At 41.7% G+C, this 71,127-nt stretch overlaps 1 protein-coding gene and 2 pseudogenes across 1 annotated transcript; all 3 read right to left on the bottom strand.

Annotated features, from left to right (window-relative positions):
* Positions 1 to 19,633: 19,633 nt before the first annotated feature.
* On the bottom strand, positions 19,634 to 28,694 carry LOC120030644 (interferon-induced very large GTPase 1-like). The gene is made up of 6 exons (XM_038976083.1): positions 28,600 to 28,694; positions 28,048 to 28,139; positions 26,891 to 27,017; positions 25,882 to 26,139; positions 25,507 to 25,767; positions 19,634 to 25,396 (listed from the first exon to the last, which is right to left on the bottom strand). Exons 1-6 carry the CDS (start codon positions 28,682 to 28,684, stop codon positions 20,709 to 20,711), a joined length of 5,511 nt encoding a protein of 1,836 aa, XP_038832011.1. The 5' UTR covers positions 28,685 to 28,694; the 3' UTR covers positions 19,634 to 20,708.
* Positions 28,695 to 47,330: 18,636 nt separating this feature from the next.
* LOC120030271 lies at positions 47,331 to 56,538 on the bottom strand (annotated as a pseudogene).
* Positions 56,539 to 67,677: 11,139 nt separating this feature from the next.
* Positions 67,678 to 69,847, bottom strand: LOC120030270 (annotated as a pseudogene).
* Positions 69,848 to 71,127: the final 1,280 nt, after the last annotated feature.

Below are 71,127 nucleotides of genomic sequence, written 5' to 3'. Positions count from 1 at the left end.
ATAATGAAAACACAAATGAAACATCATTCTCCCTGTAATGCAAGAGGACATGTTTGAATCATTGTACATACTTGACAGTCACAGTCAGTGATGTGGTGAAGAAAATAGGTGGGTAAATGCTGTTCGCCGTTCGCAGTGAATAAAGTAATGCTCCCTATATTTTCATAGCATTTTCCAGCAATAGTTGGGTAAAAGATCATGCAAATGAAAAATGTGCGAAACCAGCATTAACGTGAGCTTACCTTCCATTACACCACTGGTTACTACAATACAATTACAACTACCCAAATAAGCATATGTTTTCATGTGATTGGAAAAAGCAAGTGATAAAATATACTCCAAGCTTGCCAATAACGCTGAGATACAGTATATTGTAAATTATATAATTTCCTCTAATATTATTGAAGTACCTGCTACAGCAGCATCCATCTGTTTAGCTGGCTCTACCTCTAGATCACCAGCTTGTAATCTCTGAGATGTGTCCTCATCTTCCCCAAGGTATAAGTCAAAGAATTGGTCACTGGCATCATGAAATTCCTTCAAATGGAAACAATATTACAGGCAGAATGAAGGGTTTTATCCTTTGGAATGTCAGTCAATTGAATGATTTCACATTGTAAATGGCAATGTCCTTGATAAAAGATGTAAAAAAAAAAACAATTTCTGACAAGGTTATTAATTCTGTATTATAAACTGGGTGGTTCAAGGCCTGAATGCTGATTGGCTGAAAGCTGTAGTATATCAGACTGTATATCACAGGTGTGACCAAAAATGACTTTTTACTGTTCTAATTATGTTGGTAACCAGTTTATAATAGCAATAAGACACCTCTGGGGTTTGTGGTACATGTCCAAAATACCACAACTAATGGCTGTATCCAGGCACTCCTTGATACGCTGTGCTTAAGAACAGCCCTTAGCCGTGTTATATTGGCCATATACCACACCCCATTGTGCCTTATTGCTTAATGATAGCAAGTTGGCGGCTAAAGAAATGAGAGCATAGAACTCAGATAGCCTATAGGCCAATGCAGCAGTAGGCCTATAAGTTCCATCGTCAACTTTCTGTCTGTACTTGAGATATCGCAAGTGAAGTGCAACATCATATCAAATCAATCAGTTGGGTCTGGCCTGAAGCTGTCGCTCGTGAACTTGCAACTATACATCAAATTTGATTGTCACATACACATATTTAGCAGATGTTATTGTGGGTGTAGCGAAATGCTTGTGTTCCTAGCTCCAACAGTGCAGTAGTATCTAAAAACGATTCACAACAATACACACAAATCTAAAAGTAAAAGAATGGAATTATGAATTATATAAATATTAGATCAAGCAATCTCAGAGTGGCATTTACTAAAATACAGTAGAATAGAATACAGTATATACATATGAGATGAGTAAAGCAGTATGTAAACATTATTAAAGTTACTAGTGTTCTATTATTAAAGTGGTCAGTGATTCCAAGTCTATGTAAACTCAGCAAAAAAATAAGTCCTCTCACTGTCAACTGGGTTTATTTCAGCAAACTTAACATGTGTAAATATTTGTATGAACATAAGATTCAACAACTGAGACATAAACTGAACAAGTTCCAGACATGTGACTAAAAGAAATTGAATACTGTGTCCCTGAACAACGGGGGGGGGGGGTCAAAATCAAAAGTAACAGTCAGTATCTGGTGTGGCCACCAGCTGCATTAAGTACTGCAGTGCATCTCCTCCTCATGGACTGCACCAGATTTGCCAGTTCTTGCTGTGAGATGTTATCCCACTCTTCCACCAAGGCATCTGCAAGTTCCCGGACATTTCTGGGGGGAATGGGGGGGGGGGATTGGCTGACAGGGATGTCCTTGTCCCATCGAGCACTAACGACTCCTGTGGCGGGCCGGGCGCAGTGCACGCTGACACGGTGCCCAGGTGCTTCCTCCAACACATTGGTGCGGCTGGCTTCCGTGTTAAGTGGGCATTGTGTCAAGAAGCAGTGCGGCTTGGTTGGGTTGTGTTTCGGAGGACGCACGGCTCTTGACCGTCACCTCTCGAGTCCGTACAGGAGTTGCAGCGATGAGACAAGACTATAACTACCAATTGGATACCATGAAATTGGGGAGAAATAGGGGTAAAAAAATAAAAATAATTGGTGGGAGACAGCTGAGCACATTTTGGATAGTTGAGTTCTGGAGAGAGACACACTGTATCTTTGCCACACAACCCTCCCCTTGTCAAAACATTTTAAATTATACTCAAGACATTATCGTCACACATACAGTGCCTTCAGAATTATTCCACATTTTGTTAGATTACAGACAGAACTCAAAATGGATTTAAAAAAATGTCTCTTACCCATCTACACACAATCTCCATAATGACAAAGTGAGAACATGTTTTTAGACATTTTTGCAAATTTATTGAAAATGAAATGCAGAAATATCTCATTTATATACGTATTCACACCCCTGAGTCAATACTTTGTAGAAGCACCTTTGGCAGCAATTACAGCTGTGAGTCTTTCTGGGTAAATCTTTAAGAACTCCACACCTGGATGTGCAACATTTTCCCATTATTCTTTTCAAACTCTGTCAAATTGTTTGTTAATCATTGCTAGACATACCTTTTCAGGTCTTGCCATAGATTTTCAAGTAGATTTAAGTCAAAACTGTAACTCGGCCACTCAGGAACTGTCACGGCTGTTTGTAGAGACGTGAGTTGTTGAGTTACATTATTTATGAGAAAGTGAAACTTCAGCAAAACAACAAACGAACCGTGACTACAGCGGTGCACATGCACTAACTCAAAATACAATGTCCCACAAACACAGGTGGGAACAAACACTACTTAAATATGATACCCAATTAGAGACAACGATATCAGCTGCCTCTAACTGGGAATCATACAAAACACCAACATAGACAAAGAAACTAGAACACAACATAGACATAGAAATACTAGATTACCCCCTCTATTCACACCCTGACCTACTATACCATAGAGAAACAATGGCTTTATATGTCAGGGCGTGACAGGAACATTCACTATCTTCTTGCTAAGCAACTCCAGTGTAGATTTGGCCTTGTGTTTTAGGTTATTGTCCTGCTGAAAGGTGAATTAATCTCCCAGTGTCTTGTGTAAACCAGACTGAACCAGGTTTTCATCTAGGATTTTGTCTGTGTTTAGCTCCAATCCGTTTCTTATTTATCCGTCAAACCTCCCCAGTCCCAAACTCCCCAGCCCCAAACATAACACTTTGTATTCAGGACAAAAATCTATTTGTAAAAATGTCTAAAAACACATTATGGGGTAGTGTGTATACCAGTGACAAAAATCTAAATTTTATCCATTTTAAATGCAGGTTGTAGCACCTTTTTTTTTTAAGTCGAGGGGTGTAAATAATTTCTGAATGCACTGTATATTTAGATGATTTTCACTGACAGCCACAACTCAATAATCAGCTAGGCTTATTGCCACACACACTGTGGATTCCCAAATAAAAATAGCTGTGGATTGCCTTTCCCAAGAAGATCCTCTATGGCAAAGTCACGCTCTCTGGTGAAATATTTTGAATGATTTTATTTAGACAGGAGTAATTGTATAATTTTTGCAAAAACATCAATTTACTTTTGGGGAAGCCAGCATCCGAACAGTGCAGTCTGCAACAGACAACTTTCCTTTCCAAGAGATCTTTATATGATGATGAGATGCTCATGTCTCCACCCTAACAACGGGAATCATTGTCCCAAAGGCGGGAAGGCAGGCAACAAGCTTATATGTGCATATTATGCCAATAGAAATGCATTGGGCTTATTCTGGACAGATTTTGACGAGAGTGAGCCCTCTCACTCAGCCTCTTCCTCTCACCGGAAAACAGCGCCCCTCTGTCTTAAATATGTAGTCCATGACATGCCATACTCTTTTTGTCCACACAACATCAGATATATGATCTACACATACTGAGACAGGGGGCGCAGTTTCGCTCACTCGGAGGCTTTATCTAAAATTGATGTGTCTTTCTGTCAGTGCACGTCTCGGTCAAATAAATTATCAATAGTTCAATATTTTATTTGGAAGGGCGGGCCAAGCCCCATACGGCCCATCCATAATGCCGGCCCTGCACATCTCTATCTGCTAAAGCCTGGAAGTTTCATCCTCCTAGGCCTGTTTACAAGTGTGAAAGCACAAAAGCACACCCTACCTCTTCATCTGAGGAACAATCCATTGGCAGGGGGGTGTCTTCAGGTGCCCTACTCCTACTCCGGTCAACAGCCACATCTTTCAGACTGCCTGGCTCTGAAATACGTTTGGGATAATAGATGAGCTCATGTTACAATGACAATTAATGTTCCAGCCCATTAAAAAGGCAGTGAAACATTATCCAATTATTTATTTTCTGTTATATCACAGCAAAGAGAAAAAGCACTAATGTAGAATTTCCACTGATGATTTACCAAAAAGGCTCAGACTTGTGTTATTTCTACCACCACGGCCCGGCTCCAGTGACTCACTGGGCCATGGCATCAGCAGAGCTGCTCTGAATTGAAGCCGAGGCCACGGACTTTACAGCTTGCATTCATATAACACTGGCTAACTGTGAACATTGGTTAACATCTTCCACGGTTAATACCTGCTCACAATGCAACAGTGTTGATGGTGCAGATATTTGGATCCTAGATCAAAACTTAAGGACATGTTCTACCTGTTTATCAGTTACCGAACATGAACATCCCTAAGCAATAGTGGACAGGGCCTATAAACTTGCCCTGAAATCATGAGGCGAGCCATTAAAACATTTGCATGGCAAATATTTAGGCAAAGACTAATTTCACCAGATTTTACATCCTCTATAAAAAGCAGAGTACCCTGTGATTTAAGCCAGTTAAAAAGTGTTAGCAAATTTATAATTTTCTTGGCTTTATTGTTATTGATACTTTGTAAATAATGACAGTACTTTTTAAAATCTATCAAATGTGACAATTGTGCTTTTGATCATTCCATTTGATGAATATTATAGGGAAAAAATAAAATTCATACAATTCATAATCAAAAGCCCAATTGTCACTTGTTTGATAGACTATCACGTAATAAAAGGGTTATATATAGACAGGTAAAATATAATATTTATAAAATGAAATTAATAAAAGCTCAATTGTCATGTGTTTGATAGATACATTATTTACAATGTATCAAAAACAAAAGCCAAGAAAATGATGAAATTGCTAACACTTTTTAACTTCCTAGAAGGCTAATAATGCCTCCCTTTTCTACAATTGATGCATTGTTTTGTATTTGATTTGTAAATGTATTCAATCTACTTGTGAATGTGAAGAGATTGTTGTTTGAATGAATAGTGTGTATTTTAACAATACTGAATAAAAAAATAAGTCAGACAAGACTGACTCACTAGGACTCTTCTAAAAAAAAAAGGCCCGATGTTACAGTACCTACCTCGCTCTCTCTCGACGATTGCGTTGCATCTCAAACAAAACGGCTGTCCCACCTCACAAAGTGTGTTACATCGAGGACACTTCATTTTCAGAAAATGTCTACCACACAATGGAAGTCAATAAAAGAATTAGATTATATCAAACATTTGCATTCGTAGGCTATAGTATAGCATGCTTAGTTTGGAATGTGCTTCTGTGATAGATTTACTTAAAATAAAGATAACAACTTCTTAATTTGCCTTGTGCCATGAAAGAGTTTGATAAACCTGAGTCACCTGCGACACAACTCACCTTTTGATCACACTCCAGCTAAACCACAACGGATAATCAAACCTTCCAGGTACTTCCTCTGGGATGAACCATGTGCAAGATTGACTATCTGTTTTTTATTGTGCCTGATAAGCTAACATTCATGCCACCACATTTTCAGTAGTTCCCTGCATTCACATATAACGTTATCCTACGCTATTAGAATGTCATTCATGTGAGAAAAAAAACATTTATAGCATAATTTGGTTATCATTTGGTTCAGTCCGTCCGTGCTTTCTTTCGGTTTCACTGAAATGGAAACACAAGCGGATAAATAACAAGTTAGGGCGAGGCAGCGTAGGGCGAGACAGATTCAAGAATGAACAGGACCATGAATGAACATTTAGCAGACTAGTTGGTGTAATGGTTAATATACACTGAGTTAACAAACATTAAGAACACCTTCCTAATATTTGCTTGTTGTCCTTTAGGTGGTTGACCATTCTTGATTCACACGGGAAACTGTTGAGCGTGAAAAACCCAGCAGCGTTTCAGTTGTTGACACAAACCGGTACGCCTGGCACCTACTACCATGCCTCGTTCAAAGGCACTTCAATATTTTTTCTTACCCGTTCACCCTCTGAATGGCACACACACAATCCATGTCTCAAGGCTACAAAATACTTATTTAACCAGTTTTTTTCCGTCATCTACAGTGATTGACGTGGATTTAAAAAGTGACATCAATAAGGGATCATAGCTTTCACCTGGATTCCCCTTGTCAGTCTATGTCATGGAAAGAGCAGTTGTTCATTATGTTTGTACACTCAGTGTATATATCTGTGCCATTGAAAATAGCAACATCTTCTTTATGTTGACTTCTTCAACATTTAAGTTTTACACAAATGTGAAAAATGGTGCTCTGGTCAAAAGTAGTGTTATAAATGTATTGTTTTACTGTAATGTGTGGAAGGACCTCTGGGACGATTTGGGAAGTTGTTTTGAGGAGGAGGTGCTACATGGGTGGCAGGAGGGATAAATAAAAAAAATCACCTTTATAATAAAGTATTTGCAGACTAACAATAAAATACAATTCCTAATGTGATGAGTAACCGAAGCATAGGACAAGATTTGGTAGCACTGTAGCATAAAGTAAATTGAAATACATTTGCCAAAATTATATAATTACACCTGAAAAACTTTTTGGGGCCTAAGCTACAGACGGCTACACAGATCTGCTAACACAGGACTATTAAAGGCCCAGTGCACTACTTTTGTGATATTTATATATACACAGTACCAGTCAAAAGTTTGGACACACCTACTCATTCAAGGGTTTTTCTTTATTTTTCTTTATTTTATACATTGTAGAATAATAGTGAAGACATCAAAACTATAAAATAACACAATGTTATTTAACACATATGGAATCATGTAGTAACCAAAAAAGTGTTAAACAATTCCAAAATATATGTATATATATTTTTTTTTTTCAAAGTGTGCACCCTCAGCACCCTCAGCACCCACGTCTATGGCTGAATGTACACCCCTTCAAATTAGTGGATTCGGCTATTTCAGTTACACCCGTTGCTGACAGGTGTATAAAATTAAGCACACAAACATGCAATCTCCATAGGCAAACATTGCAGCAGAATGGCCCGTACTCAGTGTCTTTCAACATGGCACCGTCATGGGATGCCACCTTTCCAACAAGTCAGTTCATAACATTTCTGCCGTGCTAGAGCTGCCCTGGTTGACTGAAAGTGCTGTTATTGTGAAGTGGTAACGTCTAGGAGAAACAATGGCTCAGCCGCAAAGTGGTAGGCCACACAAACTCACAAAACGGGAACGCTGAGTGCTGAAGCATGCAGAGCGTAAAAATCGTCTGTCCTCGGTTGCAACACTTACTATTGAGTTCCATACTGCCTCTGGAAGCAACGTCAGCACAAGAACTGTTCGTCGGGAGATTCATGAAATGGTTCCATGGCCGAGCAGCCACACACAAGCCTAAGAGCACCATGCGCAATGCCAAGCGTGGGCTGGATTTGTGTAAAGCTCGCCACCATTGGACTCTGGAGCGATGAATCACGCTTCACCAACTGGCAGTTTGACGGACAAATGTGGGTTTGGCGGATGCCAGGAGAACGCTACCTGCCCCAATGCATTAAGCCAACTGTAAAGTTTGGTGGAGGAGGAATAATGGTTTGGGCTAGGATCCTTAGTTCCAGTGAAGGGAAATCTTAATGCTACAGCATATGACATTCTAGACGATTCTGTGCTTCCAACTTTGGGGCAACAGTTTGGGGAAGGCCCTTTCCTGTTTCAGCATGACAATGCCCCCATGCACAAAGCGAGGTCCGTACAGAAATGGTTTGTCGAGATCGTTCTGGAAGAACTTAACTGGCCTGCACAGAGTCCTGACCTCAACCCCGTCGAACACCTTTGGGATGAATTGGAACGCAGACTGCGAACCAGGTCTAATCGGCCAACATCAGTGCCCGACCTCACAAATTATCTTGGAAGTAAGTCCCCGCAGCAATGTTCCAACATCTAGTGGAAAGCCTTCCCAGAAGAGTGGAGGCTGTTATAGCAGCAAAGGGGGAACCAGCTCCATATTAATGCCCATGATTTTGAAATGAGATGTTCGATGAGCCATGTAGTGCATTTCAAAACAGAATGGAAATACTTCAATCAGAATAATTTTGTTTTTAAGAGAGTGTTGTGAAAACACTTTTTGGTGTTTCAGTGCATGTAAAAGGTAGCACCAAAACACAAAATTATTGTTTTGGCAGACTATCTAATTCAATCAGGATGTTTTCAATTTATAATTGGTTCATTGCATAAATATTGATTGTTGACTTTCAGTTTTAAAGAAGACACTGGGAAATAAATAGTTTAAGGGTAGACTTTGTCACTTATTATAGGCCACAATTGCCAGGCCCATTGTGAGATTATAAATAATGTTCCAATCAATATGTTTAGGGATATGTAAGTTATATCAGAGGTAACATGTGTAAACAGGGCCTTCTTTACTGGTATTCATGTGAGGAGGTGGATGTGAACCCGGGTCTCCTTCTTGTCAAAACAATGCCTTAGTCCACTTAGTCAGCACTGCATTGTTCAGCACTGCATTTTTGTGATGAACCACCCTTGTTACACTGAGCACATGGGGCCCGATTCAGACTTCAGATAAGTAGACTTAACATAGAATCAATAAAGCAAGGACTTCAATTCATGTTAAATCACCTTATCTTAAAGGGGCAAACCGTAGTAGCTACATCAGTTTTTGAACATATACAGTAATGATATGTACCCATTGATTCTTGAAGAATATAACTTATAAATGCCTTATGAGCTTAGTTCAACCGTAGTATCCCATCAGAATCCAAAATATGAGCTTGTCTTACTCCAATGTTTGTAAACAAAGAAAATGTTACAAACTCTGTATATAAACCCTGTAAAATATGGTTAAAACTATAATTTTTATGTCATGGAGGGTCAGTCCTTGCATCCACAGCTCTGTCTATGTATCCCTCAGCTTTTTAGCGAAATCGTGGCGGGGAGTACGCTTTGTTAAGTCTGAATAGGGCCAATAGAGAATATTTATATCTGAAATTCCACCTTTATTGTTTCTGTGCTTTGTTTAAACCGATTATAAACAGAAGGAGACAGATAAGGAAAGTTGGACAGGCAGAAGTGGGAAATTAACCCTCGAATGCTGGGGCAGTAAAATGGTACATTTCTTTGGAATTAATTTTACCCACTCAATCACACAGCCACATACTGTGTGAGGATCTTGGGCTCCAATACCAGAAGCAAAATGTGAATTTCAAACATTGTGCTGCCGCACATTTCAGAATTCACCTAGTCTGAGGCATGGAGGTATAGAGGGTATTCGTGGCAGGTTTGCCCTCTAACAAACTCTATGGTCAAGTATAAAAACAGGCAAATGTGTGCACCTCCCCTGTATTTGGGTCCTTCATGAATTCAGGAAGGTAAGAGCAGGGGTGTTATGCAACCAGAAATAAACAAGTAGTAGCTAGAACGCATGGGTGATTCACATTGACTATGTAAACAGAAGACATCCAATAAGGAAAATCCAAGAAGGAACATATACAGTTGAAGTCGGAAGTTTACATACACCTTAGCCAAATACATTTAAACTCAGTTTTTCACAATTCCTGACATTTAATCTTACAAAAAATTCCCTGATTTAGGTCAGTTAGGATCACCACTTTATTTTAAGAATGTGAAATGTCAGCATAATAATAACAGAGAGAATGATTTATTTAAGCTTATAGTTATTTCATCACATTCCCAGTGGGTCTGTAACGCTTGTTCTCCTCCTCTTCGTCCGAAGAGGAGGAGTAGGGATCAGACCAAAATGCAGCGGGTTTTGAGAACATAATGAATTTATTCAACCACGAAGACGAACACGAAACAACACTTGGAATAATTACAAAATAACAAAACGAACGAAGACAGACCTGAAATAGAGAACTTACATATAACACGAAGAACTCACGAACAGGAAATAGACTACAAACAAAACGCTACAGTCCCGTGTGGTACGAACATACAATACAGACACGGAAGACAACCACCCACAAACAAACAGTGTGAACACCCTACCTTTATATGGTTCCCAATCAGAGGAAACGACAAACACCTGTCTCTGATTGAGAACCATATAAGGCTAATTACCAATGGCCTAAACATAGAAACACAAAACATAGAATGCCCACCCCAACTCACGCCCTGACCAACTAAACACATATAAAATAACAGACAACAGGTCAGGAACGTGACAGAACCCCCCCCCCCTCAAGGTGCGAACTCCGGGCGCACCCCTAAAACTCAAGGGGAGGGTCTGGGTGGGCATCTGTCCGCAGTGGCGGCTCCGGCGCAGGACGAGGACACCACTCCACCATTGTCTTTGTCCCCCTCCTTAGCGTCCTCCGAGTGGCGATCCTAGCCCCCAACCCTGGTCTAGGAACCTTCACACCGGTCCCCCCTAGATAGCTCAGGACAGAGAGGTAGCTCAGGACAGAGAGGTAGCTCAGGACAGAGGGGCAGCTCCGGCCTGGGTGGCAGCTCCGGCCTGGGTGGCAGCTCCGGCCTGGAGGGCAGCTCCGGCCTGGAGGGCAGCTCATGACTGGAGGGCAGCTCATGACTGGAGGGCAGCTCATGACTGGAGGGCAGCTCATGACTGGAGGGCAGCTCATGACTGGAGGACAGCTCATGACTGGAGGACAGCTCATGACTGGAGGGCAGCTCATGACTGGAAGGCAGCTCATGACTGGAAGGCGACTATGGCGGATCCTGGCCGGCGGGCTCTGGCGGATCCTGGCCGGCGGGCTCTGGCGGATCCTGGCCGGCGGGCTCTGGCGGATCCTGGCCGGCGGGCTCTTGCTGCTCATGGCTGGCTGACGGATCTTGCTGCTCATGGCTGGCTGACGGATCTTGCTGCTCATGGCTGGCTGACGGATCTTGCTGCTCATGGCTGGCTGACTGATCTGGCTGATCCTGTCTGGCGGAAGGCTCTGGCTGATCCTGTCTGGCGGAAGGCTCTGGCTGATCCTGTCTGGCTGGCGGCTCTGGCAGCTCCTGACTGGCTGGCGGCTCTGGCAGCTCCTGACTGGCTGGCGGCTCTGGCAGCTCCTGACTGGCTGGCGGCTCTGGCAGCTCCTGACTGGCTGGCGGTTCTGGAAGCTCCTGACTGGCTGGCGGTTCTGGAAGCTCCTGACTGGCGGACGGCTCTAGCGGCTCCTGACTGGCGGACGGCTCTAATGGCTCGGGACAGACGGGCGGCTCTGAAGGCTCGTGGCAGACGGATGGCTCAGATGGCGCTGGGCAGACGGAGGGCTCAGATGGCGCTGGGCAGACGGAGGGCTCAGATGGCGCTGGGCAGACGGATGGCTCAGACGGCGCTGGGCAGACGGATGGCTCAGACGGCGCTGGGCAGACGGATGGCTCAGACGGCGCTGGGCAGACGGATGGCTCAGACGGCGCTGGGCAGATGGATGGCTCAGACGGCGCTGGGCAGACGGATGGCTCAGACGGCGCTGGGCAGGCAGGCAGCTCAGACGGCGCTGGGCAGACGAGCAGTGCAGGCGGCGTTGAGCAGACGAGCAGTGCAGGCAGTTCAGACGGCGCTGGGCAGGCAGGCAGTGCAGGCAGCTCAGACGGCGCTGGGCAGACGAGCAGTGCAGGCGGCGTTGAGCAGACGAGCAGTGCAGGCAGTTCAGACGGCGCTGGGCAGACGGATGGCTCAGATGGTGCTGGGTAGGCAGGCAGCTCAGACGGCGCTGGGCAGGCAGGCAGTGCAGGCAGCTCAGACGGCGCTGGGCAGACGAGCAGTGCAGGCGGCGTAGGGCAGACGGCCGACTCTGACTTGCTGAGGCGCACAGTAGGCCTGGTGCGTGGTGCCGGAACTGGTGGTACCGGACTGGAGACACGCACCTCAAAGCTAGTGCGGGGAGCAGGAACAGGGCACACTGGACTCTCGATGCGCACTATAGGCCTGGTGCGTGGTACCGGCACTGATGGTACCGGGCTGAGGGCACGCACATCATGGCGAGTACGGGGAGAAGGAACAGTGCGTACAGGGCTCTGGAGACGCACATGAGGCTTGGTGCGTGGTGCCAGCACTGGTGGTACTAGGCTGGAGACACGCACCCCAGGGAGAGTGCATGGAGGAGAACCAGGGCTCTGAAGACGCACAGGAGGCTTGGTGCGTGGTGCCAGCACTGGTGGTATTGGCCGGGAACACGTATCTCAGGGCTAGTGCGGGGAGCAGTAACAGGACGCACAGGAGGCTTGGTGCGTGGTGTAGGCACTGTCTTAACCAGACGGCTAGCACGCACCTCAGGACGAGTATGGAGAGCTGTTCCCAGTGACATTAACTCACCAATACGTTCATTCGGACGGATGCCGTGCCTCATGCACCAAACCAGTACATCCCTCATATCTTTCTCCTTCAATTTCTCCATTAGCTCCTTTACTGTCTCTGCGTTACTCACCTCCAAATCCGCCCTCACCGGCTCCTTATGTAAAGCAGGAGGAGTTGGCTCAAGTCCCCTGACTGACCCAACTATATACCCCGAGAGCCCCCCCCCCAAGAAATTTTTGGGTTTGACTTGCGGGCTTCCAGCCTTGTTTCCGTGCTGCCTCCTCATATCGCCGCCTCTCCGCTTTCGCTGCCTCCAGCTCCGCTTTGGGGCGGCGACACTCCTCTGGTTCTGCCCAGGGTCCTTCTCCGTCTAGGATTTCCTCCCATGTCCATTCCTCCTGGTACACCTGCTGCTGTCCGTTAACCCGCTGCTTGATCCTTCGGTGGTGGGTGGTTCTGTAACGCTTGTTCTCCTCCTCTTCGTCCGAAGAGGAGGAGTAGGGATCAGACCAAAATGCAGCGGGTTTTAAGAACATAATGAATTTATTCAACCACGAAGACGAACACGAAACAACACTTGGAATAATTACAAAACGAACGAAGACAGACCTGAAATAGAGAACTTACATATAACACGAAGAACTCACGAACAGGAAATAGACTACAAACAAAACGCTACAGTCCCGTGTGGTACGAACATACAATACAGACACGGAAGACAACCACCCACAAACAAACAGTGTGAACACCCTACCTTTATATGGTTCCCAATCAGAGGAAACGACAAACACCTGTCTCTGATTGAGAACCATATAAGGCTAATTACCAATGGCCTAAACATAGAAACACAAAACATAGAATGCCCACCCCAACTCACGCCCTGACCAACTAAACACATACAAAAATAACAGACAACAGGTCAGGAACGTGACAGGGTCAGAAGTTTACATACACTCAATTAGTATTTGGTAGCATTGCCTTTAAATTGTTTAACTTGGGTCAAACGTTTAGGGTAGCCTTCCACAAGCTTCCCACAATAAGTTGGGTGAATTTTGGCCCATTCATCCTGACAGAGCTGGTGTAACGGAGTCAGGTTTGTAGGCCTCCTTGCTCGCAAACGCTTTTTCAGTTCTGCCCACAAATGTTCTATAGGATTGAGGTCAGGGCTTTGTGATGGCCACTCCAATACCTTGACTTTGTTGTCCTTAAGCCAGTTTGCCACAACTTTGGAAGTATGCTTGGGGTCACTGTCCATTTGGAAGACTATTTGCGACCAAGCTTTAACTTCCTGACTGATGTCTTGAGATGTTGCTTCAATATATCCACATAATTTTTCTGCTTCATGATGCTATCTATTTTTGAAGTGCACCAGTCCCTCCTGCAGCAAAGCACCCCCACAACATGATGCTGCCACCCCCGTACTTTACGTTTTGGATGGTGTTCTTTGGCTTGAAGTCTCCCCCTTTTTCCTCCAAACATAACGATGGTCATTATGGACAAACAGTTCTATTTTTGTTTCATCAGACCAGAGGACAATTCTCCAAAAAGTATGATCTTTGTCCCCATGTGCAGTTGCAAACCGTAATCTGGCTTTTATATGGCGGTTTTGGAGCAGTGGCTTCTTCCTTGCTGAGCGGCATTTCAGGTTATATCGATATAGAACTCGTTTTACTGTGGATATAGATACTTTTGTACCTGTTCCCTCCAGCATCTTCACAAGGTCCTTTGCTGTTGTTCTGGGATTGATTTGCACTTTTCTCACCAAAGTACGTTCATCTCTAGGAGACAGAACGCGTCTCCTTCCTGGGTGGTATGACGGCTGCGTGGTCCCATGGTGTTTATACTTGCGTACTATTGTTTGTACAGATGAACGTGGTATCTTCAGGTGTTTGGAAATTGCTCCCAAGGATGAACCAGACTTGTGGAGGTCTACAATTTTTTTCTGAAGACTTGGCTGATTTCTTTTGATTTTCCCATGATGTCAAGCAAATAGGTACTGAGTGTGAAGGTAGACCTTGAAATACATCCACAGGTCCACCTCAAATGGACTCAAATGATGTCAATTAGCCTTCCAGAAGCTTCTAAAGCCATGACATAATTTTCTGGAATTGTCCAAGCTGTTTAAAGGCACAGTCAACTTAGTATATGTAAACTTCTGACCCACTGGAATTGTGATACAGTGAATCATTAGTGAAATAATCTATCTGTAAACAATTGTTGGAAAAATTACTTGTGTCATGCACAAAGTAGATGTCCTTACAGACTTGACAAAACTATAGTTTGTTAACAAGAAATGTGTGGAGTGGTTGAAACACGAATTTTGGGGCAATATTGAGTAGCTTGGATGAATAAGGTGCCCAGAGTAAACTGTCTGCTACTCAGTCATAGTTGCTAATATATGCATATTATTAGTGGATTTGGATAGAAAACACTCTGAAGTTTCTAAAACGGTTTGAATGATGTCTGTGAGTATAACAGAACTCATATGGCAGGCAAAAAGATGAGAAAAAATCCAACCAGGAAGTGGGAGATCTGAGGTTTGTAACTCATCGCTTATCGAATATACAGTGGGATATTGGTCATTTTGCACTTCCTAAGGCGTCCACTAGATCTCAACAGTCTTTAGAACCTTGTTTGATACTTCTACTGTGAAGGAGGGGGGAATGAAGGCTCTTTGAGTCATGGATCTGGCAGAGTGCCATGAGCTGACCAGGCGCGTTCATGTGAGAGAGTTAGCTTGCGTTCCATTGCATTTCTGAAGACAAAGGAATTCTCCGGTTGGAACATTATTGAAGATTTATGTTAAAAACACCCTAAAGATTGATTCTATACTTCATTTGACATGTTTCTACGAACTGTAATATGACTTTTCGTCTGAACTTTTGCATGGACTTGCCCGCGTGTCGTGAGTTTGGTAGTGTACTGAACGCGCGAACAAAAAGGAGGTATTTGAGCATAAATTATGGAATTTATGGAACAAATCAAACATTTATTATGGAACTGGGATTCCTGGGAGTGCATTCTGATGAAGATCATCAAAGGTAAGTGAATATTTATAAGGCTATTCTGACATCTGTTGACTCCACAACATGGCGGATATCAAATCAAATCAAATTTATTTATATAGCCCTTCGTACATCAGCTGATATCTCAAAGTGCTGTACAGAAACCCAGCCTAAAACCCCAAACAGCAAGCAATGCAGGTGTAGCACGGTGGCTAGGAAAAACTCCCTAGAAAGGCCAAAACCTAGGAAGAAAACTAGAGAGGAACCAGGCTATGAGGGGTGGCCAGCCTCTTCTGGGTTGCCGGGTAGAGATTATAACAGAACATGGCCAAGATGTTCAAATGTTCATAAATGACCAGCATGGTCAAATAATAATAATCACAGTAGTTGTCGAGGGTGCAGCACCTCAGGAGTAAATGTCAGTTGGCTTTTCATCGCCGATCATTAAGAGTATCTCTACCGCTCCTGCGGTCTCTAGAGAGTTGAAAACAGCAGGTCTGGGACAGGTAGCACGTCCGGTGAACAGGTCAGGGTTCCATAGCCGCAGGCAGAACAGTTGAAACTGGAGCAACAGCACGGCCAGGTGGACTGGGGACAGCAAGGAGTCATCATGTCAGGTCGTCCTGAGGCATGGTCCTAGGGCTCAGGTCCTCAGAGAGAGAGAGAGAAAGAGAGAATTAGAGAGAGCATACTTAAATTCACACAGGACACCGGATAAGACAGGACAAGTACTCCAGATATAACAAACTGACCCTAGCCACCCGACACATAAACTAATGCAGCATACATACTGGAGGCTGAGACAGGAGGGGTCAGGAGACACTGTGGCCCCATCCGATGATACCCCCGGACAGGGCCAAACAGGAAGGATATAGCCCCACCCACTTTGCCAAGGCACAGCCCCCACACCGCTAGAGGGATATCTTCAACCACCAACTTACCATCCTGAGACAAGGCCGAGTATAGCCCACAAAGATCTCCGCCACGGCACAACCCAAGGGGGGGCGCCAACCCAGACAGGAAGATCACGTCAGTGATCCACTCAAGTGACGCACCCCTCCTAGGGACGGCAAGAAAGAGCACCAGTAAGCCAGTGACCCTGTAATAGGGTTAGAGGCAGAGAATCCAAGTGGAGAGAGGGGAACCGGCCAGGCAGAGACAGCAAGGGCAGTTCGTTGCTCCAGAGCCTTTCCGTTCACCATCACACTCCTGGGCCAGACTATACTCAATCATAGGACCTACTGAAGAGATGAGTCTTCAATAAAGACTTAAAGGTTGAGACCGAGTCGGCATCTCTCACATGAATGTAGATCTATAAGAGAAAGCCCTGCCTCCAGCTGTTTGCTTAGAAATTCTAGGGACAATTAGGAGGCCTGCGTCTTGTGACCGTAGCGTACGTGTAGGTATGTACGGCAGGACCAACTCGGAAAGATAGGTAGGAGCAAGCCCATGTAACGCTTTGTAGGTTAACAGTAAAACCTTGAAATCAGCCCTTGCCTTAACAAGAAGCCAGTGTAGGGAGGCTAGCACTGGAATAATATGATCAAATTTTTTGGTTCTAGTCAGGATTCTAGCAGCCGTATTTAGCACTAACTGAAGTTTATTTAGTGCTTTATCCAGGTAGCCGGAAAGTAGAGCATTGCAGTAGTCTAACCTAGAAGTAACAAAAGCATGGATTAATTTTTCTACAGAAAATGTCTGATTTTTGCAATGTTATGTAGATGGAAAGAAGCTGTCCTTGAAACAGTCTTGATATGTTCGTCAAAAGAGAGATCAGGGTCCAGAGTAACGCCGAGGTCCTTCACAGTTTATTTGAGACGACTTTACAACCATCAAGATGAATTGTCAGATTTAACAGAAGACCTCTTTGTTTCTTGGGACCTAGAACAAGCATCTCTGTTTTGTCTGAGTTTAAAAGTAGAATGTTTTCAGCCATCCACTTCCTTATGTCTGAAACACAGGCTTCTAGCGAGGGCAATTTTGGGGCTTCACCATGTTTCATTGAAATGTACAGTTTTGTGTCATCCGCATAGCAGTGAAAGTTAACATTATGTTTTCGAATGATATCCCCAAGAGGTAAAATATATAGTGAAAACAATAGTGGTCCTAAAACGGAAGCTTGAGGAACACCGAAATGTACAGTTGATTTGTCAGAGGACAAACCATTCACAGAGACAAACTGATATCTTTCCGATAGATAAGATCTAAACCAGGCCAGAACTTGTCCGTGTAGACCAATTTGGGTTTCCAATCTCTCCAAAAGAATGGGATACCACCAGCAGGTCCTCAGCCTCCCGGGAGGAAGGAAGCTTGGAGAGGGGAATGAAGTGAGCCGCTTTGGAAAATCGGTCAATAATAGTGAGGATGACTGAGTTACCATTCGATGGGGGAAGGCCAGTGACGAAGTCCAAAGCTATGTGTGACCAGGGGCGACTGGGTATGGGAAGAGGATGAAGCAGACCAGATGTAGGTTTGGTGGAGGTTTTGTTCTGGGCACAGACAGAGCAGGCTGAGATTAATTCCTGAGCGTCCTTCTCCATGGTGAGCCACCAAAATCGTTGACGCAGGAAGGCGACAGTCCGGTTCATGCCAGGGGTACAGGTGAGGTGAGTATAATGGGCCTATTGAAGAACATCAGAACGAACTGAATCTGGCACAAACAGAGCCTTACCTGGACAATTTCTAGGATCAGGCTGGTTCAGCTGAGCCTAATGAACACGGGAATTCAATCTCCCAGGAGACAGCAGCAACGATGCAGGAGGATGGCATAATGGTTTCTAGCTCGGAACTTGTCTGTGGTGAACTGACGGGAGAGGGCGTCAGGCTTGGTATTCTTAGATCCGGGGCGATAAGTAAGTGTGAAGTTGAATCTTCCAAAAATCAATGCCCACCTGGCCTGTCGAGAGTTCAGACGTTTGGTAGGTTAGATTTTTGTGATCCGTCCACACAATGAAGGGAAGGACCAAAACCTTTAACCAGTGACGCCACTTCCCAAGAGCCAGCTTAACAGCTAGGAGTTCCAAAAGTACTTTTGACTTTTTGGAATTACCAATGAGGATTTTATAAACACACCATATAAGAGCAGGGAATATACAATAAGAGGAGGGACTCCCATTTACAGTATTTGGAAACTCCAGAAGAAGGATCTAATTCTGCATTACACAGGACTCGAAACACCAGGTGTTTTCAACCTTTTCTGGGTTTGTGCTCCCAGACTCAGGGAAGGTGTTGCACAATTCTTGATTATGTGGTGTTACCACACACCATGTCATGTTTGAGAACCCCTCAGGATGAATGTTTCAGTACATCTTAAATCTGCCCCAATACCCTCACAACCATGTGTTTCAATACTCCAGCCAAGTTAAGGTTTTGGCATCTTTAAGGTGGTGACAGCTTAGTTGCCACTAGTTTTCGTGTTACAAAACACTTCATTTTAACAGTGTACTACTGTTGGGGTGGCAGTTAGACTAGTGGTTAGGCATTGGGCCAGTAACTCGAAAGGTTGCTAGATCGAATAAAAAAAATCTGTCTTTCTGTCCCTGAACAAGGCAGTTAACCCACTGTTCCTAGGCTGTCATTGTAAATAAGTATTTGTTCTTAACTGACTTGCCTAGTTAAAGGTTAAATCAAATTTAAAAACTACTTCTACAAGGTCAACTGCACCCCAGGACTGGGGGTCGCCTCCTTTGGGATGAACTCTGACCTCTATGCATCCAACAACGCCCTCAATATAGTTCATATCCGGATGGGCCGACCCCTTGACCTTTATGGTGAAGCAGAGAGATAATGGTCACCCTTCGTCTCCCTGCCCTCAGTGAGCTGTCATCAAAACATATGCACTGTAATGCACTGTAAAACTTAGCCGGCATATTCAACCAGATGCACTGCAATGCACTGTAAACCTAAGCCTGCCTATCTAACATTATTGCATATCATTTCTAACCTCTTGCTCTGAATCTGAACCAAAAAGCATTTTACCTAGGTCATTAAAAGAAACGAACCAACAACAAGAAAATCAACAAAAACATCCAAAGTATATCCAAGATATTTCTGAAGATATTGATTTATTTCAATTTAAAAACATTTTAAGTTTATTTGACAAGGGCCATGTACAATTGCAACATACGTCTCAAAGGAAATTTGATGAATGAAACTCAAGTTGTCAGCCTTTTGTTTTCATTCTCTCATGACTGTGCCATGTTGTTTGTGCTCCACTGCAATAAACAGCTTGATTTTGTAATATTGAACTGGTAGTCCAGTATATTTATTACATCAGCTTTTGTGTTGTATTCAATGGAACCTATTTTTCTCTAAATATATAATAATTGAAAATATTTTACATAGGAACTTTCACTACAGTTGGTGTAGCCTACTTTGTTAAAAGACATTCATAGCTAGAGTGTTGACTGCAACACGTCAACAAACTGGACCAGTTCAATGACAAACTGTTAAGATTATTTTTCATTGATATATTATATAAAAAAGTGATTAGTTGATTATGGAATATATTTGGTGGGAACTACTTATACAGTGAGAGGCATCGAGATGATTGTGGTCTCAGAGAACACCACCATTTTCAAATGTAATTGTTTCTCAACACTTTCCTGAATCACATAAGTGTAAGTAAAAAAAAAAAAGGTCAGACCAATGCTTGATTTTACCAAAACCAATGAATGTTACAGAAAAATGAAATATAAATCCCATTCACCACATACTGTAAGAACCCAAACATCAAATGGCTGCTAGAAAATAGATACCTTGTTGATCATTGTCAGTGCCTACCAAGTAAACACATCAAGTTTAAGAACTGATGTATCTTTTGCGAATTGCTTTCAAGCAATGCAACACAGAGTAAGTGACAAGTAGTTGTGGCACAGTGGTGTTTAACAGATTATCATTCCAGCCCCCATTCCAAGGCTCTTCAATTTAGAGAACATACTGCTCATGAAGCAGATGGCAAGGACCATGTTTTGATTGTGAAAACGTACATAAACAGATACAGAATCATTCATAATTGAAATCTGACATTAAATCTGACATTTATTCTTGCAGGTAATGTCTTTTGTTAGACTACAGCCTGACACCATTGTTCATTATATTACAATTCCTATTTGAGGTAGAGGCTCTCACTTGATGCTAAAAGACTCTTTGAGGCTTTTTTCTGCCTGTTCTTTTGTGATCAATTTCCAGGCAGGTGGTGTTATTGCTGGGAGTGCGTCATACTTTTTGGCAAATTCATTGTTGAATTTTGCCATCACATATTTCCAGTAGTCTGAGGCCTCGATGCTGGGATCGGCCGGGATATGCCAGTTGGGGAAAATTTCTCTGTACTTTTTGTAAGGATGGTATTTTTGTTTTGTCTCGTAGCATTGGAATTGTTGCTCACTGAACACAGAGGAAGAGCAGATATCAGTCACGAGTTTCCTTGAGTATACAAACCTGTACTGGCCCAGACCCTGTGGTCTGTGTATTGAGGCACAGTGGTCTGTGTGGGCCTCTCCTCCTGCCTCGCACGGTGCCTTGCAGAATGGACATTGCTTCCCACAGCCGAACACTCTTTTGAAAAGAACATTCTGTGGTTTAATCCTCAATTGTTCCAGTTTCCTCTGTGTATCCACTCCCTCTTGGAACTTGGTCATCAGGGATTGTTCCATTTCTTCAACAGATGTTTTGAGACAGTGGGCAAACTGCTCTTGTTCAGCATTATTGAGGATCATGAAGGCACTCAGAGCATCCTTGGGAATGACCAGTGTATCTCCAAGCTCCGTGCAAATGTTCTGAATGAATTTCTCAAAATTGTTGTTTTTCTTGGTTTGGGCCTTTGTGATGGCATCCATTATTTTCTTGACGATTGCTTTCAGATGCTTGTCTTCCAACTGAAACATTTTTTGCCCCTTTGAAAAGCGCTCCCTGATTTGATCAAATATCCAATTCTTGACAAACGTTTCATACGAACAAATGTAGCTGTCATAGTTCTCAAAGTTCAATTCTGAAAGCAAATGTTTCAAGATTGAGTACTGGAAAAATGCACGAGTGCTGAATTGAAGGGCATTTTTTCCTGTCAGCATTTCATCAACGATATCTGGACCCAAGCAATGGCTAACACTTTCTTCCAGTGCAGGTCTGAGGCAGAGGCATGTGAATTCTTCTGCTTTCTTCTGACACTGGTCTCGTTTATTGAACAGGTCTTTGAAGTCAGAACAGTACTTGTCTTTGTACTGATTAAGGCATCGGCGTGGGTCATTGACTTCTATGAAATGTTCATGCATTTGCTGAAATTTCCTGGCTGCAACTCCACAGATATGTAGTTTTAGTAAAACTTCAAATTTGACATCAGTCTCAAGGTCTTTGCTGGCTTTTAATCTTTCCTCAATCATGTTTAGGATTTCCAGAATATAATTGTCATGGTAATCTGTTTCCCTTTCCACCTTCTCCAACACAAATTGTCTGCAAGTCTCTATGAGGTTGTCAGCCATCAACTGGGTTTTCTGTGTGTGTTCATCCAAGTGAAGCCATTGTTTTACTTTCCTTACAAACCCATCAGAAGGCACTTTGAATGGCTCTTTTCCTAAATGTTCCAGCTTTACTCTAGCTATCATTTCATTCACAGAACTTCCCTTCCGGGTCAAGTTTGAACGGAGCTGGCGAAAAATCTTTCCAAAAATGTTTTCCTTCTTCAATCCTGGGAAGGACAACTTCTGCACAGTTTCATGCCACATCTGATCAAAATCTCTCTCTAGCTCCTCATCTGATTTCTCAGATTTGATCTTCCTGCATTCCTCAATTAATCCCAGAACATTCTCTTCCAGTCTTGCTGTGTGGGTCTTCTTTATTGTGTCCAGATTGTTCATTCCCTGTCTGATCTCAGCAGCTGCTTCAAGTTGATTCAGCACAGAGTTCTCCATTTCTCGTCGAAGGCTTTTTGCACTGTTGGAGAAGACCTCTCTGTACCCCTCCACTAGATGCACATGGCCTTCTGTCTGTTCATAATACTTGGTCAAGTTGTCAAGTATGGTCTTCTCCCATTTGGAAAGCTCAAACAAAGCTTTGTTTTTCAATTTGCCAATCACGTCTTTCATGTCTGATGCCTCAGATTTCACAGTGATTGTCCCAAAGTTGGAGATCCTTGTTTCAGCATTTGTTACCCAAGTATACATGTGCTTTTTGAATGACCATTCCCATTTGTGGAACTCAGTGCAGAGCTTCATGTAGGCATCAGCCACTAGGCTGTTTCTGAAGCTGAAGATGAAGTTTTCATACTTCACAGCATTCCACAGGCTTTTTGTCCACTCCAGAAACTCTGTTATGTTGTTTCTAGAGGCCTCACATTTCCCCAAGACTTCAATCATGTTTTTTTTGAACTCGTAGACGGACTCGCTGTACCCGGCATTGACAGGTGCCATTGGAGGGTTACCGTGCCAAAGTCCAGGGATGTACCAGTTACCAGTCTCTGGGTTGTACTCCATCACATCTGTGAAGATCTTGTTCTCTTCTTTGTTTTCCATGCTGGCTGCTGCCTGGGTCATCTCGTTCAATTGCTCCAAGAGCATCTTCCGGTCTCTCATGTTTTTGTCGTGTGCCGAGACATCTGCCACGTTCTGGTGGACAAACAGACACTTAGGCTTCTTTCCCACCTCTTTCATCCGGAGAAAAGCATGGACAACAATTTGAAGGATGTCCTTCATCTCGGTTGAGTTCTCCATGGCAATATTGATAATTGTGACATCACTCAGCCCAACAACTAGAGTGGCTAGCTCGTTGTCGTGCTCAAAGCTGTCATCCAACTGTGCCAGCTCTGGAGACTTCAGCCCTTCTGTGTCGATGATCACTACAAAGTCGCAGTTCAGCTCTTTCTTGAAGTCTTCTTTGACTTTGATGAGAAGCAAGAAAGCCCCTCTTGTGCATCTGCCGCTACTGACTGCGAACTGCACTCCAAACATAGTGTTCAGTAGAGTGGACTTTCCCGTGCTTTGAACACCTAGAACCGTTACCACCAGGATCTTGTTCTTCGGCTGCACCAAGACATTGAGCTGATGCAGCACATCACTCACCCATCTCAGAGGTATGTTGGACGCGTCTCCGTCCACCAGCTCCAGAGGAAACCCATCCAGAAGCAACTCAGCACATAGTCTGGGCAGGTGCTGCAGTTGTTGCCGTGACTCTTCAGTTTCGCTCAGTAAGACCGCAGATTCGTACAGTTGACCCATTTCCCGTAGGAAATGTTCAGTTCCTAAAGAACTGTTTGAAATCTGTTTATCAAGGTATGCAATTTCTTCTTTGGTTTCAGATGAGTTCTGAGACTTTTCTTTGTACAGCTCCCTTAGGCCAGAAAGGTTTTTACGAGACAGATTGTCCAGGTTCATTCGCATCCATTTCAAGAAGTAGGACCTCTCTAGCCCTGTGCTTGATATTGCATGTATGAAGCAAGTCATTGCCTCTGACATGTCATACCTCCTTTGCTGTTCCCTAAGTTGTCTTTTCTCTGCTTGCAGTTCATTTTTGTACATCTCAATGTTCATCTCCCCAGCTTTCCGCAGTCTGCATTCCTCTTTCTCTAGACGTGCCAGCTCCTTCCAGATCTGCCCTTGCAAGGGAAGATGTATTTCCTTATACTGTGGTGTGTCATTAATTTTTGACGTGATTGCATCAGCATTTTGCTTGGCAATCTGACATTCTTGGCAGTCCTCGTCAACCAAGATCCCAAGCTCGTGTGCCACTTCAGCCATCTGCTCCAATGGCATTTTAGAATATGAATTATTGATCACCTGACCAACTGTGTCTCGCAGGTTCTTCACAAAGTCGGCATCATTCATCTGTTTGGTTTTCAGGATGATGTTGCTTTTCTTCAAGTTCAACTCTGCTGCTGTTTTCTTCAAAGCATCAATGCTGAAGCTCTTGCTCTGTGGGTTACCCACCAGAAACAGCTGTGCCTTGGTGTTTTGGCTGGTCAGTAGCTTGTACTTGGTGTCCAAGTTGTCAAAGAACACAAAGACTGCTGCAGAGGTCTGGCAAAGAAAGGAGTACTGCGTCTCAAAGGAACTGATATCCCCTCTCAGATTGGTTACAGCAACAGCTTCACCAAAGATGTCAATGTTCTTTTTCCCACTTGGGAGGTACCAGCTTATCTCAACCAATCCATTGGATATCCTCCTTGGACTATCACCGCATTCCATATCGTGGTGGACAAATGTATCGTGATACTGTTGGGGATTACTCAGAAGCTTGTTCAGAATCTGTGACTTGGACACAGAGCACTCACCCAATCTGACGAAAGAGACCATGGGGAGGTCAGAGAGAACAATCCTATCTTCAACAAATCCTCTTGGGTCTGACAATGAATGAGGTCTGAACTTCTTGACAATGTCTCGCATTGCCCAAAGCATCAGCGTGCACTGTTTTGTGTCACAATTGGGGAGAAGCAGGGGCACAGAAAACTGACACATTGACATTTTCAAGACCATCTCTTGCTGCAGAAAACTGTTAGAGCACAGAAAGAGAGCAGTAACAATGTCTAAGGGGTTCACCACATTACTAGAGTCCATGTTATCAACCAGACTCTCCAGATCTAGGTCTATGTTGCAAAATGAAGCATCACAACTTGCCTCGCCTCCTGATGAGGTACATTTCACACTCCTAGCTGTTACATTAACCATCATTAACCTCTTCAGGAAAGACCATGGCACGGCTGTGAGAGTCTGAGCGGGTTCATCTGTGACGGTCTTCTCATCGATCTGCAGCACGGTGCTCAGGGTGAGCTTCTCTGTGTAGTGTTTCTCCAACCCCAGGTCCAACAGCAAGCTCTCCAGGTGGGTTTCTGTGGGGGAAAGAGAAGGGTTTCAGATCTGAGCTCCTTGGTTGTCAATCAATCCATTAGAAAACATCCTCCTGTCAAAGTAACACAGTGAAAATTCTTAATACACTCACTTGTGCGGGCATATGTCACAGCAGACTTGCTTTGGGTCCCGTTTTTCAGCACCGTAGAGACGTGGAAGGAGTATTTGACACCTGGACTCAGACTGGAGAACGTCAGGGTGTTGGATTCTGTTGTTATCTTCTGGACATCCTCTCCATCACAGGCACAGATCACGAGACATGCCTCAGGATTACCAACACGTTTGTCCCAACTCAGAGACACTGATTCACTGCTGACATGATCTATCTTTATCTTTTCGGGTGGCACAGGTTCTGCAAAAAGGACAAAAAAGGACACAATCCAATTATAACTGAAATAATGAAAACACAAGTTAAACATAATTCTCCCTTTAATGCAAAAGGACATGTTTGAATCATTGTACTTACTTGTATACATGGACATTGTGACCGACGCTCTCTGATTCCTATGGTCAGTGACTAATGTGACGCTGAAAGTGTACTCCGTCCCTGGGTACAGGCCTTTCACATCTGCGCTGTTGGATCCTTGGATGGACAGGATCTCTCTCTGGGTGTGGCAGGAGTAGGTCAATTCGTACCTCTGTGCCGGGTCAAAAGGAAGCCAGCTCAGGGAAACAGAGTCACTGCCAACATAGTGAACTGTTATATATCCAGGGGAGGAGAGCTCTGTGGGAGAGAGCAAAAAGTTATGTTATAAATAATGTTAAATTTTTGGGAAAAGAATTATAGCAGCTAGGAATTGGCGCAGCTATTGGAATATCCGAATGGACGTGAGTGTTCATTTTTTTAGAAAATAAATTCTAGGCCTATTATAACAATGAAAAAGCTTTGTGTTATTAGATTAAATTATACATTTGACATTGTTACACACAGGGATATACCATGATATTTGAAATTCTTAATTTAATAAAACAAGTTTTTATGACAATGACTATACATATTGAAGAGTTATCAACACAACTCTCTTTTCAGGCATGAAAAGGTTATAAATAAATGCTATTATACTGCATCATCCCTACTGTTGCTATGCTAGTAGGGAAAAACAGATACAACCAGTGATGGTTATTAACAAATACAATCAGTAATGTAGTAGTAAAGAAAATGGTGGGTAACTGCTTTTGGCTGTTCGCATTGAATAAAGTAATGCTCTGTATATTTTATGCACTTTTCCATGATAGGTGAGTAAACTCTTGAACATAATACAAATAATTGTATGTGTTTTTCCCCCACTACACCACTGGTTACAACATAATATCACTACAACTCCCTAATATGCACACAGATGCAGTGTTTTCATGTGAATGGAAAGAAACTGATATTCATTTTATGAAATGATAAAGTATACTCTAAGCTTGCCAAGAATTCAGATTCAGTATATATGTAAATGATCAAAATTCCTCTAATATGATTGAAGCACCTTCTACAGCAGCCTCCATCTGTTGAGCTGGCTCTGCCTCCAGACCGTCAGCTTGTACTCTCTGACATGTGTCCTCATCTTCCCCAAGTTTTAAGTCAAGGAATTGATCACTTGCATCATGAAAGTCCTTCAAATGAAAAGAAAAACATTTACAGCAGGAATTAAAGGTTTTATCCTTTGACATTTCAGTCAATTGAATGATTAAAACATTTTCCCACATTGCAAAATGCAAAGCAATGTACTTAATAATAGAAGGCATATTTTAAGGACATCTACAGAAAGTATTCACATCCCTTGATTTTTGTCCACATTTAATTGAGTTACAAAGTGGGATTAAAATACATTTAATTGTCCTTTTTGTAAATTATCTACACAAAATACGCTGTAACATCAAAGTGAAAGAAAGAAATCGAACATTTAAAAAAAATAAAAAATAAAAAAAGTTTTACAATAAATATCTACATATACAGTATATATAAAATAAACAATTATATCTCTTGATTAGATAAATACTCAACCCCATGAGTCAATACATGGTAGAATCACCTTTGGCAGCGATTACAACTGTTAAGTCCTTCTGGGTAAGTCTTTAAGAGCTTTCCACACCTGGACTGTGCAACATTTGCCAATTATTATTTTAAAAAGTATTCAAGCTCTGTCAAATTGGTTGATTTACTTTTACTTAATTATGTCACACAGTGTAACGATGTGCGCTGAGAGTCGGGAAGCAAGTTCAGGGAGTGAGTGTTTTAATGAAATTAACGGAACATAACACAAAACAAGAAACACTAACAGCACACAAACATGAAACTGAAACAGAAACAATGACACCTGGGGAAGGAACCAATGGGAGTGACATGATATACAGTATTTTCCACCATAATTTGCAAATAAATTCATTAAAAATCCTACAATGTGATTTTCTGGATTATTTTTTCTCATTTTGTCTGTCATAGTTGAAGTGTACCTATGATGAAAATTACAGGCCTCTCTCATCTTTTTAAGTGGGAGAACTTACACAATTGGTGGCTGACTAAATACTTTTTTGCCCCACTGTATATATCGAGCTGACAAGGTTATTGATTCTGTATGATAAGTTATACAACACATTTATATCTGCAAAGACTTGTATGTGAAAGAGGAACAGAAAACCCTACCTCTTCATCTGAGGAACTGTCCATTGGCAAGGTGTCTTCAGCCGCCCCACTCCTACCCCGGTCATAGGTCACATCTTTCAGACTGCCTGGCTCTGCAACACGTTCGGGATAATACAGTAGATGAGCTTATGTTACAATGCTAATCAAATATATGTTGCAGCACCTCATAAAGATGGTGAAACATTATCAAATGCTTTCTTTTTCATTATAAACTAAGGGGTTCAGGGTCTGAATGCTGATTGGCTATACGGTATATCAGACCGTATAGTTCACTGTATTCACATGACAAAACAATTTATTTTTACTACACTAATTTCGTTGGTAACCAGTTTATAATGGCAATAAGGCACCTCGGGGGTTTGTGATATATGGCCAATATACCCACGGCTAAGGCCTGCTTCCAGGCACTCCGCAATGCTTCGTGCAAAGAACAGCCCTTAGCCATGGTATATTAAACATATACCACACCTCCTCGGGCCTTATTGCTTAAGTGTATTTTGTCAATAATTGAAAAAAATCACTCATCTAAAAAAAAGGCCCGAGGCTACCTACCTCGCTCTTCCTCGACGATCGCGTTGCATGTAAAGCACAACTGCTGTCCCTCCTCACAAAGCGTGTGACAACGAGGACACTTCATTTTCAGAAAATGTCTGGAACACAACTGGACATCAATAAAAATGTGCGTAACAGTAAAGTGAAATGTTGTAGTAATTTAGACACCCCATAGAATTAATATTTTTTTAATCAATGCCACATAATCGGATCATGAGAATGTAAACAAAAAACGTAAGTATATTAGCCTACCCTATCAAACATTTGCATTCGTAAAAAGTGTATTAGCCTACAGCAATCTTAGTATATAATCAGCTAATATATTAGATTTAAAATTCCGTAGGCCTACAGGTTGTATAAACTTTCACTTCATTAAAATAAAGATAAAAACATAATAAGTTGCTTTGTGATTTAAGCTATTAGACAGTTTGATAAGCAACATTTCACGAGACACGACTCACCTGCATATCACACTGCAGCTCAATGACAATGCATAATCAAATGTTCCAGCTACAGTACTAAATAACATTGGGATGAACCATGTGTAAGAATGGAACTGTCTACTGTGCCAGACTGACAACATTCATGGCATCACATTTTGAAAATGTTCAGTAGTTCACTGTATTCACATATAATTTTAGCCTACACGTTATTAGAATGTACTTAACGTAATATATATATAATATATATAGCATCATTTGGATCAGTCCGTCTATACTTTTGCTTCAGTTTCATTTCAGTCGATCGACAATCGACCACGTTGAGTTTCGTTTCGACGAGGCAGACTGCAGAAAGTTTTCAATGGCACGGATTCAAGAATGGTCTTGAACATGAATGAACATTTAGCAGACTAGTTGGTGTATTGGTTAATGAAATCAAATATGTCACATTTTCTCGAATACAACCTTACAGTAAAATGCTTACTTACAAGCACTTAACCAACAATTAAGTTTTAGGAAAAATACCTACAAAAATATAAGTAACAAATAATTATAGAACAGCAGTAAAATAGGCTATATACAGGAGGTACCCACACCGAGTCAATGTGCGGGGGCACCGTTTAGTCGAGGTTATTGAGGTAATATGTACATGTAGGTAGAGTTATTAAAGTGACTATGTGTAACGGATGTGAAATGGCTAGCTAGTTAGCGGTGGTGCGCGCTAATAGCGTTTCAATCGGTTACGTCTCTCGCTTTGAGACCTTGAAGTAGTGGTTCCCCTTGCTCTGCAAGGGCCGCGGCCTTTGTGGAGCGATGGGTAACGATGCTTCTTGGGCGACGTTGTTGATGTGTGCAGAGGGTCCCTGGTTCGCGTTGGGGCGAGGGGACGCCATAAAGTTAAACTGTTACATATGCATAGATAATAACAGAGTAGTAGCAGCAGCGTAAAAGAGAGGGGGGAGGGCAATGCAAATAGTCTGGGTAGCCATTTGATTAGATGTTCAATAGTCTTATGGCTTCGGGGTAGAATCTGTTTAGAATCCTCTTGGACCTAGATGTTGCGCTCCGGTACCGCTTGCTGTGGGGTAGCAGAGAGAACAGTCTATGACAAGGGTGGCTGGAGCCTTTGACAATTTTTAGGGCCTTCCTCTGACAAAGCCTGGTATAGAGGTCCTGGATGGCAGGAAGCTTGGCTTGATGTACTGGGCTGTTCGCACTACCCTCTGTAGTGCCTTGCGGTCAGAGGCAAGCAGTTGCCATACCAGGCAGTGATGCAACCAGTCAGGATGCTCTCAATAGTGCAGCTGTAGAACCTTTTGAGGATCTGAGGATCCATGCCAAATCTTTTCAGTTTCCTGAGGGGGGAATAGGTTTTGTCATGCCCTCTTCACGACTGTCTTGGTGTGCTTGGACCATGTTAGTTTGTTGGTGATGTGGACACCAAGGAACTTGAAGCTCTCAACCTGCTCCACTACAGCCCCGTCGATGAGAAAGGCGCGTGCTCGGTCCTATTTTTCCTGTAGTTCACAATGATCTCCTTTAACTGGTCTGTCTGCCCAATATAAAGCATCAAAACTGGCGGAGGAATAAAAAGTTTCATTTGACAACCAGGATGTTGACAACTGTGCCATACAGATTGCAAAATAGTTGGGAAGAGATTTTTGATGCACCGATTCCATGGTACAGGGTGTATGAGTTGATATATAAAACAACGCAAAGATTCAAGACTTTGTGCTTTTCAGCTAAAATTATTATATAGAATTCTTGCCACCAACAAAATTTTGAATATTTGTGGCATAAAATCATTGAAGCTCTGCAGATTTTGTTTTGAGGATACAGGATCAATAGACCATATATTTTGGTATTGCCCTCGGGTAGCCTGTTTCTGGTCTCAGGTTCAGGAATGGCTGAAAATGCATTGCATTGATCTAAAATTGACCCTAGAAATAGTACTGTTAGGAGATCTGGAGAGACCGGGTCAGTCAATTACTAATATACTAATACTCTTAGTAAAAATATTTATCTTCAACACACAATCTGTAGATTCTATTTGATTAGATAGATTGAAATTGTATGTTATTAAACATCATAGCATAGTTGAAAGATATGTTTTCTTAGAAACACAAAGTGGGTGGCCAGCAGAGATAGATGGGATGGGCTGAGGGAAGCTGGAAACAAGTGGGAGTGGAGTTGCTGTGTGAGAGAGAGAATGATGGTCAAAAGATAAAGGGGGAAAAAAGTCTAAATAAAACATAATAAACGTACATTTGAATGACTCTAAGTGGCAGTGTTTTTACAACTCATTCCGGTTTGCCTGAGGCTGATGCCGTGCAGGTGTTTGTACACATGCATATACACACACTCTCAATCAAATAAACACATACAAGAACACACACATACATGTAATAGTGCCAGACATGCACACAAACATATACAGTAGGCATTGCTGTTATGATTTCAGTTGTCCTTGATGTCCTTTTTTAAATTTATTTATTTTATTTTTTATTGTTGTTTGCTGTTTTCTTCTGTCTTTTCCTTTTTTCTCTTTAGTTCATTATCTTGGTTGTTGGTGCATTGGGGGGTTCTTGGGGGTGGGGAATGGAATTAATTGTATTTTTTTTCTTCCGGGAGGGGGACTGTGGGAGGGGTCTCGAATGGTTGAGGGACAGCTATTGGGGAACTGTGGGGGGATCTTGGAGGGTTCGGGTTTCACAAGATTGTGATCATGAAAAAGGAAACTATGACATATTTTTTTATCACAATCATGCACACATAAGGATGGCTCTGTTGCGGAAAGACTGATACATGTTTGATAGTGTCTTGATGCTGTATTGTTTGTACTTCATGTTATAATACTTTAATGTTACCCCTTCCTTGTGTTTTTTGTAATAAATAATAATAAAATAATAATAATCTCCTTTGTCTTGATCAGGGTCGGTAGTCATTTAGGCATGTTACATTAGTGTTCATGGGCACAGGCACTATGGTGGTCTGCTTAAAACATGTTGCTATTACAGACTCAGACAGGGAGAGGTTGAAAATGTCAGTGAAAACACTTGCCAGTTTGTCAGCGCATTCTCGCAGTACACATCCTGGTAATCCGTCTGGCCCTGCGGCCTTGTGAATGTTGCTATTTTAATCTTCCGCGTAGCTCGTCGATTTTATTCACCAAAGATTCCACGTTTGCTCGCAGAATGAAGGGAAGTGGGGGTTTATTAGATCGCCCACGAATTCCCAGAAGGCCCGCCCTTCGGCCCCCTTTTCTCCGCCTCCACTTCACGCAAATCGTGGGGATCTGGGCCTGTTCCAGAGAAAGCAAAATATCCTTCGCATCGGGCTCGTCAGAGTCGTGAAAGGAAAAAAAGGATTCCTTTTGTCCGTGGTGAGTAATCGCAGTCCTGATGTCTAGGAGTTATTTCCAGTCATAATAGACGATAGCGGCAACATTATGTACAAAATAAGTTTAGAAAAAGTTACAAACAAAAAAAACAATAGGTTGGGGACACGTAAAACGCATGCCTGTATTTAGTTTTCATGCTAGTGAGGGCCGTGAATCCACTCTCACATAGGTACGTGGTTGCAAAGGGCATCAGCGTCTTAACAGCGCGATTTGCCAATGCAGGATACTCTGAGCGCAGCCCAATACAGAAATCTGGCAGTGGCTTCTGATTAAATTACATTTTCACAGAACCTCTTGTTGCAATTTCGATGAGGCTCTCTTGTTCAGATATCGGTAAGTGGACTGGAGGCAGGGCATGAAAGGGATAACGAATCCAGTTGTTTGTGTCATCCGTTTCGGGAAAGGTACCTGCGTAATTGAGCACCCAACTCACTCAGGTGCTTCGCTATATCACATTTGACATTGTCCGTAAGCTTGAGGTCATTTGCACACAAAAAAATCATACAATGATGGAAAGACCTGTGTGTTGTCCTTGTTAACTTTTGTCAATAGGGGGGCGCCATTTCGACTTTGTAAAGATTCGTTCCCAAATTAAACTGCCTCTTACTCAATTCTTGCTCGTACAATATGCATATTATTATTACTATTGGATAGAAAACACTCTCTAGTTTCTAAAACCGTTTGAATTATTTCTCTGAGTGAAACAGAACTCATTCTGCAGCACACTTCCTGTCAGGAAGTGAGATTTCTGAAATCGAGGTCCCTGTTCTAGGGTCAGTTTATAAGTCCCCATGTAAGCTATGGGGCTACATGCACTGCATACGCCTTCCTCTAGATGTCAGTAAGCGGTGAGAATTTGAATGGAGTGGATTGCACCATCTGGGGCACTATAAAAGCTCATGGAACGGAAGTTCCGTTCTTTTCAACGGGGCGCCTGGCGCAAGAGGGACATCACAATGGCGTCCTGAAAAGCTTTCGTTTTAGCAGTTCTATATCTCCGGCTCTGATTTAATTTGATTTTTGTCTTAAAAACTTCATAAGGTAGTTAATTTAAACCGACTTATAGCAGTTTATATCAGTTTATTGCGATTTTCTGGAATTTCTTTGTCTTGCGCTATCGCAAGTTGGACACCTCTCCGGTGTATGGCTAGCGTTAGCTGCTATTTCTACAGGAGAAGAGGACATCTTTCAACCAAAAGACGATTGTTCTGGAGAAAGGACACCTTGCCCAAGATTCTGATGGAAGCTCAGCAAATAGTAAGCAGTCTTTATGCTGTTAATTCGTATTTATGTTGACAAATGTCAAATAATAATTCCGCCATGAATTTCCGTGCGGTCTCGCTTTAGCGCACGCTGTATGCGTAGTAACGTTAATTAAAAAAATCTAACACAGCGGTTGCATTAAGAACTAATGTATCTTTCATTTGCTGTCCAACCTGTATTTTTTTTGTCAAGTTTATGATTACTTATCAATTAGAATAGGTGCCTCTCCAAGATGGCGCCGAACAGATTGCTTGAAGTTTGGCCACTAATCACATTGTATAACCACGATTTGTGCTGCTAAATATGCACATTTTCGAACAAACCCTATATGCATTGTGTAATATGATGTTACAGGACTGTCATCTGATGAAGAATATCAAGGTTAGTCAAAAATTATATATCTTTTGCCTGTTTGTTACGATCGCTAACCTTTGCTGCTGGTAAATGGTTTGTGTTTCTGGCTATTGTGGTAAGCTAATATAATGCTATATTGTGTTTTCGCTGTAAAACACTTAGAAAATCTGAAATATTGGCTGGATTCACAAGATGTTTGTCTTTCATTTGCTGTACGCTGTGTATTTTTAAGAAATGTTTTATGATGAGTAATTAGGTAATACACGATGGTCTCTGTAGTTATTCTAGTTGCTTTGGTGAGAGTTGTGATGGTGGCTGCAATGGTAAACTATGATTTATACCTGAAATATGCATATTTTTCTAACAAAACATATTTATTGTATAGCATATGTTATCAGACTGTCATCTGATTAAAGTGTTTCTTGGTTAGTGGCTATTTATATCTTTATTTGGTCGAATTTGTGATAGCTACCTATGCAGGAAAAAAATGGTGGAGTAAAAAAAGTGGTGTCTTTTGCTAACGTGGTTAGCTAATAGATTTACATCTTGTGTCTTCCCTGTAAAACATTTTAAAAATCAGAAATGATGGCTGGATTCACAAGATGTGTATCTTTCATCTGGTGTCTTGGACTTGTGATTTAATGATATTTAGATGCTAGTATTTACTTGTGACGCTATGCTAGGCTATGCTAGTCAGCTTTTTTACTGATGGGGGTGCTCCCGGACCCGGGATTGGGAGGAAGTAGAAGTTAATGCAGACAGAGAAGAGCTCCAACTTCTTAATCATAGCCTCAATTCTGTCCTGCACATTGAATATAGTTGCGGAGAGTCCCTGTAATCCTAGATTTAGATCTATTTCGCTCAACACTAGATGTTTAATTTTATTTTTGGAAGTGAAACAAGGCTACTCAGGCAATAAAAAAACCCTCAAATGTATAGCCCCCGTGTAAAATTGAAATGGACTGTTTGGAAATGAAGATTTTTTTAATGTGAATCACATTTTTATTTGGCGTACCCCCGACAGCATTGCACGCACCTCTGGGTGTACGCATACCCCAGTTTGGGAATACCTTCTGTAGGCTATTCTCATTGGTTCTCCTTTACCAGTTAGTTCTCCTTAGACACAGATATAGGATCAGCTTACCGTGTCAAAATCCTAATGTTAACCATTAGCCTAGTGGGGAAAATACAAACCTTGTCCATAGACAATGACCTTGGATCAGTGTCTTGATATCTTTACCCTACACTGATAAATCTATCAACCTATTGCTTGTGGATGACTGGGGGGAGTAGTATTTTATAATGTAGGTCAGATATAGTGCTTTCTCTCTTTAGTGAGATACCATTAACAATAAAGCATCTAATAATGTTTTTACCAACCCTTGTAACATAAATGTATGCTGTTTTTTTATCCTAAGTGTATTTAATTAGCATTGTTACGTTGGTTAACTTATTTATTATCACATACTTATTTACGATCCAAGCCATCTGAACGTTTTTGACCATTGAGTGGGGCGGCTGAAGGCACCCTGCTAATGGATATAAATGAAGAGGTAGGTTGTGACACTTGGGGGTGAACATTAAATCTTTCCTCAATTCCTCACGTCCTCTCTCCTCACCCCCTTCCTTAAATGCAATGCAAGGGATCTATTGCTATTCTCATTCATGTTCAATTGTGTCAAAGGCTTTACAGAAGTCCAAAAATAAGACAACCGCATCTGAGTCAATTGCATCTGAATAATCTAGAAGGTCCAAGACGAAACAAATGTTAGAGCTTTTTTGATGGCCTTTCATAAATCCGGTTTGAGTCTCATTTATAAATGGTATCTATTCCTTTCATTAATATTTTGGCATAAACCAGAGCAATCAATTTGTAATCAATATTTAATAAAGTAATTGGTCTCCAATTGTCAATGAGAGAAGGGTCTTCAACGGGCTTCGGAATCAGTGAAATAAGGCCCTGTTTCATAGTGGAGACCATTTCACCTTTTTTAATGCAATCTTGAAACACATTAAAATAGGGTATTCTAGTAACTCCCAAAACTGTCTATTGAATTCAACTGTCTATTGAATTCCCTTTTTTCATTGAATTCAGAGCCTCTTTAATTTCTTCAATTGACACAGGTGAATCACAAACTGAGTGGAAATCATCCTCAATTACAGGGACATAATTACAGGGACATAATTCTGAATGTGGCAAATGTCACAACCATCTTCCTGACATTGTGAGTTGTAAAGGTTTTCATAAAAGGAATTGACAAATGTTGATATTGTAATGGGATTTCTGCATAAAACATCATTCATGTTGAGTGCAGTTATCAATTTTCTTTTGTAGTTTCTCTTTTCAAGTGCAACAAAGTAACTAGTGTTTCTTTCCCCCTCTTCAATCCATTTTGCTCGTGACCTTACAAAGGCATCCTTTGCCAGATCTATGTAAAGCTGTTCCAATTCTAGTTGTAAATACTTAAATACAGACTCTTCTTCTTGAGAAAGATTATCTTTCCTTAGAATACTGTCAAGCTTGCTCATCATCTCTTTTTTTCTAAGGTTCTTTAAGTACATCAACTCTTTTTCTCTAAGTGCATCAAAAAGTGGTTCTTTAAGTGCATCAGCTCTTTGGCACGTTTAATGGCTACAACTCTGACTTTATATTTGAAAACTTCCCATCTACTTCCATGGCCCAAGTATTTTCTTGCAAAAATATATTTGGCTAACGATTTGATGTTTCCAATGAGAATAGGATCTTTAAGAACTGTGTTGTTTAATTTCCAATATCCTCGAGTACCTTTTTATTTTTTAGTAGCTTGTAAATTCAGGGAAATCAAGTGATGATCAGAAAAGGAAGCCAACTGATTGATGATCTACATCTATAACAAATTGTAACAAAACGGAGGAAATTAGAAATAAATCTACTCTAGATTTACATGACATAGTTTTGTTGGTCCAGGTATAACCCTTTGCATCCGGATTGAAATAACGCCAGGTATCCTCAACACAGAGATCCTTGCATAATGTAGTGATAATACTGCTATTTTGAGGGCTTTGACTCGTTGTAGGAGGAAAACGATCAACAGATTCATCAGGTGTTTCATTAAAATCCCCTGAAATAATTAGAAAAGCCTCTAAGTATTTCTTGCGTAAATCCTGTACTTTCCTGGTAAATTGAGTAAAAATGGTCTTAATTGGAACATGTGAGTTATGTCCGTATACATTACAAATGATGAAAATAGTTTGTCAAGTTTTACAGTTACTATGACCCATCTCCCATCCTGTGAAGATGTGGATTCTTGAATGTCACCTTTAAACGTGTGATAAGTGTCAAAACACCAGCAGAATGGTTTGATCCATGAATGAAATAGGCCACGTCTCCCCATTGTGATTTCCAAAATTTCAAATCACTTTCACACGAATGAGTTTCCTGAAGGAGAAAATCTGCGTTATTGCGTTTACAATATAAAAATAAGGCTTTCCTTTTTGTAAGATCTCTCAAACCCCTAGCATTCAGACTAACGATACTGAGTGAGTTGAAAACGAACTCCTGCATTATAAAAAGAAAGAACACAAATTAGATAACAACTCCGACAGAAAACTACGCTCAGCTGAGGTAGCGGTGGTTAACAGTATAACAAATCTATTTTTTTCATTTGGCAAGTGTTCATAAATTGTAGTTCGAACGGTACATTTACTCGTGGCAGTACATTAACTGTGCTCTAAGCAGTACTCACAGTTCCAGTTTGGTTAATGTCAGAGTTACCCAGTAATCATTCTTCCTTCGATAAACGCATGTGGGCCATCGGATGAGGGAGAGATGCATTCTGAAAAGCACATGCATATATGACCGTTGATCAAAATGCTATTGTGGGGAAAATACAGCTTTCAAAGCAACTACCGTTGTTCTAGTTACAGAGAGGAGAGCCACAGCTTTCAGTGAGAATACAATGTATTTCTCACCTCTTAATATTGAGTTCATGGCACCACTTTACAACCGGAGTAGGCTGTAGTTAGTATGGTTTTGACGCGCCTGCGGCGCGGAACGCGCCATTTGCAGTGAACAGGCCCACATCAAGTAGCCTAGGCCTAGCGCGGGAAAGTTTTTGTAGGACATTAGGCTACAATTACTGATAGCCATGTAGGCTAATTTATTAATCTATCAACAATATCATATTTAGAGTTGCCGCAATCTAGCTAAGGGTGTTTTCACACTTGTTCCCTTTCAGCCAATTTGTTGTGTACTCAGTGTGGTTCGCTTCATTTTTTGTGAACACTCCAAAAGAACTCAGATTCCTCAAAAGAGCCCTCAAAGTAAACCGAACTGAGACCAACTCGAGAGGTGGTCTGTTCTGTTCGCTTGAATTCTGCGGGCCGGTTCCCTTTTTTAGGACAACGTAAACGCAAAGCTCCCCAGGTTCGCTTGTCATTATTCCCACACCACACACTCGACTACTGCAACACCGTTTCCCCTGCCATAACCCCTCACATTGGAATCACAAAAGAGAAGATAATGATGTGCAGGTTTGTAGAAAAAAAAGTGTACCGTTTTTGGATATTGATTAGCAATTGCCAAGGATTTACAGAAATTCCAAAATGTGTGGAGTTTTTTGTTCGGATTATTTGTTTGCAATATGTGACCTATAGTCTAAGAGCCTCAAACTGTTAATTAAAATCAAATGTATTTATATAGCCCTTCTTAGATCAGCTGATATCTCAAATCTTTATTGATTGTGGGTTTGAATAGTGTGAGAAGACAACAGAATGATGAGAATCACAACATAGGAAACAAAATCCATTCCAGCTCCTAAAAGGGCAGTAGCCTATATTGGGTGTACAATTTTCAATTACAGCATTATTTCTTATGCAGTTATTTTGTTACCAATGAAATGTACATGTTAATAGTATTTTCTGATTACAATTTATGTGTCATATTTTAACTAAATGTAATCTTATTAGCTTCCAAAATGTAACTAGGTATATCTAGCTCTCCAATAACGCATTCTGACTGCAGGACAAGCCATTTACTTTGTAAAAACCCAGAGTGAATGTTGGGAAAAGATATTGGTTCCTTTCTAAACATAGCAATGTGAATGCAAAGAGGACTCTGTTCATAAAATAGGTGAAGTGAACTGGCAAAAGAGTTGAGTCCTCATTAAAGGGGAAGGGCAGTGTGAATACAAAGAGAACTGAGTACTTTTGCAAAAATAAATACCTCAGAGTTCACTTTAAAGAGGACTGACATTGGTCATTTTAAAGAGGACTATTATGGGAAAACACCCTAAGTGTTTTGAGTTCCCACCGCCTCAGGTAGTGAATAGTATAGCCTATAGCCCAAAATGCACAAAGATATTGGCAAATTCTCTGAAAATCTGATAATTCTGGAACCTATTTTGACAGGTTGCTCATTAAAATATCACTCATGCATTTCCTTGAATGTTAGATTAAATATTTTACTTATTGAATCATAGGCTATCTCAGTTGTCTTACTTGACACTAGAATTTATTTTGTCTACAGCCCTGCCACGAATGTAAAGTAAGTGTCCATCATTTGGGAAAAATTCCATAGTTCCCGCTTCCAGGTGGGAATAGCATGCATTTCTATCTGCTTCCTTCCACATCGTGTGCGTACTGAACATGGCCCCTTACTTCAATAGCTCTGCTGGTGGTACTTGAAATGTAAATCTCTTCATTTATTGGCAGCAGATGAGAGTCTGTGAGTATCAATAGCTCCAATACATACAGGCAGTTGAAAACTTTAAGCAAAAATAAACATTCTTAACGTATAGAGCGAATTAAGATATTCTTAACAACATAAAATTAAACTTGAAAACCCACATTTGTAAAACACACATATAATGGTTACGCCTAAGAGTAGGCCATGAGACCACGATGTACTGCAAGCTGCAGAATGACATGGAAACTTCCTCTCTGTGACCTAGTCATGATGTATTTTAAAAAGTCCCGCCAAACCCTGAGTACAAACGTTGCCTTTCATCTGTCTTTAGCATGCATTAAAGTTTGTTATCCAACATCAAACTTGTCCTTGTTAATCATAACGCTTCACAGAAATGCTTTTAATGTGTTTATTTTCTTCATTTAAATGTACTGTACGTATTGAATTTTCTTGAAAGGGAAAGGTGCACATCCCTAGTGTTCTACAATTCTAACTCAACAGTCAGTTGAAAAACCCCTGACATATTCATGTTTTTGATTTTTATTCTTTGGGAAATTGATCCGTGGGGCTGCAAAACGGAGGGCCTCCAGTTGCCCATCCCTGGATATACCGGGGCTTTACCAATCTAAAAATGTTTAGCCGACATGGGCTAATTCAGTGACTGTCAGTGACTGACATAAAAAAATATATATATTCTGATGCACAAGCAAATTTTGAAATCGCACCCTGTGTTTACTACTATTCTATCTCTCAACAATAAGTTGATTACCCAAATGAGTTCCAAAAAAACCCAAATAAAGATCCGCAGGCGGCCGTCTCACTGTGGCGAGATTGTTATGGCGCATTGTGTTGACTAGAATGCAGTGGCATAAAGTACTTTACTAAAATACTTTACATTACTATTTAAGTAGTTTGAGGTTTATGTACTTTACTATTTATATTGAACTTTTACTCCACTAAATTTCTAAAGAAAATTATGTACTTTTTACTCCATACGTTAACAGGACAGGAAAATGGTTCAATTCACACACTTGCCAAGAGAATGTCCGTGGTCATCCGTACTGCCTCTGATCTGGCGCACTCACTAACACAAATGCTTCATTTGTAAATGATGTCAGTGTTGGAGTGTGCCCCTGGCTATCTGTAATTTTATTTTAAGGAATGTTGAATTATTTATACTTATATATTTGAGCAATTTCATTTACTTTTGATAACTAAGTATATTTAATACCAAATACTTTTAGACATTTACTCAAGTAGTATCTTACTGGGTGACTAACTTTTACTTGAGTCATTTTCTGTTAAGTAAAAGTAAATATAGCCTACCTTAAGTATGACAACTGAGAATGTGTGAACCTTACCCGGCTCCACAAGGGGGCAAAAGGGGGCTTAGCCCCCTCTGTTGAAACTTGTGCCCCTTCAGTTTTATTTTTTAGACTTTCTCACATTCTTCTCTGCAGATCCTGTCACGCTCTGTAAGGTTGGATGGGGAGCGTCGCTCCACAGTTATTTTCAGGTCTCTCCAGAGATGATGGATTGGGTTCAAGTCTGGGCTCTGGCTGGGCCACTCAAGGACATTCAGAGACTTGTCCCGAAGCCACTCCTGCATTGTCTTGGCTGTATGCTTAGGGTCGTTGTCCTGTCGGAAGGTGAACTTTTGCCCCCAGTCTGAGGTCCTGAGCGCTCTGGAGCAGGTGTTCATCAAGGATCTCTCTGTAATTTGCTCTGTTCATTTTTGCCTCGATCCTAACTAGTCTCTCAGTCCCTGCTCCTGAAAGACATCCCCACAGCATGATGCTGTCACCACCATGCTTCACCGTAGGGATGGTGCCAGGTTTCCTCCAGACATGACGCTTGGCATTGGCTTCATCAGACCAGAAAATATTGTTTATCATGGTCTGAGATTCTTCAGGTGCCTTTTGGCAAATTCCAAGCGGGCTGTCATGTGCCTTTTACTGAGGAGTGGCTTCCTTCTGGCCACTCTACCATAAAGGCCTAATTGGTGGAGTGCTGCAGAGATGGTTGTCCTTTTGGAAGGTTCTCCCAGCTCCACACAGGGACTTGAGAGCTCTGTCAGAGTGACCATCGGGTTCTTGGTCACCTCCCTGACCAAGGCCCTTCTACCCCGATTGCTCAGTTTGGCCGGGCGGCCAGCTCTAGGAAGAGTCTTGGTGGTTCCAAACTTCTCCCATTTACGAATGATGGAGGCCACTGTGTTCTTGGGGACCTTCAATGCTGTATAAATGTTTTGATACCCTTCCCCCGATCTGTGCCTGGACACAATCCTGTCTCAGAGCTCTATGGACAATTCCTTCGACCTCATGGCTTGGTTTTTGCTCTGACATGCACTGTCAACTGTGGGACCTTTTGTAGACAGGTGTGTGCCTTTCCAAATCATGTCCAATCAATTGAATTTACCACAGGTGGACTCCAATCAAGTTGTAATTGGGTCTCATAGCAAAAGGGTCTGAATAGTTATGTAAATAAGGTATTTCTGTTTTTTGTTTTTAATAAATTAGAAAAAATTCTAAACCTGTTTTTGCTTTGTCGTTATGAGGTATTGTGTGTAGATTGCTGAGGAAATTGTTTTATTTAATACATTTTAGAATAAGGCTGTAACGTAACAAAATGTGGAAACAGTCAAGAGGTCTGAATAATTTCCAAAGGCACTGTAGATTAATGAGCCAAATCTGTTTATCTCTGTAATGTTCACCACTACATATACTTTGAACTCACGCAAAGTGGGAGATGCTGTCAAGAAACACTGGCATGTTTTATCATCGAACCCAGCTCTGCCAGCTGAATTTAAGAACCCACCACTTATTGTATATAGGAGAAGTCCCAATTTACGCGACATATTGGTCCATGCCAACTGCCGGCCACAAAAGAAAATAAACCCGATTATTTTACGCCCTCTTCCTGAATGGTAACTATAAATGCAGAGGTTGCGCACATTGCAACAATATGACGAAGTGTGAATATTTCTGCCACCCACATACACAGGAAAATAAATGACATTATTCCAAATAAATGACATTATGACGTTCTCCACCACCCATGTTATCTCTATGATTAAATGTCCATGTGGGCTGTGTTATGTAGGTAAAAACCTCTCGTTCTGTCAAACAGAGAATTAGTGAACATAAAAGTTCAATAGGGAGAAACGACAGGGATTATCCAGTCGCAGTACATTTTAATGACCTAAAACATGACATGTCTACCTTTTAGATTTTGTGGCATAGAGAAAGTCAAAATATCAGGGGAGGTGATATAAATAATACTCTGAGCAAAAGATAATGTTTTTGGATTTTCACCCTCCAGACATTATACACAAAAGGTCTTAATGATGAAATGCATGTTATGTTGTAAATGTGAACATGAATTAATGCCACTACTTCAGATTACTCTGACGTTTGTTCTTGCACTATACCCAATGATTTATGAAAACTTACTTGATAGGTCGTTGTCCTCATTGTGATTTCACAATCTTGTTTAATACGTTTTATGTACAAACTTTATTCGAATTCTTAGAATACTTATGAAATGCACATTGTTTTATTTGGTAACATATGTTTGTTTTCCTTATACTCCTTCCCCATTTGATGCATTGAACGGATGTGGGTGGGGAACTGTCAACATAAAGGTGCGAATTAAAAACGCTCTGACAAAGGCCTTGAGGCTGATACGTAAAGCAGTGATACTAGCAAGAACAGTGTGCGGGATTCTTATTTTTTCCCAATACCATTTTAAAAAAGATCCACCTTCCTTGCAGATCTGTTTGAACAATTTGCACATTCGGATAATTTTTTAAAATTAATATCATCACCCCTTTTGAGTTTCTTTGCCCATGGGAGAAATATATTTCACCTCCCCAGTCCTTTTTCCATACAACTTCATCTAAAGGTGTAGAATGAGTTTCCTGTAAACAATATATATTATATGTCTTCTCTTTTAGCCAGGTAAAGACTGATCCTCTTTTCTTATTGTCTAAGCCATTACAATTATAACTAGCTATACTTATTTCACCACTTCCCATAATGAGATACAAGTTTTAATTATACTTACCATACTATCTGTTTAGTAAACTTAACATTAAGAAGTACCATGATAATTGAGTGTCCATATAGCAGTACCATGATATTTGCACTGTTAACCATACTCTTGCTGCGACTAAGTAAACCTCTAATTGTCCCACCCATATATTCCACTCGCAAAAACTCCCATCCCAAGTTTGGTTGTCATCCCAGTGTCTGGTTGACCATCCCTGTACACTTGGATCCTAGGGCCTTTAAGAGAGGGGCCCATCCATTAAAAAGAGCACATGGTGCAACCTACAGTACAGAACCAGAATCGCAGCCAACAGAATTCCCAACACCTTCGCCTCGGTTGTACTGCATCTAGTTATTAGAAAAAAATATATATACAGTATATTCTATGTATAAAACTCTTGAATATCTTAATTTATTCCCACAATTGACTAATAATATGCGTAATAATATAAGCACTTCTATGAATGATTGTTACCTATAACAAGGGCTGGCAGGAGGAATTCTACATTTTTGTCAACAAATGATTGATCCATACATTCACTCACCCCACCCCTCCCAAACAAACACCTCTGCCCCTTTCTCCCTTCCATCCATAGATCGACCCTAGTCTCTGACTGCATTCACCTTTCTGTCATGGCTGCATAGGCTACTTGCAGTAGGCCTATAAGGACTTTTCCTTAGTGGGTGGGTCGCTCAGGTGGGTGTCTAGGATATAAGGTTGGCACCATTCCATCATGATAGGACAAAATTAAACAAACGTTAGATTTGTATTTAAAAATGTATATCCCATATCTGCGCAAAAGTGAAGACTCGCTCTGTCACAACTCCTGCTCGCAGACACACATGGGCTCTGGCATTTGCAACCATTTTCCTTACTCACTTATTAACTCATCACACTTTTCCAATCACACGAAACACAGTCATCCCATCTAACAAACACACCTGCACTCTGTGTTTATTTGTTTATTTCTACCTTGTTGATTCCTGCCTGATTTTGGGCTTTGGGTACTTGTGTTTTAGTTCCTTGTATTTGGGGATTTATTATTTCATGAATTGTCCTATATTTTATTTATTTATAAATACTATACATAAAAAATAGAATACAAATTATTTTACAACATTCCCTAACTTCAATATTATAGTGTATTTATAGTTTATTAATTGTTGTATTATTATTATTATATCTTTTTTTATGTAGTACAATCCCTACCATTGATAGTGTTTGATGTTCCATTTTATTTAGAATAGCCATGTGGTCTTGGTGTCTCGGAACAGTTGGTTATCAATGTCGACTATTTTAGTCTATTGTCTTTGAAGAATGGATACATCACTTTGCGTCGTTCTGCTATTATCTTCGGGAACTAATCGTTCAAGCATATTTTAAAAGAAGGTGAGTCCTTTGTCCAGGCTTTTAACCACTATTTTATCTTTAAAGGATGCACATTTGTCAACGATTGGCCACTTGTATTGATGTCCTATCTGTCTGAAACGATGTGCGCATTCAAGTTTAATTTGGTCGACAGTATCGCCTGGGATCTGCAGAGCTTTAGCCATGAATTATTTCACCACACTCCCTGGATCTTCACCTTCATCATCTTTAATTCCGGTAAACACCAGATTTTCCCGCATTAATCTGGTCTGTATATCAAGTAGGAATTCTTGTTCTCTTTTTAGGTTCATTATCGTCAGCTTCGATAACATTGACTGTACCCTTCAACTTTTTAGTTTATTTTTTTCTCTTGTATAGTTTAACAGACTAACTGAAGCACTCCTAATTTATCATTTATAGATTTTAGCAGTTCGGTTTCCACGCTTACCGTACAGGGTGGTGATTATAGGTCATCCGTGTCAGTCGAAGAGTCTCGTAAGTTTTCTTTTAGAGTTTGGTTCTCCATTGTTTTTACTCTCCGGCATGTTTTGGTGTTGACTGCATTGGTAGGGTTTGTCTAAAAAGTTGTTTTTAGTTATTATCCAGTTTGGATGTTGTTGCCCACAAGTGAGCAGATCAGCGTAAAAGTACTATTATTCAGGCAGTTTTAGGGACATTATTTTCTAATCTTTTTCACGAGGCACTAACTTTTTAGATGAATCAAATACGCATCACATAGATATGGTTGTCCTTGTCCGATAGAGCCATTGGACATCTTTCAGCGAATAATGTTAGTATAAACAGCTCATACATCCCAAATGTTTGCCCCATATTCTATTGATTTCAAAGTGATATCAATGGAAGTGATTAAGAAACAAAATGTTTCATTACACTTAATGTATTGGCGACCCACTTGAATCAAAATGCAACGCTTCAAAATGTAGCTAGGTATCTTCTACAAGTTTTCCTCTAACCGGTGATGTACACATTAATCCCAGATTCTATGTAGTTTTTGAGCTGTTAGTTTTAACAGGACGAGAATACTTGAAAATGGCTGTCTAGCAATGATCAACAACCAACTTGACAGAGCTTAAAGAATTAAAAAATATAATAATGGGCAAATATTGTACAACCCAGGTGTGCAAAACCCATTGAGACCCAAAAAGACACAGCTGTTATCTGCCAAAGGTGATTCGAACATGTATTTACTCAGGGGGTGAATACTCATCTAATTAAGTGTAACGGTCGTCATATTTTTCCTCCTCCTCGGATGAGGAGAGGCGAGAAGGATTGGACCAAAATGCAGCGTAGGTGGAATACATGATGATTTTAATAATAATAACGAAGACAAAAATATACTTGAGCAAACTACAAAACAATAAACGAAGTCAACAGACCTGAACAAACGAACTTACATAATAACACGAAGAACGCAGGAACAGACTACATACACGAACGAAAACGAAACAGTCCCGTGTGGTGCGACATACACAGACACGGAAGACAATCACCCACAAACAAACAGTGAGAACAGCCTACCTTAATATGGTTCTCAATCAGAGGAAACGTCAAACACCTGCCTCTAATTGAGAACCATATCAGGCAACACATTTAACCCAACATAGAAACACATAACATAGAATGCCCACCCCAACTCACGCCCTGACCAACTAAACACATACAAAAACAATGGAAAACAGGTCAGGAACGTGACATTAAGATATATTAGTTTTTATTTGTCATCCATTCTCAAATGACATTACAGAGTATTTTGTGTAGCTCGTTTACAAAATATGTATATTTTAATACATTTGAATCCCACTTTGTAACACAACAAAATGGGGAAAAATCAAGGGGTGTGAATACTTTCTGAAGAAAATGTACTGTACACACTGATCTTGATAAACATACTTACATAATAAATAAACAAGTCTTACTACATAAGAATCTGTAATTTACAACTATTATGAATGAAAAATTCATACACACTAGCAGTTCAGTGGTGGCAAATGTGGAGGGGGAGACATTTGTAGAACGGCTGTGAGAAGGCCACTTCTGGGGACTTAAAAAAAAAAAGGACAATCTACTCCAAAATACATGAACATTCAATTATGTTGACACAATGTGAAATATAACTGATGCCTCTGCACTGTAGGGAGATGAAGAGGAACAAGCGGTGGACAGGTGCTGGTTAATTCCACCATTGGGGTGCCAGGACAGAGAGCTTGGACTGGGCTGAGCAGGAGCTGTCCTCCTGTAGGGGTGGGAAGGCCAAGAGACCCGAGGTGGCAGAATGGAGTGCTTGGATTGAGGAGTGGGGTTTGAGCATAGCCTGAAGGTAGGGAGGTGCAGTTCCTCTTCCTGCTCCGTAGGTAAGCACCATGTTCTTGTAGTGGAAGCGAGTTTCGACTGGAAGCCAGTGGAGTGTGCGGGTGACATAAGAGAACTTGGGAAGGTTGAAAACACGCGGGCTGCAGTATTCTGGGTTTAATGGCACAAGCGGCGAGCACCGATAACATCGAGTTGCGCTAGTCCAGACAAGCGCCTGGATTAGGACTTGCGCCACTTCCTGTGTGAGGTAGGATCGTACTCTACGGCTGTTGTAGAGATGGAACCTGCAGGAGCGGGTCACTGCTTTGATGTTTGCAGAGAACAACAGGGTGTTGTCCAGGGTCACGCCAAGGTCCTTTTCACTCTGGGAGGGCGACACTGGAGTTGTTAACCGTGATGGAGAGGTCTTTGAGCAGGCAGGCCTTCCCTGGGAGGAGGAGCAGTTCCATCCTGTTGAGCTTGAGGTGGTGGGCTGACATTCAAGTTGAGATTTTTACCAGGCACGCAGAGATATGTATCGCCACCTGGGTGTCTGAAGAAGGGAAGGAGAAAATTAGTTGAGTGTCATCCGCATAGCAGTGATAGAAGAGACCATGTGAGGATATGACGATGTCGAGTGACTTGGTGTTTAGAGAGAAGAGGAGGGGGCCTAGAACTGAGCCCTGGAGGTCACCAGTAGTGTGAGAATGTGGTGCAGACACAGATCCTCTCCATGTCACCTGGTAGGAGTGGCCTGCCAGGTAGGATGCAATTCAAGAGTGTGCATAGCCTTAGACGCCCAGCCCTGAGAGGGTGTAGAGGAGGATCTGATGGTTCACGTTGTCGAAGGCAGCTGATAGATCTAGGAGGATGAGAACAGAGGAGAGAGAGTCAGCTTTGGCAGTGCGGAGAGCCTAAGCGACACAGAGAAGAGCAGTCTCGTTTGAGTGACCCGTCTTGAAGTCTGACTGGTTAGGGTCAAGAAGATCGTTCTGAGAAAGATAAAGAGAAAGTTGATCAGAGACAGCACGCTCAAGTGTTTTGGAAAGAAAAGAAAGAAGGGATACAGGTCTATAGTTTTTGACGTCAGATGAGTCGAGTGTTAGTTTCTTGAGGAGGGGAGCAACTCAGACCATTTTGAAGTCAGAGGGGACGCAACCATTGGTAAGGGCTGAGTTGATGAGGGAAGTGAGGAATGGGAGAAGGATTCCAGAGATGGTCTGGAGAAGGGAGGAGGGGATGGGGTCAAGCGGGCAGGTTGTCAGGCGGCCAGACCTCACTATTCGAAGGATGACGTCTGGAGAGAGAGAGGGGAGAAAGAGGCCAAGGCCTAGGGTAGTTCTGTGTGAGTGAAACCAGTGGACTCAATAGGCTGAGTGAATGAATAGCGGATGTCGTCAACCTTTTTTCAAAGTGGTTGACAAAGTCGTCCTCAGAGAGGGAAGAGGGAGGGGGTGGAGGATTAAAAAAAATGGACCAGCCCATCTGGCATTTGCCCATGTTCTGATATGTCATCTATAAAATAAGGGTTTGTGCTTCACAGATTTAATAACAAACTTTTACTAAGATTATAAGCGAATCGAGTAGCTCTCGTCGTTGATAAACTATATGTTGATAACCAGTTGTTCAGAGACACAAAGACACAAATTATTCATGGTTATTTAAAAAATTACAAAGTTCTCATAGACGAGGGAAATAAACACAATTCTAGCCCGGTTATGGATTGTAACAATACAATAAAAAATATAGCTTTTCTATATATCTTCACATATAACTAATTGAACACACAAGCACTAATTCAACATAGTGAAGATAAAAACTAAGTAAACTAATTGAAGACACAAGCACTAATTCAACATAGTGAAGATAAAAACTAAGTAAACAGAAGGCACAGTATGTGTGGATGGTGTGGTGTGTGTTTATTTTTGATTTGATTTGTTATGTTTGGAAAGTTGAGTGAGTGAGTAATGAAATGGTTGCATATCCCAGAGCCAATGTATTGCTGTGAGCCAGGGTATGAGAGGGCTTTCAATGTTGTTCAGATGATGGATATACTTTTATAATGAATTATATTTATTGTCCTATCATGGGGAACTACATTTTATAAATTATATCTAATTATTTATTTATTATCCTATTTTAATGGTACGGTCCATGGCCCTATACCCTAGACACCCACCTGAATGACCCAGATACTAAGGAGAAGTCCCTAACTGTTTTATGTGCCTGCTGTAAGCGGTCTGTATGCAGCCAAAATGAGGTCAGAGACCAAGAGCAGCACTGCCCACTCAAGATTCTGAGCCTGCTTGGCAGGGTTGGTCCTGCAAAGCCAAAGCCCCCTAAAGGGAGAGCATAATATACAAGGAAATTCTCAAAGCTGCTAATGAGAACCTTGACGACCTTGTACCTATCCGGTGGGGATTCCGGTGGGGTGTCCCCACCCAGGCAGTGGCAGTGTTGGCAACACATTGGCAATGCATTTGGCAGTTGATCTACTTCAATTCGGTAAATGGCACTGTGTGCTCGCATGGCTTTCGACCTTCGTCTCTCCCGAGCCCGTACGGGAGTTGTAGCGATGAGACAAGATAGTAACTACTAACAATTGGATACCACGATATTGGGGAGAAAAAGAATTAAAAAAAATAAATATGTATAGGTTCGGAGCCTTTGTGAAATAGCACAGTTACAAGTGGAAATCAAACTGGATGGACATCAGAAATAGAGGAAGGACTAAGAACAAACAAGAGAGAACTGTAACGAACGTCGTCGGGAGAAGGAGAAGAGGACCAAGGTGCAGCGTGGTAATTATTCATAATACGTTATTTTAATAAATATGAACACTAACAAAACGACAAACGAACAGATCTGTAAGGTAACGAAAAACACTAAACAGAAAATAATCACCCACCACTCAAAGTGGGAAAACAGGCTACCTAAATATGGTTCTCAATCAGAGACAATGATAGACAGCTGAGAACCACACACGGCCAAACACAAAGAAATAGACAACATAGAACACCAGCCATAGAATGCCCACCCAAACTCTCGCCCTTACCAACCAAAATAGAGACATAAAAAGGATCTCTACGGTCAGGGCGTGACAGAACTATTGTAAAGTAGACTGTGTCTGTAAAATGTGTATAAGATGTATAAATTGAAGGTAAAAGCAGAAGTGTTTATTAGTTTACTCCAATTGGGGGATCGGTTGTAGGGTTTGCGGGGAATAATAATAAAGGTATTGTCACACCCTGGCCTTAGTTATCTTTGTTTTCTTTATTATTTTAGTTAGGTCAGGGTGTGACATGGGGGATGTATGTGTTTTTGTATTGTCTAGGGTTTTTTGTATGTTTATGGTTGCCTAGATTGGTTCTCAATTAGAGACAGCTGTCTATCGTTGTCTCTGATTGGGAGCCATATTTAGGCAGCCATAGTCATTAGGTAGGTTGTGGGTGATTGTCTATGTCTTTACGTTAGTTGCTTGTGTCTGCACTTTCGTTCTATATCTTCACGGTCGTTTGTTGTTTTTGTATAGTTTGTCAGTGTTCGTTTCGTGTTCGTCTTCAAATAAAAAGAAGATGTACTGTTATCACGCTGCGCCTTGGTCCTCCTCTCTTCATTGTTACGACGATCGTGACAGGTATATTCTTTAAAAAGTATGTATGTCTATATAGGTATGTGTATGTATATATGTGTATATGTATGCATACGTGTATGGATATATATATTTACCCCAAAAATATGGGGGATTGGAAATGATGCAGACAATTACATTGGAAGCAACATTCTTTCCGCAATATTAAGCTGATCCACCACTAAAAATAAATAAAAATTAAATAAAAAATAGTACCCACGAAACGCCAGTCTCAACGTCAACAGTGAAGAGGCGACTCTGAGATGCTGGCCTTCTAGGCAGAGTTGCAAAGAAAAAGCCATATCTTAGACTGGCCAATAAAAATAAAATATTAAGATGGGCAAAAGAACACAGACACTGGACAGAGGGAGATTGGAAAAAAAGTGTTATGGACAGACAAATCTGTTTGAGGTGTTAAGATCACAAAGAAGAACATTTGTGAGATGCAGAAAAAATGAAAAGATGCTTGACGCCATCTGCCAAGCATGGTGGAGTCAATGTGATGGTCTGGGGTTGCTTTGGTGGTGGTAAGGTAGGAGATTTGTACATGGTGAAAGGGATCTTGAAGAAGGAAGGCTATCACTCCATTTTGCAACGCCATGCCATACCCTGTGGACGGCGCTTAATTGGAGCCAATTTCCTCCTACAACACAACAATGACCCAAAGCACAGCTCCAAACTATGCAATAACTATTTAGGGAAGAAGCAGTCAGCTGGTATTCTGTCTATATTGGAGTGGCCAGCACAGTCACACTCAACCCTATTGAGCTGTTGTGGGAGCAGCTTGACCGTATGGTAAGTAAGAAGTGCCCATCAAGCCAATCCAATTTGTGGGAGGTGCTTCAGGAAGTATGGGGTGAAATCTCTTCAGATTACCTAAACAAATTGACAACTAGAATGCCAAAGGTCTGCAATGCTGTAATTGCTGCAAATGGAGGATTCTTTGACGAAAGCAAAGTTGAAGGACACAATTATTATTTCAATTCAAAATCTTGACTATATTTTCTATTCATTTTGCAACTAATTTCATGTATGTTTTCATGGAAAACAAGGACATTTCTAAGTGACCTTTTGAAAGGTAGTGTATATAATTATTTTATTTTATTTTCAGGGAGCACCCCTAAATCCCACGGCTAAGCCACACCCGTTGCTGACAAGTGTATAAAATTGAGCACACGGCCATGCAATCTCCATAGACAAACAGTAGAATGGCCCGTACTCAGTGACTTTCAACGTGGCACTGTCATAGGATGCCACCTTTCCAACAAGTCAGTTTGTCAGATTTCTGCCCTGCTAGAGCTGCCCTGGTCAACTGTAAGTGCTGTCATTGTGAAGTGGCAACGTCTAGGAGCAACAATGGCTCAGCCGCGAGGTGGTAGGACACCACAAGCTCACAGAACGGGACAGCCAGGGGCTGAAGCATGCAGAGCGTAAAAATCGTCTGTCCTCCGTTGCAACACTTACTATCGAGTTTCAAACTGCCTCTGGAAGCAATGTCAGCACAAGAACTGTTCGTCGGGAGTTTCATGAAATGGGTTTCCATGGCTGAGCAACCGCACACAAGCCTATGTTCACCACGCGCAATGCCAAGTGTCAGCTGGAGTGGTGTAAAGCTCGCCGCCATTGGACTCTAGAGCAGTGGGAATGCGTTCTCTGGATTGATGAATCACGCTTCATCAACTGGCAGTCCGACGGACGAATCTGGGTTTGGCGGATGCCAGGAGAACGCTACCTGCCCCAATGCATAAAGCCAACTGTAAAGTTTGGTGGAGGAGGAGGAATAATGGTCTGGGGCTGTTTTTCATGATTTGGGCTAGGCTCCTTAGTTCCAATGAAGGGAAATCTTAATGCTACAGCATATAATGACATTCAGACGATTCTGTGCTTCCAACTTTGTGGCAACAGTTTGGGGAAGGCCCTTTCCTGTTTTAGCATGATAATGCCCCCATGCACAAAGCGAGGTCCGTACAGAAATGGTTTGTCGAGATCGTTCTGGAAGAACTTGACTGGCCTGCACAGAGCCCTGAGCTCAACCCTGTCAAACACCTTTGGGATGAATTGGAACGCAGACTGCGAGCCAGACCTAATCGGCCAACATCAGTGCCCGACCTCACTAATGCTCTTATGGCTGAATGGAAGCAAGTCCCCGCAGCAATGTTCTAACATCTAGTGGAAAGCCTTCCCAGAAGAGTGGAGGCTGTTATAGCAGCAAAGGGGTGACCAACTTCACATTAATGCCCATGATTTTGGAATGAGATGTTCGACGAGCCATGTAGTGCATTTCAAAACAGAATGAAAGTACTTAAATCTGAATAATTTTGTTTTTAAGAGAGTGTTGTGAAAACACTTTTTGGTGTTTCAGTGCATGTAAAAGGCAGCATCAAAACACAAAAGGAATGTTTTGGCAGACTGTGTCTCATTCAATGAAGTTGTTTTCAATTTCTAATTGGTTCATTGCATAAATATTGATTGTTGACTTTCAGTTTTAAAGAAGACATTGGGAAATAAATAGTTTAAAGGTAGACTTGGTCACTTATTTTAGGCCACAATTGCCAGGCCCATTGTGAGATTAAAAATAATGTTACAATCAAAATGTTTAAGGATATGTAAGTTATATCAGAGGTAACATGTGTAAACAGGGCCATCTTTATTGGTATTCGTATGAGGCGGTGGATGTGAACCCGGGTCTCCTTCTTGTCAAAACACTGCCTTAGTCCACTTAGCCAGTCTTCAGGACTGCACTCTTCTGCTGAACCACCCTTGTTACACTGAGCACATGGGGCCCGATTCAGACTTGCGATAAGTAGCCTTAACATAGAATCAATAAAACATGGACTTCAATTCATGTTAAATCCACTTATCTTAAAGGGGTAATCCGCAGTGGCTACATCAGTTTTTGGATTAATGATATGTACCCATTGATTCTTGAAGAATATAACTTATAAATGCCTTATAAACTGTAGTACCCCATCAGAATCCAAAATCCAAAATCTCCAATGTTTGTAAACAAAGAAAATGTAACAAACTCTGTATATTAACCCAGTAAAACATGGTTAAAACTATCATTTTTATGTCATGGATGGTCAGTCCTTGCATCCACAGCTCTGTCTATGAATTTGAGAGTGGTTATGTTTCTCCGGACCCATCCCTCAGCTTTTTAGCAAAACCTGCGCGGGAGTATGCTTAGTTAAATCTGAAATAGTGCCAATAGAGAATATTCTTTATGTGAAATTCCACCTTTATTGTTTCTGTGCTTTTTTTTTTAGACAGATTAGAAACAGGAGGAGACAGATAACGAGTGAAAGTGGACAGGCAGAAGTGGGAAGTTAACCCCCGAATGCTGGGGCAGTAAAATGGCAAATGTCTTTGGAATTTTACCCACTCAACCATACAGCCACATTCCGTGTGAGGAACTTGGGCTCCAATATCAGAAGCCAAATGACTTTCAAACATTGTGCTGCTGCACCGTTCAAAGTTCACCCATTCTGAGGCATGGAGGTGTAGAGAGGGTATTCGTGGCAGGTGTGCCCTCTAGCAAACTCTATGGTCAAGTATAAAAACAGGCAAATTTGTGTGCACCTCCCCTGTATGTGAGTCCTTCATGAATTTAGGCAGGTGAGAGCAGGGGTGTCATGCAACCAGAAGTAAACAAGTGGTAGCTAGAATGCATGGGTGATTCACATTGTACTATGTAAACAGAGGACATCCATGAAGGAAAATCCAGGAAGGAACATAAATAACTTCAGTGGGGTAAAGAAATGTTCGGCCTATAATTAGCTAACTAGAAAATGTATAATTAAAACATACATTTAATTAGCTAGTCAGTTTCAAGCTGTTAGCAAGCAAGCTAAATTTATTAGCTGGCTGGCTTTGTGCTTAACATTACTAGCTATGCTTAGCTGACGTTAGTTGCTACTTGCTAGCCACAAGATTATAATGTTTTTCAAGTTGCAGTTGTATGTAATGTCACTCGTACATATGTTTTACAAATATTTTTTTTTTAAACAGGACTAATTTTGACCTCCTGAGTGGCGTAGTGGTCTAAGGCACTGCATCGTAGTGCCAGTGCTAGCTGTGCCACTAGAGATTCTGGGTTTGAGTCCAGGCTCTGTCGCAGCCAGCCGCTACCGGGAGACATATGGGGCGGCGCACAATTGACCCAGCGATTTTTACAGCATCATTTGGGTCTTCGGAGGGTTTGGCCGGCAGGGATGTCCTTGTCCCATTGCACACTAGCGACTCCTGTGGTGGGCTGGGCACAGTGCATGCTGACACATCGCCAGGTGTGCAGTGTTTCCTCCGACATATTGGTGTGGCTCTGGGTTAAGTGGGCATTGTGTCAGTTTTCATGATGCTATATTAATTGACACGTCCTTGTTTACCCCTTTACCCACTTGTTTTTTTTATACAAATGAAGGCCTGTTTGCCTACTAGCTTTATGAGCTTTGATGTGTGACCCACATGTTAAACACTGAATACCACTGCCAATTTAGCCTGTTCTAGCATTGGCCTACCACACCACATGTTATATGCTACAAGAAATACCACTTCCAATTTAGCCTGTTCTAGCATTGGCCTACCACACAACATGTTATTGCATCCTAATTGTGGTATTCATATTGTTATCTTGTTGCTATATTTGCATAGCTTAATCATGTAGGCATTTTGCATATTTCTATTCATGTTTAATAATTGTTATGACAATTTGCTTTGGAAAAATATAAGAATTCTAAGTAGCCAATGTCACTAGGTGAGTGGAAGGTAGCAATTAGACTTGTTCTTTACGCACCTCAAACATAACAATAGTGGTTACCTTGAATAAATGAATTAATTAATGACTGTTGATCCGTAGAGTTGACTGTAGCGATCCTTTGTATCTTGTTTGGCGTTTCTTGCGTTTTCTTGCATTCATTTGCATTGGTTTGATTGCGGTAAGATCCGTGAGCTCTCCCACCCTCCACACATGCCATACTTTCAAACATCTGTATGTTTATAGATCCCCTGGTGTGTTACCACCACCATTTATCTGCATCTGGAGTGTAATTACCCAAAAATGACCATAATACAAGATACACCCAAATTGGCTCCAACAAATTGTATACTCACATTGCAATTTCTTAATATTATAGCATAATTATGCACTCATGTACTATCATTATTGCTTGTTATTGCTATTTCTGTCTCCCTGCAGAAAAACATACATACTATGTTACCCACCGACTGACCAATCCTAACCAAAGCCAAGCATCTAACTCAACTGTACTGTGATTCAATCCATCTGAACAACCTTCCATGCCATGTACCATCATCTGAATATAAAGACTCAGGGCAGGACATAATGGATGACTGGTGATCGTATTGAGCTCTGGGCTGACGTTCGTAATTAAAACAAGGACCTCTTTCATATTGCGCGCCACTGCATAGAAGCCAACCATGGCTCACCTTCCTCCCTGCGCATTGTAGCCATAGAACACAGACAAATGTCACCAAGAGGAAGTGGCATCTTACGTAAACTAAAACAGAGGTCTTCTGGTAGTACCCCTTAGACACCCTGGATCCTAATGGGCTAAACAATATTTTTTTTGTTCTATAATGTTGCCTTGATTTTGTTTGGGTCTCTGTGTCTCCGGTTTCACATATCACCTATGTATATACTTAAGCAATAAGGCACAAGGGGGTCTGGTATATGGCCAATATACTACGACTAAGGGCTGTTCTTATGCACGGCACAATGCGGAGTGCCTGGATACAGCGCTTAGCCGTAGTATATTGGCCATATACCACAAACTCCCGAGGGGCCTTATTGCTATTATAAAATGGTTACCAACATAACGAGCAGTAAAAATACATGCTTTGTCATACCCGTGGTATACGGTCTGATATACCACGGCTGACAGCTAATCAGCATTCAGGGTTCGAACCACCCAGTTTATAATTTATTTTGAAATTGGCCTAAGAGACATGATTTCTCTTAGTATTTTTGTTGTGCTATAATTTGCCGTTTACCTTGAATCATATTATTTTCTTACATTGTTGACTCAATGGGCAACTAGGCTATAAATAAGAGCTAAGTGCAATGGTCAGGTCACTGAGGAAGACGTCAGCTGGACATCGAAACGACAGTCACATGTTCTCCTCCTGTACAATGGATTAAAGTAAGCTAAATAAAGAAATGAATCTCTACATTTGTTTTGTTGAGTTCTCCAACTCCTTTCTGCCTCAAATTTGTCCTTTTGAAAGTTTTTCTTGGTAAGCCCTTCTCGCTACTGCTAACAAGTTTTGTATAAGTGATACTGCTAATATTAGCATTCATTGCCGGTATTTATTTTCCATAAATGTGAAATATAATGCCATATTTCTGTTGATTTGGAAGAATATTAATGTGATAAATACCTCAAATATCGTTGAACTTACTTTATCAATATACAAATGTGAAAGACCTGTTAATTTTTGGTCATTTGATAATTTGCAAATAAAAGACAAAGCATTTGAAGCTTCAAAATCATGTCTTGGAAAAAGTGATTTTGTACACATTAATTATTATTCTGAACAAACTTAATTTGTGTTTTCACAAAACGATCTCTTCTTGTGTCCTTTGTTTGAGCATAATACGGTACATTTGACCTTTTGGAATTACCAATGAGGAGTTTATCAGCACACCATATAAGAGTAGGGAATATACAATAAGATGAGGGTCTCCCATTTACAGTATTTGGAAACTCCAGAAGAAGGATCTAATTCTGCATTACACAGGACTCGAAACACCAGGTGTTTTCAACCTTTTCTGGGTTTGTGCGCCCAGACTCTGAAAGGTGTTGCACAACTCTTAATTATGTGGTGTTACCACACACCATGTCATGTTTGAGAACCCCTCAGGATGAATGTTTCAGTACATCTTAAATCTGCCCCAATACCCTCACAACCATGTGTTTCAATACTCCAGCCAAGTTAAGGTTTCGTCGTCTTTAAGGTGGTGACAGCTTAGTTGCCACTAGTTTTAGTGTTACAAAACACTTCATTTTAACAGTGTACTACTGTTGGGGTGGCAGGTAGCCTAGTGGTTAGAACATTGGGCGAGTAACCGAAAGGTTGCTAGATCAAATCCCCGAGCTGACAAGATAAACATCTGTCGTTCTGCTCCTGAACAAGGCAGTTAACCCACTGTTCCTAGGTTGTCATTGTAAATAAGAAACTGACTTGCCTAGTTAAATAAAAAAACATGCCCTTACAAGATACACTGTGCCCCAGGACTGGAGTATGTCTCCTTTTGGATGAACTCTGACCTGTATACGTCCAACAACGCCCTCAATATAGCTGTTACGGATACAAGTGTTCTGTGTGTATCCTGTGTATTTCTTTTCTCTCCTTCTCCCCTACTCACAGGTGACAATAATCATTCCCCAATCAGTCATCAATCAGTCGCTAATCGGAAGACACCTGCTCCTTTTCCCTTACCCAATCACAGTCCCTTTCCCTTGGTTTAAAATCCCTGTCAGTTGTTTTCTCCCCAGCTCAATCTCTTTTGTAAATGCCTTCTGTCTGTAGATCGCTTGTGTGGTTTGCATCTACATGTCACTTTGTCCCCACCTGTGAGTATTGTTTTGGTGTTTGAGTGTTTGTTTGATGGTGGGAAAAGGGGGTAACCAGACAAGTCGCCCTTGGGCATACACTACCCGTAGGTAAACTTTGTTATATAAACACTAGTTAAAACTGGGCGGACCACCCCCTGTATTTTTGGTTAGTTAGTTAGCTGTTTGTGAAATAGGCTAGTCTAGCTTAGGGGTGTTTTTGGATTATTCTTTCATTCCTTGGGTCCCGCTCAGCCCCTTTTCCTGCTCCCCCCATTACCGTGTGTTTTTAAATAAACCTTGAGTGTTTGACGGTAGTAATTTAGTTGTCTGTGGTTATTTTTGTTCTCACTGTTACGTTGTCACTATAATAATTTGCATGAGTTGTGTTACGGGTCCCATTACCATCCCCCCCTAGATTGTCGGGCCGAAGGGATTCGTAACATAAGTGGGGGCTCATCCGGGATCTGTCATTACTGACACCCATACCGCTTGTGCAGATTGTTTTAGTGGTCTAGTTCAGTGTTGAACGTTATAGCTAAAGTAGAATTGGTGTTTGCTATTTGTTGGCTCTGTGTAGTATTTAAAAATGGCTACATTTGATTTGAAGTCCTTTTTGGATAACCCTTCGTGGGAGGTTTTTGATAGGTGTCGTAGAGTTGATTTAATGACCTTGGCTGACCATTATTCAGTATTGATTCCACAGAATGTAGTTAAAGCGGAGGTTAAACAATTAGTGTTGAATGTTTTGTTGGAAGAACAGGTGCTTGTATTACCGCTGCCTGAGCCTACTACCCCTGTAGGGGATGTTGCTGCTCCTCTAAGCCCAGTGGTGTCTGAGGGCGAGGCTAAAGCTCCAGCCACATTGCCCCGTTTTGATCCACTCTCCCCACAGTCAACCGGTGATACCAGGAGGGATGGCCGGTCAATACAGTTCCAACTGGAGGCGGAAGAGAGAGCCCAAATTAGGCGAGAGACTCTCCAATTGGAGATGTGTAAAATTGAGGCAGAACAGCGGCAGATGGAGTTAAAAATGGAGATGTGTAAAATTGAGGCAGAAAAAGAACGAGAACAGCGGCAGATGGAGTTAAAAATGCGCCAGATGGAACTGGAGGCAGAGACAGCGAGGCTAGCCTTCGTTCCTGCAGTGACTGTTAGTGAGCCTTCCTCACCAACTAGAGCTCCCAACACTTTTGACATTAGTAGGCAGATTGCCTTAGTACCTTTGTTCAGAGAGTCAGGTTGACTCCTATTTTTGTGTATTTGAACGTATAGCCGTAGCCTTGAAATGGCCTAAAGAGGTATGGTGCCTATTACTTCAGTGTAAATTAACTGGTAAAGCCCAAGAGGTTTTGTCAGCGCTACCTCTTGAAGACAGTTTAAATTATGAAGTGGTCAAAGCTACTGTTCTTCGCGCCTATGAGCTTGTGCCTGAGGCATACCGACAGAGATTTAGGTCTCATAAGAAGTCTTCTAGTAAGACTTATGTGGAATTTGCTAGAGAGAAGGGAAATCTGTTTGATAAATGGCATGCTGCTAGCAAGGTAACTGATTTTAACTCTCTCCGGGAGGTAATTTTGTTGGAAGAGTTTAAAAATTGCTTACCTGAACGCATTGTAGTGTACCTAAACGAACAGAAAGTAGCCTCCCTGTCAGAAGCGTCTGTGTTGGCAGACGAGTTTGTGTTGACGCACAAGAGTGTGTTTTCGGCTCATACTGAGAGTAGAGTTACAGAATTGCCTACTTATAGCCCTAGTCGGCCAGCAGTATATCAAGCACGCCAGAAAAATGAGCGTCCCTGTTTCTATTGTCATAAGGTGGGACATATGATTAATGATTGCTTCCTGCTAAAACGTAAACAAGGGATGCCTCTTCGTGCCAAGCCACCAACAGGTGTTGGTCTAATTCGTACGGTTGTGAGGTCTGAAACGGAACAGGTGCCTAAGGGTAAATGTATTTTGAAAGACCCAGTCCCCGACCGTAGTTATGAACCGTTCATTTTCGAGGGTTGTGTCCCTAGCGAATGACGAAGCGTCTCAGCGTCCGGTTAAAATCCTTAGAGATACTGGTGCGGCGCAGTCGTTTATATTGTCTGATGTGTTGCCCTTATCCGACGATACATACTGTGGTTCCAGTGTGTTAGTTCAGGGTATTGAAATGGGTTTTGTTCCAGTGCCATTGCACTTTGTGAAAGTACACTCTGAGTTAATCAGTGGAATATTCAGAGTGGGGGTACGTCCTATGTTGCCAGTAAAAGGTGTGACCTTTATAATGGGTAACGATATTGCCGGAGGAAAGGTAGTACCCGTTTTGGAGGTAATGGATAAAAGTGACCACTCTCTCTCCAATGAGCTGGCACAGAGTTATCCACATGTGTTCCCCACTTGTGCTGTCACTCGTGCTCAGGCACGACAAGAGAATGACGTGATAGATTTGTCGAAAACTGTTCTGTTCAAAGAGGATGACCAAGAGGATGGGTTGTGTGCTACCTCTGGGAAGCTGATCACCTCTGACAAACAGCCCAGGAAAGAAGAGAAGAATGTAGAACTTATTGCTGATGCAATACAGTTACCAGTCACTCGTGAGCAGCTGGTTGCTAACCAAAAGGTTGACACCAAGCTTGCTAAATGTTTTTCTAGTGTTGTCTCATTGGAAGAGGTAAAGAAGAAGAACGTGGCTTACTTCATTGAGGGTAATCTCCTCATGCGTAAATGGACATCCCATGATGACGCAGGCGGAGATTGGAATGCTGTTTACCAAATAGTGATTCCTACAGCCTTTCGACAAAATGTGTTATCCCTTGCTCATGATCACCAGTGGTCTGGTCATTTAGGAATCACAAAAACTTATGATCGGATTCTTCGCCATTTCTTTTGGCCAGGTTTAAAACAAGATGTGGCTCAGTACTGTCGTACATGCCACATGTCAGATAACAGGAAAACCAAATCAGGTTATTCCTCCCGCTCCTCTTTGTCCAATACCTGTCATAGGTGAACCATTCGAACATGTGGTGGTTGATTGTGTTGGACCGTTACCGAAGACAAAATCGGGTAACCAGTTTCTGTTGACAATTATGTGTATGGCAACAAGATACCCCGAGGCCATTCCTCTGCGAAGGATTACAGCCCCGGTAGTGAGTAAAGCCTTAATTAAATTCTTCACGACATTCGGATTACCTAAGGTGGTACAAAGTGATCAAGGTACCAATTTCCTGTCCAAGCTTTTCAAGCAGGTGTTAAAATCCTTATCAATTACGCACCGTGTGTCAAGCGCCTATCACCCAGAGTCTCAGGGTGCGCTTGAAAGATGGCATCAGACACTGAAGTCTATGCTAAGTAAATATTGTTTAGAATCTGAGAAAGATTGGGATGAGGGAGTTCCTCTAGTTTTGTTTGCTGCTCGTGAAACTGTACAGGAGTCCCTAGGTTTCAGCCCGGCTGAACTAGTGTTTGGTCACACAGTGAGAGGACCAATGAAAGTTCTTAAAGAACAGTTTTTGTCCCAAGAGTTGTGTACAGGAGATGAAAATGTGTTAGACTACGTTAGTCGCTTTCGGGAGCGCCTACACCAAGCCTGTGCTCTTGCAAAGGAAGCTCTGTCTTCCTCCCAAAGGAGCATGAAAAGACACTATGATAAAGAGGCTGTTTCTCGTCCATTACAGCCAGGTGACCAAGTACTGGTGTTATTGCCTGTTCCAGGATCTTCACTGTCAGCTCGTTTCTCTGGTCCTTATTTCATTGAGAAGAAATTAAGTGAAACTGATTATGTGCTTCAAACGCCTGATAGAAAACGCCAATCTCGTGTGTGCCACATTAACATGTTAAAAGCATACCACACCCGACCCATCACCCAAGTGGATAGTTCAAAAACAGAGGAAGGTACGGCTGTCTCCGCTGCTTCTACTGCTATGATAGTGGACTGTCATATTGATAATGTTGAGGGAGATGGATTAGAGTTGCGCAATACTCAGCAGCAGTGCGTTAGATTGCCCAACTCAGAAATGCTGTTGTCTATCCAGTCAGGTCTGGTTCATTTAACGGACGGACAGGCCGACGATGTTGTGAGGCTACTACACAGTTTTCCATGTCTCTTTAATGACGTTCCTACTCGCACAAACGTGTTGGAACATGACATTAATGTTGGAAATGCTACACCTATCAAGCAACACCCCTATCGTATCAACGCTTCCAAAAGGAAGATAATGAGGGATGAAGTGACATATTTGTTGGAGAATGACCTGGCTACGCCAAGTTCAAGCCCTTGGAGTTCTCCTTGCATTCTGGTTCCTAAACCTGATGGTACGTCCAGGTTATGCACGGATTATCGAAAGGTTAATTCTGTCACAATGCCAGATTCGTTCCCGTTACCCAGACTGGACGATTGTATCGACACTATTGGAGCTGCTAAGTATGTTACAAAGTTGGACCTCTTAAAAGGTTACTGGCAGGTTCCGTTAACTTCACGTGCTTCGGAGATTTCTGCCTTTGTAACCCCAGACAACTTCCTACAGTACTCAGTCATGGCTTTTGGGATGCGAAATGCACCAGCCACTTTCCAACGACTGGTTAACTCCGTATTAGCTGGAGTACCCAACTGTAGTGCTTATCTTGATGATCTGGTGATTTATTCGTCTGAGTAGTCAGATCATGTTGACTCTCTCAGGGTAGTATGTGAACGGTTGGCAGCTGCTTCGCTAACCCTGAACTTGGCAAAGTGCGAGTTTGGAAAAGCTACTGTTACTTATCTTGGCAAAGAGGTCGGCCATGGACAGGTGCGCCCTGTTGATGCCAAGGTGTTGGCTATAACTGCATTTCCCGCACCTACCACCAGACGACAGCTACGCCGCTTTTTAGGGATGGTGGGCTACTACCGTAGTTTCTGTCAAAATTTCTCTGCGGTAGTTGCTCCATTGACCGATTTGCTCAGTCCGGCTAAATCATTTGTGTGGTCTCCGGATTGTAAAATAGCTTTTGAATCTGCGAAAGCCCTCTTGTGTAATACCCCTGTACTTGCTGCTCCGGATTTTGAAAAACCGTTTCAACTTGAGATAGATGCTAGTGCCAGAGGGGCTGGTGCTGTTCTACTGCAGCAGGACAAGAGTGGAGTGGATCATCCAGTGTGTTATTTTTCTCGGAAGTTTAACAAATGTCAGACAAGTTATGCCACAATAGAACAGGAAGCTCTTGCTTTGTTGTTGGCTCTGCAGTACTTTGAGGTGTACATTGGTTCCAGTGCCCTGCCAGTGATTGTATATACGGACCACAACCCCTTAGTGTTTCTCCACCGCATGTACAATCAGAACCAGCGCCTAATGCGTTGGGCCCTTATTGTACAGAATTATAATTTGGAGATAAAGCATAAAAAAGGTTCTGAGAATGTGTTGGCAGATGCTTTGTCTCGAGTGTGAGAATTATGATGTTTGTATGTTTTGTAAATACTGTGTTCGCAATCCCCCCAGGGTTGCTCTTTTAAGGGTGGGAGTGTTACGGATACAAGTGTTCTGTGTGTATCCTGTGTATTTCTTTTCTCTCCTTCTCCCCTACTCACAGGTGACAATAATCATTCCCCAATCAGTCATCAATCAGTCGCTAATCGGAAGACACCTGCTCCTTTTCCCTTACCCAATCACAGTCCCTTTCCCTTGGTTTAAAATCCCTGTCAGTTGTTTTCTCCCCAGCTCAATCTCTTTTGTAAATGCCTTCTGTCTGTAGATCGCTTGTGTGTTTTGCATCTACATGTCACTTTGTCCCCACCTGTGAGTATTGTTTTGGTTATGGTGTTTGAGTGTTTGTTTGATGGTGGGAAAAGGGGGTAACCAGACAAGTCGCCCTTGGGCATACACTACCCGTAGGTAAACTTTGTTATATAAACACTAGTTAGAACTGGGCGGACCACCCCCTGTATTTTTGGTTAGTTAGTTAGCTGTTTGTGAAATAGGCTAGTCTAGCTTAGGGGTGTTTTTGGATTATTCTTTCATTCCTTGGGTCCCGCTCAGCCCCTTTTCCTGCTCCCCCCATTACCGTGTGTTTTTAAATAAACCTTGAGTGTTTGACGGTAGTAATTTAGTTGTCTGTGGTTATTTTTGTTCTCACTGTTACGTTGTCACTATAATAATTTGCATGAGTTGTGTTACGGGTCCCATTACCATCCCCCCTAGATTGTCGGGCCAAAGGGATTCGTAACAATAGCTCATATCCGGATGGGCTAATATTAATGCATACCATTTCTAACCTCTTGCTCTGAATCAGAAAGCATTTTACTTTGGTCATTAAAAGAAACGAACCAACAACAAGAAAATCAACAAAAACATCCAAAGTATATCCAAGATATTTCTGAAGATAATGGTTTATTTAAATTGAAAAACATTTTAAGTTTACTTGACAATGACCATGTACAATTGCAACATACGTCTCACAGGAAATATGATGAATGAAACTCAAGTTGTCAGCCTTTTGTTTTTTCATTCTCTCATGACTGTGCCATGTTTGTGCTACCACTGCAATAAAAAGCTACTTGATTTGATACATTCAGCTGGTAGTCCAGTATATTTATTACATCGTCTTTTGTGTTGTATTCAATGGAACCTATTTTTCTCTAAATACGTATATAATAATTGAATACATTTTACATAGGAACTTTCACTACAGTTGGTGTAGCCTACTTTGTTAAAAGACATTCATAGCCAGAGTGTTGACTGCAACACGTCAACAAACTGGACCAGTTCAATGACAAACTGTTAAGATGATTTTTCATTTATATATTATATAAGAAAGTGATTAGTTGATTATGGAATATATTTGGTGGGAACTACTTATACAGTAAGAGGCATCAAGATGATTGTGTGTGTACTTCAGTTACAGTATTGTAAGTAACTACACAATCTAATCCAAATATTAAGCTACTACAATAGTACTGATATTTCATAGGGACAATAATGCAATAGACTATAATTATAGTCTCAGAGAACACCACCATTTTCAAATGTAATTGTTTCTCAACACTTTCCTGAATCACATAAGTGTAAGTAAAAAATAAAAAAGTCAGACCAATGCTTGATTTTACCAAAACCAATGAATGTTACAGAAAAATGAAATATAAATCCCATCCACCACATACTGTAAGAACCCAAACATTAAATGGCTGCTATTCATACAAACATCTGAAGAAATGGAACAATCCCTGAGGACCAAGTTCCAAGAGGGAGTGGATGCACAGAGGAAACTGGAACAATTGAGGATTAAACCACAGAATGTTCTTTTCGAAAGAGTGTTTGGCTGTGGGAAGCAATGTCCATTCTGCAAGGCACCGTGCGAGGCAGGAGGAGAGGCCCACGCAGACCACTATGCCTCAATACACAGACCACAGGGTCTGGGCCAGTACAGGTTTGTGTACTCAAGGAAACTCGTGACTGATATCTGCTCCTCCTCTGTGTTCAGTGAGCAACAATTCCAATGCTACGAGACAAAACAAAAATACCATCCTTACAAAAAGTACAGAGAAATTTTCCCCAACTGGCATATCCCGGGCCGATCCCAGCATCGAGGCCTCGGACTACTGGAAATATGTGATGGCAAAATTCAACAATGAATTTGCCAAAAAGTTTGACGCACTCCCAGCAATAACACCACCTGCCTGGAAATTGATCACAAAAGAACAGGCAGAAAAAAGCCTCAGTCTTTTAGCATCAAGTGAGAGCCTCTACCTCAAATAGGAATTGAAATATAATGAACAATGGTGTCGGGCCATAGTCTAATAAAAGACATTACCTGCAGGAATAAATGTCAGATTTTAAATATGAATTTTTCTGAATCTGTTTATGTTCATTTTCAAAATTAGAACAAGTTCCTTGCCATCTGCTTCATGAGCAGTATGTTCTCTAAATTGAAGAGCCTTGGAATGGGGGCTGGAATGATAATCTGTTAAACACCACTGTGCCACAACTACTTGTCACTTACTCTGTTTTGCATTGCTTGAAAGAAATTTGCAAAAGATACATCAGTCCTTGAACTTGATATGTTTACTTGGCAGGCACTGACAACGATCAATGAGGAATCTGTTTTCCAATGCTTTAAAGGTGCAATCAGCAGTTGCTAAATCCACTTTTGGACTTTTGGAATGAATCATATGTACCCATTGATTCTTGAAGGATAAACAGTAACGTATGCCTCATGAGTTTAGTTCAACTGTCGTACCCCATCAGAAACCAAAATATAAGCTTGTTTCACTCCAACGTTTGTAAACAAAGAACATTTAAAACAAACACTATATAGCCTCAAACATCCACAGCTCTGTCTATGAAGAGACAGTGGGCAAACTGCTCTTGTTCAGCATTACTGAGAATCATGAAGGCACTCAGAGCATCCTTGGGAATGACCAGTGTATCTCCAAGCTCTGTGCAAATGTTCTGAATGAATTTCTCAAAGTTGCTGTTTTTCTTGGTTTGGGCCTTTGTAATGGCATCCATTATTTTCTTGACGATTGCTTTCAGATGTTTATCTTCCAACTTAAACCTTTTTTACCCCTTTGAAAAGCGCTCCCTGATTTGATCAAATATCCAATTCTTGACAAACTTTTCATACGAACAAATATAGCTGTCATAGTTCTCAAAGTTTAATTCTGAAAGCAAATGTTTCAAGATTGAGTACTGGAAAAATGCACGAGTGCTGAATTGAAGGGCATTTTTTCCTGTCAGCATTTCATCAACGATATCTGGACCCAAGGAATGCCTAACACTTTCTTCCACTGCAGGTCTGAGGCAGAGGCATGTGAATTCTTCTGCTTTTTTCTGACACTGTTCTCGTTCATTGAACAGGTCTTTGAAGTCAGAGCAGTACTTGTCTTTGTACAGATCAAGGCATCGGCGTGGGTCATTGACTTCTATGAAATGTTCATGCATTTGCTGAAATACCCTGGCTGCAGCTCCACAGATTCTTTAGTAACACTTCAAATTTGATATCAGTCTCAAGGTCTTTGCAGGCTTTTAATCTTTCCTCAATCATGTGTAGGATCTCCAGAATATAGTTCTCATGTTAATCTGTTTCCATTTCCACCTTCTCCAACACAAATTGTCTGCCAGTCTCTATGAGGTTGTCAGCCATCAACTGGGTTTTCTGTGTTTGTTCATCCAAGTGAAGCCATTGTTTTACTTTCCTTAGAAACCCATCAGGAGTGACTTTGAATGGCTCTTTTCCACATTGTTCCAGCCTTACTCCAGCTATCTTTTCATTCACAGAACTTCCCTTCCGGGTCAAGTTTGAACGGAGCTGGCCAAAAATCTTTCCAAAAATGTTTTTCTTCTTCAATCCTTTGAAGGACAACTTCCGCACAGTTTCATTCCACATCTGATCAAAATCTCTCTCTAGCTCCTCATCTGATTTCTCAGATTTACTCTTACTGCATTCCTCAATTAATCCCAGAACATTCTCTTCCAGTCTTGCTGTGTGGGTCTTCTTTATTGTGTCCAGATTGTTCATTCCCTGTCTGATCTCAGCAGCTGCTTCAAGTTGATTCAGCACAGAGTTCTCCATTTCTCGTCGAAGGCTTTTTGCACTGTTGGAGAAGACCTCTCTGTACCCCTCCACTAGATGCACATGGCCTCCTGTTTGTTCATAATACTTGTTCAAGTTGTCACGCATGGTCTTCTCCCATTTCGAAAGCTCAAGCAAAGCTTTGTTTTTCAATTTGCCAATCAAGTCTTTCATGTCTGATGCCTCAGATTTCACAGTGATTGTTCCAAAATTGGAGATCCTTGTTTCAGCATTTGTTACCCAATTATACATGTGCTTTTTGAATGACCATTCCCATTTGTGGAACTCAGTGCACAACTTCATGTAGGCATCAGCCACTAGACTGTTCCAGGATCTCTGCTATGTTGTTTCCAGAGGCCTCACCTTTCTCCAAGACTTCAATCGTGTTTTGTTTTTTTACTCGTAGACGGACTCTCGCTGTACCCAGCGTTGACAGGTGCCATTGGAGGGTTACCGTGCCAAAGTCCAGGGATGTAGCAGTTACCAGTCTCTGGGTTGTACTCCATTACATCAGTGAAGATCTTGTTCTCTTCTTTGTTTTCCATGCTGGCTGCTGCCTGGGCCATCTCGTTCAATTGCTCCAAGAGGATTTTCTGGTCTCTCATGTTCTTGTTGTGTGCCGAGACATCTGCCACGTTCTGGTGGACAAACTGACACTTGGGCTTCTTTCCCACCTCTTTCATCCGGAGAAAAGCGTGGACGACGATTTGAAGGATGTCCTTCATCTCGGTTGAGTTCTCCATGGCAATATTGATTATTGTGACATCACTCAGCCCAACAACTAGAGTGGCTGGCTCGTTGTCGTGCTCAAAGCTGTCATCCAACTGTCATCCAGCTCTGGCGACTTCAGCCCTTCTGTGTCGATGATCACTACAAAGTCGCAGTTCAGCTCTTTCTTGAAGTATTCTTTGACTTTGATGAGAAGCAAGAAAGCCCCTTTTGTGCATCTGCCGCTACTGACTGCGAACGGCACTCCAAACATAGTGTTCAGTAGAGTGGACTTTCCTGTGCTCTGAACACCCAGAACCGTTACCACCGGGATCTTGTTCTTCGGCTGCACCAAGACATTGAGCTGATGCAGCACATCACTCACCCATCTCAGAGGTATGTTGGACGCGTCTCCGTCCACCAGCTCCAGAGGAAACCCATCCAGAAGCAAATCAGCACATAGTCTGGGCAGGTGCTGCAGTTGTTGCCATGACTCTTCAGTTTCGCTCAGTAAGACCGCAGATTCGTACAGTTGACCAATTTCCCATAGGAAATGTTCAGTTCCCAAAGAACTGTTTGAAATCTGTCTATCAAGGTATGCAACTTCTTCTTTGGTTTCAGATGAGTTCTGAGACTTTTCTTTGTACAGCTCCCTAAGGCCAGAAAGGTTTTTACGAGACAGATTGTCCAGGTTCATTCGCATCCATTTCAAGAAGTAGGACCTCTCTTGCTCTGTGCTTGATATTGCATTTATGAAGCAAGTCATTGCCTCTGACATGTCATACCTCCTTTGCTGTTCTCTAAGTTGTCTTTTCTCTGCTTGCAGTTAGTTTTTGTATGTCTCAATGTTCATCTCCCCAGCTTTCCGCAGTCTGCATTCCTCTTTCTCTAGACGTGCCAGCTCCATCCAGATCTGCCCTTGCAAGGGAAGATGTCTTTCCTTATACTGTGGTGTGCCATACATGGGTACCAACCGGAGCAGTTTATTAATGATGCAACACAAACTGCACCCAGAACAACAAAGTACGGGTTGAAAATAACCTGTGGCAAACCAGTCTGAAGTGCACATACACTTTACAACAAACAATTCCACACACAGACATGGGGGGAACAGAGGGTCAAGTAATGAGGGAATGGAAACCAGGTGTGCGGGAAAACAAGACAAAACAAATGGAAAATGAAAGGTGGATCGGCGATGGCTAGAAGACCTAGAACAAGGAGAGGAAGACGCGAACAAGGAGAGGAACCAACTTCGGCAGAAGTCGTGACAAGTAGCTTGTACTTATTGTCCAGGTTGTCAAAGAACACAAAGACTGCTGCAGAGGTCTGGCAAAGAAAGGAGTACTGGGTCTCAAAGGAACTGATATCCCCTCTCAGATTGGTTACAGCAACAGCTTCACTAAAAATGTCAATGTTTTTTTTCCCACTTGGGAGGTACCAGCTTATCTCAACCAATCCATTGGATATCCTCCTTGGACTATCACCGCATTCCATATCATGGTGGACAAACGTATCGTGATACTGTTGGGGATTACTCAGTAGCTTGTTCAGAATCTGTGACTTGGACACAGAGCACTCACCCAATCTGACAAAAGAGACCATGGGGAGGTCAGAGAGAACAAGAGCACAGAAAGAGAGCAGTAACAACGTCTAAGGGGTTTACAACATTACTTGAGTCCATGTTATCAACCAGACTCTCCACATCTAGGTCTATGTTGCAAAATGAAGCATCGCAACTTTCCTCGCCTCCTGATGAGATGCATTTCACACTCCTTGCAGTTACATTAAACATCATTAACCTCTTCAAGAAAGTCCATGGTAGAGCTGAGAGAGTCTGAGCGGGTTCATCTGTGACGGTCTTATCATCGATCTGCAGCACAGTGCTCAGGGCGAGATTCTCGGTGTAGTGTTGCTCCAACCCCAGGTCCAACAGCAAGCTCTCCAGGTGGGTTTCTGTGGGGGAAAGAGAAAGATTGTCAATCAATCCATTAGAAAACATCCTGGTGTCAAAGTAGCACAGTGAAAATTCTTAATACACTCACTTGTGCGGGCATATGTCACAGCAGACTTGCTTTGGGTGGAAGGAGTATTTGACACCTGGACTCAGACGGGAGAACGTCAGGGTGTTGGATTCTGTTGTTATCTTTTGGACTTCCTCTCCGTCACAGGAACAGATCACGAGACATGCCTCAGGATTACCAATACGTTTGTCCCAACTCAGAGACACTGATTCACTGCTGACAT

The sequence above is a fragment of the Salvelinus namaycush genome, chromosome 36 (genome assembly GCF_016432855.1).
Source record: "Salvelinus namaycush isolate Seneca chromosome 36, SaNama_1.0, whole genome shotgun sequence".
Classification (NCBI taxonomy): domain Eukaryota; kingdom Metazoa; phylum Chordata; class Actinopteri; order Salmoniformes; family Salmonidae; genus Salvelinus; species Salvelinus namaycush.
Note: the sequence above shows the minus strand (reverse complement) of the source record. Positions and strands in the feature narration are given on the sequence as shown.

Coding starts and splice junctions, on each gene's coding strand:
- LOC120030644 (XM_038976083.1), bottom strand. CDS start 28,684: ATGAAGTGTCCTCGTTGTCACACGCTTTGTGAGGAGGGACAGCAGTTG. Junction 26,140..26,890: donor GATGGAGGCTGCTGTAGAAG/GTGCTTCAATCA, acceptor TCTCTCCCACAG/AGCTCTCCTCCCCTGGATAT. Junction 25,768..25,881: donor CACAATGTCCATGTATACAA/GTAAGTACAATG, acceptor TCCTTTTTGCAG/AACCTGTGCCACCCGAAAAG.